General features: G+C 40.1%; 5 protein-coding genes and 1 pseudogene across 5 annotated transcripts; all 6 read left to right on the forward strand.

Annotated features, from left to right (window-relative positions):
- Positions 1-18,437: 18,437 nt before the first annotated feature.
- Positions 18,438-20,766, forward strand: LOC115668469 (dynamin-related protein 4C-like). The gene is made up of 2 exons (XM_056303961.1): positions 18,438-19,157; positions 19,264-20,766. The coding sequence occupies exons 1-2, from the start codon at positions 18,498-18,500 to the stop codon at positions 20,611-20,613; spliced, it is 2,010 nt and encodes a 669-aa protein (XP_056159936.1). The 5' UTR covers positions 18,438-18,497; the 3' UTR covers positions 20,614-20,766.
- Positions 20,767-26,470: 5,704 nt separating this feature from the next.
- LOC130135271 (U3 small nucleolar RNA-associated protein 21 homolog) lies at positions 26,471-30,074 on the forward strand. The gene is made up of 6 exons (XM_056303975.1): positions 26,471-26,629; positions 28,281-28,337; positions 28,691-28,881; positions 29,099-29,360; positions 29,526-29,742; positions 29,847-30,074. The coding sequence occupies exons 1-6, from the start codon at positions 26,471-26,473 to the stop codon at positions 30,020-30,022; spliced, it is 1,062 nt and encodes a 353-aa protein (XP_056159950.1). The 3' UTR covers positions 30,023-30,074.
- Positions 30,075-32,141: 2,067 nt separating this feature from the next.
- Positions 32,142-33,679, forward strand: LOC130135296 (dynamin-related protein 4C-like; annotated as a pseudogene).
- Positions 33,680-41,614: 7,935 nt separating this feature from the next.
- Positions 41,615-43,967, forward strand: LOC115663932 (dynamin-related protein 4C-like). The gene is made up of 2 exons (XM_056304093.1): positions 41,615-42,381; positions 42,478-43,967. The coding sequence occupies exons 1-2, from the start codon at positions 41,722-41,724 to the stop codon at positions 43,930-43,932; spliced, it is 2,115 nt and encodes a 704-aa protein (XP_056160068.1). The 5' UTR covers positions 41,615-41,721; the 3' UTR covers positions 43,933-43,967.
- Positions 43,968-52,802: 8,835 nt separating this feature from the next.
- Positions 52,803-54,036, forward strand: LOC130135272 (uncharacterized). The gene is made up of 2 exons (XM_056303976.1): positions 52,803-53,946; positions 54,032-54,036. Exons 1-2 carry the CDS (start codon positions 52,803-52,805, stop codon positions 54,034-54,036), a joined length of 1,149 nt encoding a protein of 382 aa, XP_056159951.1.
- Positions 54,037-63,540: 9,504 nt separating this feature from the next.
- On the forward strand, positions 63,541-65,861 carry LOC130135273 (protein TRIGALACTOSYLDIACYLGLYCEROL 3, chloroplastic-like). The gene is made up of 4 exons (XM_056303977.1): positions 63,541-63,666; positions 64,804-64,979; positions 65,074-65,158; positions 65,540-65,861. The coding sequence occupies exons 1-4, from the start codon at positions 63,541-63,543 to the stop codon at positions 65,555-65,557; spliced, it is 405 nt and encodes a 134-aa protein (XP_056159952.1). The 3' UTR covers positions 65,558-65,861.
- The last annotated feature ends 5,780 nt before the right edge of the window (positions 65,862-71,641 follow it).

The following is a 71,641-nucleotide window of genomic DNA, read 5'->3' on the forward strand; positions in this document are numbered from 1 at the left end:
CGGTATATTTTGGGATCTACCATATTGGAAGGCCCATCTTATTCATCATAATCTTGACGTCATGCACATAGAGAAGAACGTTTTCGATAATGTCATAAATACTGTGATGGATGTCACTGGAAAAACAAAAGACAACTTGAACGCAAGAAAAGATATGAGGGATATTTGCGATCGGCCAACACTAGATGTGGATGCAAGCAGCAGGGGACCAAAACCAAAAGCAGTTTATACATTGGACAAGGAGCAGAGACGGGTTGTTTGTCAATGGTTGAAATCGATGCGATTTCCTTATGGATATGCTTCGAATCTAGGGAGATGCGTTGATTTGAATGAATGCAAGTTGATAGGTCTGAAGAGTCATGATTGTCACGTATTTATGGAAAGACTAATTCCAATAGCCTTCAAGGAACTTTTACCAAACTTTGTTTGGGGCGCCATTACAGAGTTAAGTAATTTCCTGCACGATATTTGCTCAACAGCGTTGAAAGCATCACACATGGAGAAACTAGAGAGAGATATTCCAATTATTCTTTGCAACTTAGAAAGGATATTTCATCCATCGTTCTTTGATTCAATGGAGCATTTCTTAGTTCACTTGCCTTATGAGGCCAAAGTTGCAGGTCTCGTCCAATTTTCGATGGATGTATCCATTTGAGAGGTAAGTTTTTTGTTAAATAAATTTGAAATTACTTCATTATATATTATGTTCCGATAAATTTTTTTGTATTGCAACTAGGTTCTTATATCATTTGAAGAAAAAAGTGAAGAATAAGACATGTGTCGAAGCTTCAATTTGTAATGCATATATTGTGGAAGAAGTGACAACATTTGCATCATACTATTTTGAGCCGCGCGTGTAGTGCAAGAGGCGGAGAGCAGGAAGAAATGATGAGGGCCTCATTGATCCCAATTGCAAATCATTCTCTATTTTCAATTATTTGGGTCGACCAAGCGGCGCAAGTAAGTTTCGGCACTTAACAGGTGAAGAAAAGCAGGCAACCCATACATATATTTTACTGAACAGTCCATAAATTGAGCCATACTTCAAGTAAGTGTACATTTGTAAGTATATGTATTGTGTGTCAAACATTTGCTAATATATAAATGGTATTTGTTAATAGGATTTTCCAAAATTCAATGTTTGGACTACCACCAAATGAGTTTGACCGTTTGTGCGAGGAACAATTTGCAACATGGTTCACAACATATGTAAGTTGTATGTGGACGAAATGCAAGTTATTCGAATTTTTTATACATCATATATTAAAATATATATTATTGACATTGCGTATGTGACCTTAGGTTCACAGTAATATTGATGATGCGACAAAGCAAGGATTGCTATATCATCTGGCGTGGGGTCCAAAGTCCAGAGTACAAACTTGGCCAGCATATTTCATAAACGGGTATAATTTTCACACTCGAACATATGGAATGGGAAAAGCCACAATGAATAGTGGTGTGTGTGTTCAGTCATCCAATAGTGGCAGTTCGAAAGATGATTTTTATGGGTTGTTGGATGAAATCGTAGAGATAGAGTGCCATGGACCATTAATTTTGCGAGTTGTGTTATTTAAGTGCATATGGTTCGACCCCGTCAAAGAAATGAATGTGCATATGAAGTTTAATTTGGTTGAAATAAATCACAAGAAAAGATATGAAATATGAACCATTTGTCTTAGCACAACAAGCAATTCAAGTATATTATGCATCATATCCTAGTTTGAAACATGACAAAGCCGATCGGTGGGCTGTATGTAAAACCAAAGCACGGAAAAAAATCGAGGAACACTGGAAGGACACAGCATATCAACAAGAGAAAGTTCGTCACACGATTGAAACTGATGAATATACCATTCCAACTTTACGAGATCCATGTGGAGCGATGATTGATGTGGATCCAACTGAAATTCGCGAATCAAATTTTGAAGTTGGTACAGAACTTGATTATGAGACAGATAATGAAGATGATGCGCATGAAGTAGATGAAGACGAAGATGAAGACGAAGACGAAGCTGCAGATGAAAGTGAAGATGAAGATGAAGATGAAGAATATGATTTTTGAGACTTTTCACTATTTATGTGCAATTATTATTATTATTGCGACATGTGTTTTTTTTTCTCATAAATTTTGTTATTGTTGTTGTCGTAATTATTCTTATTGTTGTCGTCGTTGTTGTTATAATTAGAATTCGTGGCTAATTAGCCTCAAATTTAGCCACGGAATTAAAATAGTAGGGGAAAATATTAGAATTTTGCAACGAATTTACAATTCGTTGGAAAAATTTCCACGAATTTGCATTTCGTTGGAAACATTTCCAACGAATTTGCATTTCCTTGGAAAATTTTCCAACGAACTTGCATTTCGTTGGAACCATTTCCAACGAATTTGCATTTCCTTGGAAAAATTTCCAACGAATTGTAAATTCGTGGGAAAAATTTCGCACGAATTTACAATTCGTTGGAAATCTCCAAATAATTTTCCCACGAAAATAATATACAAGCAAATATTTTGCCATGAATATGAAATTCGTGGGGGAAATCGTAGGAAATTTCCAACAACTTTCAAATTCGTTGGAAATTTCCCACAAAATTGAAATTCGTGGGAAATTTCCCACGAATTTCAAATTTTTGGAAATTTCCCACTAATTTGAATTTCGCTGGAAATTTCCAACGAATTCAAATTCGTTGGAAATTTCCCTCGAATTTTACCGCGAAAATAGTTTAAAATCGTACGAATTTCCAACGAATTACAAATTCGTTGGAAATTTTCCACCAATTTTCCGACAAACGGGTACAATTTTTGGAAATTTCCCACTAATTTGAATTTCGTGGGAAATTTTGGTGGGAAATTTCCAACGAATTTAAATTTCATTGGAAATTTCCATTGAATTGTAAATTCGTTGGAATTTCCCACGAATTTACAATTCGTTCGAAAAATTTCCCACGAATTTCCAATTCGTTGGAAATTCCCAAATAATTTTCCCACGAAAATAGTATATAAGCAAATATTTTGCCACAAATTTGAAATTCGTCGGAAAAATTGTAGGAAATTTCCAACGACTTTGAAATTCGTTGGAAATTTCCCACGAAATTGAAAGTCGTGGGAAATTTCCCCCCAATTTTTCCACGAATTTCAAATTTTCGGAATTTTCCCACTAGTTTGAATTTCGTCGGAATCCCATGAATTTCAAATTCGTGGTAAAATTTTCCCACGAATTTTATATTCGTTGGAAATTTCCCACGAATTGTAAATTCGTGGCAAATTGCTCGCGAATTTTCCCACGAAAATAGTCTATAAGCAAATATTTTCCCACGAATTTGAAATTTGTGGGAAAAATCGTGGGAAAGTTCCTACGAATTTCAAATTCGTTGGAAATTTCCCACGAAATACAAGTTCGTGTGGAATTTCCCACGAATTTTCCCACGATTTTCAAATTTTCGAAAATTTCCAAAAATTCGTGAAAATTTCCAACGAATTTAAAAAATTCGTGGGAAATTTACATTCGTTGGAAATTTCCCACGAATTTTCCAACGAATTTAAAATTCGTTGGAAATTGTGCACTTAGTCTATTTTCGCCGAGACTCCGCTTTTGTTGCAACAACAATCTCGCCACGAATCTCCTCAGAGCCGTCCTGGTCGCCGTCCTCCTCGTCTTCGCCGCCTTCGTCGTCCACGCCGCCGTCGACGCCGGCGTCCTCGCCGTCCACCTCGCCGTCGACTTCCCCCAGCCCAGTAGGTAACTCTAAACTATATATTGTTTGAATAAAATGGTGACGCGGCCGTGATGGGGTGGCGGGGGTCGCGGCGGACTTGGCCGGGGGGGAGGGGGGGTCGCGGCGGAGTTGGCTAGTGGGGGGTGGCCACCGAGATGGCCGAGAGGCCGTGGGTCGCAGCATGGGGGGCCGGAGGGGGTGTCGCCGGCGAGCCGGCCGTGTGGGGGGGGTCGCGGGCGACCGGCCATGGGGGGGTCGACGGCGAGCCGGCCGCGGGGAGGGGGAGGGTCACCGCAAGCCGACCGTGAGGGGGTTCGCGCCACCGGTGGCCGTGGGGGGGGTCGCCGGCGAGCTAATCGTGAGGGGGGTTCGCCGCCCGGCCGTGGGGGGTCGCGGCCGCCCGGTGACCGTGAGGGGGGGTTCGCCGGCCACGGTCAACTGGCCGTGGGGGGGGTCGCCGGCCAGCTGTCCGTGGGGGGGGTGGTCGCCGACCAGCTCGCCGGAGGGGGAGCTCGTGGCCATGATTCCGACACGGTTGTCGTTTTTTTTAATGATTTTTGTGTTAACATATAAAATTTGATAAAACGATGCTTATAGAGGGAACAAATTAATGTGTTGCATTTGTGGCAAATTTACTTGTTGAACGTAATTTGTGATCTTTTTTTTAGGTCTGTACTAGAACTGTGCGAAATAGCATATTTGGGGCATAAATTTGCATAAATGTGGCATCAGAGTTGATACTTGTTGTAATTCGTTCTGCACATTTAATGTGCTTCATTTTATTTTTCGTGGAATCTGATGTGGTCCAAATTTTAATAGGTTGTTTCGACGAGGACCAAAGATTGCTATTTATCAGAGGCGATAGTCAGTTTGTTTCATTTTGTCGAGTTTATTTATTACTCTATTAAACAAAATGGTAAGCAAAATGACTAATGTCATTTTCAGTACCTAATATATGTTCATATTTTTAAATATATTTGTCTAACCTTCCTACTTGTCAGTTTAAACGTGGAGGTCTCCTGCGTAGTTCGGGTTCACAAAGAAGATCAGCCCCTTCCGCTGGCTCATCCTCGTCCCCGACCCTGTCCTCTTCCCCTGCCCTTTTATGTAACCCTCAACCACAACATGTTCATGGACAACACGAACACATTGGCCCATCCTCCGACCCTCAACAACATATTAGGGTAGAACCTCGGGACATGCGAACTGAATTTACTTCAGTTCCATCTCCGATTCGATCTCCTTCGGTTCCACTTTCTTCTTCAGTGCAACACTCGAATGATGAAGAAGATACCCGATTCATTATATGCCCATGTGGAGATTCGTAAGTACTTCATTTTTTTACGTATATATAAATTATCGATGTAAATAAAATTGTTCATGTTGCGAATTATCCGTATGCTTCATTGTCTCATTGTCCGTATTGTTATAACATGTTTTCAGATTCACGGATTCTACACATGTTGTGAGGGAACTGAATAAAATAGTCAATAACTGTTGGATGGGCCAGTTTATTACTTTTAGCAGCGCTCCCGCAGAAGTAAAGACTTTGTGGTGGAATGAGTTCAAGGTTAGTGTTGTCTTTCTTCACAAACTAGGTTCGGTGTAGCATACTGATGGTCAATAATGAATTTTGTCACGAATTGTCTGGTACATTGTAATGGATATGTGACATGTGACCCTAGTGGATAATTTTCAGTTGTTTTTCTATTGATTGTAGCGTAAGTTCACGTGGGATGAAATGGAAGAGGATGAGGTTAAAAGAATTTTCAAGAAGAAAATCGGTGATCACATGCGATATGTGATAAATAGAGCGAAGAGAAGAAAAGAAAAGCCGACCTTTTTTACAACTGACAATTGGACGGAAATTACAAGAACTTGGGAAACTGAGAAGTATAAGCTAAGGTGTGAACAGAACAAGAAGAATCGAGCTTCTAGTTCTAGTGACGGGTCTGCGTCTGCCACATATGCTGGGGGCTCTATCAGCATCGGGGAGCATAAAAGAAGAATGGTAAGTCTGTTTATACATGTCAGTGCATTTAATGTAATGATTAGTCATTTATGATTATATTTTGTAGGCAGATGAATTGGGGACGGAACCCACTTTTACAGCTACATTTGAACGCACATTCCAAAAAAAAGGATAAGACATGGACTGGCGCTCGAGCAAAAGCTATTAAGGTATGTAAGGTTATAGTTCGGACTTAAAGGAAACTAGAATGAAAATCATGAATGTTTTTAATATTTATGATAATATATATGAATTTATTTTATTTCCATCTATAATGTTAATATAGGAAAAATATTAAGAACTTTTAATGAGCACTGCTAGTGGTGATGGTGGTGATGGTGGTGATGGTGGTGGTGGTGGTGGTGATGGTCGTGCCGTGTCTGAGCCATCGGTTGACAGTATGGCATTATGGTTGGAGGTAGCGGATGGGATGAAAGGAGGAAAAATATTTGGGATGGGATCATTGTCAAGGATGTACAAATCGAAGGCTGCTGCAACTTCATCCTCCAATGCGGCTGTTTCAAGGAGGACACGACATGAGGAGCATATAACCCAATAATTGAGCCAACTGAAGCAGTTGCTTGTACAGAAGGACGAAGAAATGAAGTATTTACTTGGACAGAAGGACGAACAAATAAGGGTGATGCAACAACAAATGCAAATTGTCATGCGACATCTCGACATCGATCGCAATGAGATTCCTCATCTACCTCATATTAATCCAATTGATGATGGGCATAATGCTGAGCCACAAAATGATGCGCCGATTGGTGATGATGATGATGATGATGCTGATGATTTTATTGTTAGTCCTTTCTAGTTTATTCTCGAGTACCAAAGCTACCAATATTTTATGGTTGTCCCGCGTTCTTTCAATGTTTTGAATGTATCACCTGATGTTCATTAGTGCTTAGCTGCCTCTTCGTATTATGAGATTGAATATCGAATATCATCATATAAAACTTTGCAACTTATGCATTGTAGATATTAATATTGCTTTCTTACAAAAAAAAACTAATATTGATAATAATTAGATTTAAAATCGAAATTGTCGCTAAACAAAATTCGTCGCAAACTTAGCGACGAATTTTGTCACGAATAGCTTTCGTTGCAAATTACCAATGAAAATTGAATTTTTTTGATGGAAAAAAATCGAATTTCCAACGATTTTTGCAGCGAATAATTAGCGCCAAATTTTGCAACGAATTTTCCCACAAATGTTGTTTTCGTTGGAAATTACCAACGAAAATTGTAATTTTTTGATGAAAATTTCGCTGATTTCCCACGATTTTTTGCAACGAATAAGGATGAATTTATATATGATTTTTCCAACGAATTTAGTTTTCGTCGGAAATTACCAACGAGAATTGCTATTTTTTGTCGGAAAAATTTGCGATTTCCAACGAATTTTTTTTTTGTCAGAAATTAACAACAAAAATTGTAATTTATTGTGGAAAATATTGGGGATTTCCAACGAATTTTGTTTTTGTCGGAAATTACCAACGAAAATTGTTTGTCGGAAAAATTCGCGATTTCCAACGAATTTTTTTTTCGTTGGAAATTAACAACGAAAATTGTAATTTCTTGTCGGAAAATATTCGGGATGTCCAATGAATTTAGTTTTCGTCGGAAATTACCAACGAAAATTGTTTGTCGGAAAAATTCGCTTTTTCCAACGATTTTTTTTTTGGTGGAAATTAACAACGAAAATTGTTTGTGGGAAAACTTCCCAATTTCCAACGAATTTTTTTTTTCGTCGGAAATTAACAACGAAAATTGTAATTTCTTGTCGGAAATATTCGGGATTTCCAACGAATTTTTTTTCGTCGGAAATTACCAACGAAAATTGTTTGTCGGAAAAATTAGCTTTTTCCAACGAATTTTTTTTTCGTTGGAAATTAACAACGAAAATTGTAATTTCTTGTCGGAAAATATTCGGGATGTCCAACGAATTTTGTTTTCGTCGGAAATTACCAACGAAAATTGTTTGTCGGAAAAATTCGCTTTTTCCAACGAATTTTTTTTGGTGGAAATTAACAACGAAAATTGTTTGTGGGAAAAATTCCCAATTTCCAACGAATTTTTTTTTTGTCGGAAATTAACAACGAAAATTGTAATTTCTTGTCGGAAATATTCGGGATTTCCAACGAATTTTTTTTCATCGGAAATTACCAACGAAAATTGTTTGTCGGAAAAATTAGCTTTTTCCAACGAATTTTTTTTTCGTTGGAAATTAACAACGAAAATTGTTTGTGGGAAAATTCCCGATTTCCAACGAATTTTTTTTCGTCGGAAATTAACAACGAAAATTGTAATTTCTTGTCGGAAATATTCGGGATTTCCAACCAATTTTTTTTTTTCGTCTGAAATTACCAACAAAAATTGTTTGTCAGAAAAATTCGCGATTTCCAACCAATTTTTTTTTCATTGGAAATTAAAGACGAAAATTGTAATTTCTTGTCGGAAATATTCGGGATTTCCAACAAATTTTTTTTTCATCGGAAATTGCCAACGAAAATTGTTTGTCGGAAAAATTCGGGATTTCCAACGAATTTTTTTTTCGTTGGAAATTAACAACGAAAATTGTTTGTCGGAAAAATTCGCGATTTCCAACAAATTTTTTTTTCGTTGGAAATTATAAACGAAAATTGTAATTTCTTGTCGGAAATATTCGAGATTTCCAATGAATTTTTTTTTCGTCGGAAATTACCAACGAATGTTTTTTTCGTTGGAAATTAACAACAAAAATTGTTTGTCGGAAAAATTCGCGATTTCCAACGAATTTTTTTTCGTTGGAAATTAAAAACGAAAATTGTAATTTCTTGTCGGAAATATTCGGGATTTCCAACGAATTTTTTTTTCGTCGGAAATTACCAACGAAAATTGTTTGTCGGAAAAATTCGGGATTTCCAACGAATTTCTTTTTTCGTTGGAAATTAACAACGAAAATTGTTTGTCGGAAAAATTCGCGATTTCCAATGAATTTTTTTTTTCGTTGGAAATTAAAAACAAAAATTGTAATTTCTTGTCGGAAATATTCGGGATTTCCAACGAATTTTTTTTTCGTCGGAAATTACCAACGAAAATTGTTTGTCGGAAAAATTCGGGATTTCCAACTAATTTTTTTTTTCGTTGGAAATTATCAACGAAAATTGTTTGTCGGAAAAATTCGCGATTTCCAACGAATTTTTTTTTCGTTGGAAATTAAAAATGAAAATTGTTTGTCGGAAAAATTCGAGATTTCCAACGAACTTGTTTTTCGTCGGAAATTACCAACGAAAATTGTATTTTTTTTGTCCACGATTTTTGCAACGAATAATTTGCAACGAATTTTTCCAACGAATTTTAGCGACGAATATTGCCACGAATTAATTTTCGTCGGAAATTATCAACGAAATTTCAAATTTTTTTTCGTCGCTAATTTCGTTGGAAATTACCAACGAATTTTGCCACATTTTTTCCAACGAAGAATTACCAACGAATTTTCCAACGAACTTTTCAACGAATTTTCCCACGAATTTTTCCAACGAAATTTTTCCAACGAAAATTTAAATTTTTTGTCGGAAAAATTTGAGACAACGAATTACCAACGAATTTTTTTTCATCGCAAATTTCGTTGGAAATTCATTTTCCAACGAATTTTGCCGAATTTTTCGTTGGAAAATTCGTTGAAAAACTCTTGTTTTTTTGTAGTGGTACCGGTTTGGAATTATTGTGAAACAAAAATTAATTTGGAGTAAATGTGTCCTGGGGTATCAATTAGGGATTTTTTTTTATGGTAATAACCCTAAACAAAAGATTTGCTCAATTGCAAATGATTTGTTTATTTGTTGTTGGGAAAATTCCAAATAAGGACAAGAAGTGGACTTTGTGTTAAATAAGGGCCTGAAATAGTTATAACAGTTTCAAATAAGGGCCTAACCCTTCCAACTCGCCGGCCGGCCAAATTTTCCATTCGGTCAAGGGCCTTTTCGTCCAAAAAATAATTTTAACATAATTAGTTAAATTAGATTAAAAATTAAAAAAGAAAAAAGAAAAAAGAAAATACAAGCACCCTCCTGCCTATGGCTGCCGGCCCATCGCCGGTGGCGCGGCAGCGATGGCTAGTGGGAGAGGGCAGCGACCCTTGCCCAAACCGGGGTAAGGGCCCCGGTCTGGGGGAGGCCCTCGCTAAGGCGTCGGCGACCCCCCCGGCCATCGCCACCCCCCCATTGGTGATGGGGCGACAGCCACAGGCGGGAGACTGGTTGCTAGCCCTCCTGCTTATTTTTTTCATTTTCTTTTTTTAACTTTAGATTTTTTTTGTTTTTTGAATTTTTTTATGGAAAGAAAAAAACATAAAAGGAAAAAAAAGAAAAAAAAATTAAAAGACGAAAATGCCCTTGACCCCAATGAAGTCTAGCCTTTTTTTTAGACTAACATGACCACTTCATATCCTTATTTAAAACAAGATTCACTTCAAGCCATTATTTGAAAAAATGATATACTTCAGGCTTTTATTTGAAACAATGTTCAATTTAGTCCTTTATTTGAAAAAATAAAGATATTTCAGACCCTTATTTGGAATTTTTACTTCGTTGTTTGAAGGGATTTGGAACTATGACAGCATATTAGGACCCGCATCTTTTTCGTCTAATCGATGGCAATCATCGCATGGGCGGTTGTCTCTATTGTGGTCATTGCTTGAAACTAAGCCGCGCTGGCCCTTCTGCTCTCCTCTACTGGCTGTGCCCGGCTGGCCACAAAAATGGATCAGGCCCGTTTGGCAGCCAAACTTAACTTAGACCATCAAGAGAGATCTTGGGTGACGACTGCGATGACGGTGGCCGGAGAGGCATGACCACCGCGAAGCGGAGAAACGTCTAGAGATCTAGTTTTCACGGTCGACTTTTTCTTCTTTTTCCTCTGCTTTTTTTGTATCCTATTTGGCAGGCATAAAGTCATCTGTTCCCTGGTACTCGTAGAAGTGCGCCATCAAATGTCGGATAAAAGCACGTTCTATGCTATTGGGTCCCTTATTCAGCTAAGCCCTTCTAGATATCTCTTTTTGGCATGTCTTGGGCCTTTATATTCACAATCACTCCTGTCCCTCAAGCCTGTTAGTTTGGTCTCACTAATAACTTTGGGTCTTTGTGCCTAAGTTCATCATCATTAGAAAAAGAAGAAGAAGATTATGACTAGGTTGTCCTTGAGTTTTTTTTTTTGTGTTTGATGTCATCTATAAACTTTTTCTCTTTTTTGCTCAATCCAGTTCTTGCACTTTTAAAAATCCACTTAACGTAGTCTTTCCGTTAAAAAAATCTAACACCATTAGCTAACATGACCATAATTTCAGTTAACTTGATGTTAGATTTGCTATGCAGGTATTTACATGGCTTACATATGGCTTCTCTCTCTCTATGTGTGTGTGTGTTTTGGTCCAAAAGGAAACGAAAAAGAGATTTGATGTAGTAGAATGAATCCATATCATTATTTTGCCTCAGTAAACACCGATGTGACCGTCCATGTCATAAATGGTCTCTCTCTCTCTCTATAGGAAAGGAAAAGGAGTTTTACCGACTTGAAAAAATGATGTGACGATTCAAGTTATTGTTTTGCCCCATTAAACGCTGACTCGGCGGTCCACGTTTAAAAAAATGTATGACATGAGAATGCATAATAGGACTCCATTGAGCGGATTTTTAAAAAATTAGGGATCATCTATATCGGGGAAAATTGTCCAAAAAGTCCCAAACCAATTATACGATCGTTAATTCGGTCATAAAATTTTTAATTTGATCAATTTAATTATGAACATTTTGACGATTTTTCAATATAATTCATCTATCCAATTTAAGTAGGAAGTCGTTGATATGGCAGTCTAGTTAGCGTTAGTCGTCCTACGTGGCGCAGTCAGCGACTGACGTGCACGATTTGAAATGAAATGGTGTCGTTTTACAATTTTTTAAAAATAAATTTTCTGTTTTTTACTTTTCATTTCTTTCTTTGTTTTCTCTTTTTCCTATTCTTTCCTTCTATTGTTTCCTTCCACCGATCGATGGCCACAGCGATGGCTTGTAAACCCTCGCCCATATCTAGAGGGCCGCCCGTGATGCGCTCGTTGACTCTTTCCAAGAAGATGAACAGTGAAGAAAAGGAAAAAAAGAAAATCAGAAAAAAAAAAAAAAAACCCATTTTTTTTATAAAATTTCTCAAAACAGTGTCGTTTTGAGTGGAATCAAGCACGATAGATCGCTGGCTGTGTTACATATGACAGATGATGCTAACTGGACCACTACATCGGCAATTTTTGGGGGAAAATTACCAAAAAAGTCCTAAACCTTTTGCAGTTGTGCCAATTCAGTCCTAAACCTTTTTTTTGACCAATTCAGTCCTAAACCTTTTGCAAACCAGCCAATTCAGTCCTTTTGGCCGGCCGGCATTGACGTGGCGCCGGTCGGCGTCCATGTGGTAATATTTTTATTATTATTTTCGAATTTTTTTTGCCCTTTTCCTTCTCCCCCTGGCCTGTCCGGCTAGGGGGGAGGCTCGCCGGCGAGGGCCCAGCTCCGGCGAGGCGAGCTGGGCCCTCGCCGCCGCTGGGCGAGCTCCGCCTCGCCAGATCTGGGCGAGGGCGGAGCTCGCCCAGCCATGGCGAGCTCCGCCTTGCCGCCGCTGGGCGAGCCTCGCCCAGCCTCAGCGAGGCGGAGCTCGCCCTGCCATGGCGAGGCTCGCCCAGCGGTGGCGAGGGTGGAGCTCGCCCAGCCATGGCGAGCTGGGCCCTCGCCACCGCTAGGCGAGCTCCGCCCTCGCCCAAATGTGGCAAGGTGGAGCTCACCCGGCGGTGAGGCGGAGCTCGCCTTGGCTAGGCGAGCTCCGCCCTCGCCCAGTACAGCGGCGGAGCTCGCCCGGCCATGGCGAGCTCCACCTCACCGGAGCTGGGCCCTCGCCGGCGAGCCTCCCCCCTGGCCGGACAGCCAGGGGGGAGAAGGAAAAGGAAAAAAAAAATTCGAAAATAATAAAATATTGCCATGTGGACGTCGACCGGCACCACGTCAGCCGGCTGGTGGCCATGTCAGTGTCGGCAGGCCAAAATGACTGAATTGGCTGGTTTGCAAAAGGTTTAGGACTGAATTGGCAAAAAAAAAAGGTTTAGGACTGAATTGACACAACTACAAAAGGTTTAGGACTTTTTTGGTAATTTTTCCCAATTTTTGGCCTAATTTGGCTAGATGAATTACGTTGAAAAATTATCAAAAAGTTTAAAACTACATTGGCCAAATTAAAAGTTGAGGAATTGAATTTACGAGCGCATAATAGGTTTAGGACTTTTTGGATAATTTTGCCACCAATATCATTACCCAAAAAAAAATTCCAAACTATATAATTGTTAAAAATAATCTGGGGTGTGACACAATGAGATGTGTAATAGGACTTGATAATTGACAAGCTATTACAAAAATATGAATTGACCGATGGAAAATGAATGCTATTACAATGTGTTATTACCTCGAGTTTTGTCAAATTTCCCCAACAGTCATGAACCATGATATCTAAAAGCAAGTGGACTACCAAAATAAGAATCAATAGCGGACACTTGGACATAAGTTCATCAAACTCTTGAGGGCGAATTTTTTTTGCTACAACCGGAACAAACCGTGAAATGACAATATTATATAAGTTACGACTTGTTAAAAGCTATTATGAAAGATTTCAATGACTTATGATAAAATGATTGCAATTACCATGTGTTACGACTTGAAAAACCATAAGAGATTTCAAATTTATCCAACTCTCATGAACCATGATTAGTTCAAATCAATTAGATGGAAAAAAGTAGGAACTGCCGAACTAAAGCTTAGACATGGTCGACCGATCTATGAGATAAAATGCATTACTTTACGACAAAGCTAAATCACGACATGACAAAATTAGATGCATTAGGACTTATTACGTATTGTTCATTGAAGAACTAATGCCGAAATTTTTATTGGCTTACGACAATCGTAAGGTGTTACAGTACCAAATACAATGAGACCATTTCGAGTGTTCGCAACCGTCATAGGCCACGATAATGCAGATGCAGGTGATCGGCCAAAATAGGAATAGGCAATCGATATTCGATAATGGTGCAAAACTTCTAGATGCACAACTACCGGCTACATCTAATTCTTGGAAAAGCAATCACAACATATTTCATCGATTACCGTTGCAATGACTATAATTACAACGAGTTACGGCCTAAAAAACAACGAGAATATTATCGAATTCCCCCAGCTCTCGTGAACCATGACGAGCTCAAATCAATATGGTGGAAAAACAGTAGAAAACCGTCGATCAATACTTAGATGTCAATCATTTGATCTCAAATAGACAAAAGTAAATCGTGGCACTTACAAAATAAAATAATACGACGTGTTCATAAAAAAGGTATTACGAAAATTTTTCACTGCCACATAACAAAATAAATCCAATAATGACGTGTTACGTCCTCAGATACCGTACAAATATCTTCTCCAGTTATCACGAACCATGATAATTCCAAAGCAAGAGGATCACGTTAAGGCATTGCGACCTTGATCCCCAATGACTAATTTTTGGATTTGGGCAATATTCTTGAACCCCAGCAAACCATAGAACCAACCCAAATCCTTATTGGTTTTTTTTAATCTATTTTACGTTTTCTTTATTTCTTGAAAACTCTATAATATAAATTTTCAGCCTAATACCCTAAAAAATCTCAAATTTTAGCTTTTATCCCAATTTAACCTTTTTGTTTCATAAAAAACCTTAATCTTTAAGTCTAGTCCCAGTTATACCGTAAACTTTTTTTGTCTCATAAAAAACCCTCAACTTTAGGTCATGTCTCAATCTACCCTAAAATTTTTTTTATCCTATGAAAACCCAAATTTAGGTCTTGTCCCAATTTTACCCTAAAATTTTTACAATCTCATAAAAAATCACAAATTTTTATTTGAATCACAAATCTGCCCCTATTAACCCTCTGTCTAAAATTTCTCGTTTACAACCAAGAGATGGAAAACTCTAAAGCACGAGCTGTTCGAGTGTCTCGAGCGCAAGCTCTCCAATCGCGGGAGATGGAACATTCCAAAGCAAGAGAGATCGACGAGTGCAAAATTATTGAAGGCGATTTTGACGGAGGGTTAATGGAGAACATATTTGGGACTCAAGTAGAAGTTAGTGATCTTTTATGAGACAAAAAAAAGTGAAATCGAAACTAGACCTAAAGCTTGGATTTTTTACAAGACATAAAAAAATTTAGGATAGAATTGAGATTTGACCTAAAATAGGGGTTTTTCATGGGATAAAAAAAGTTTAGGACAAAATTAGGACATGACTTAAAGTTGGAAATTTTTTATAAGACAAAAGGTAGAATTTTGGTTTTAAATAACTAATTACTTAAAACCGAAGGTCCAAGGAAAGAATAAAAAAAGGTGAAAAGAATAAAAAGCGTCCAAAGCGAATAAAAAAAGGAAGGAAAGGTACATTACTGAATAACAAAGCGTACAAGAAAAGAAAAGTCCCATCGTACGGTCTCACACATGCCAAGGAAAAAATTGTGCGGCCTCCTAGGCCCAGCCTATTGGCAGAGCAAAGAACCGGTCAGGATGGCCGAATATAATTTTAGTATCAGTTTATTTTACGAAAAATAATTATTTAAAAATATCTTTTTTAAAAATAATTATTTATATCGTTTGAAATAATTAATTAATAAAAAATATTTTATTATCGATAATGATTTACATCTAAATATTCTCGCTGACAGTGAAATTTTTTTTTCAATCGTTCATTTTCGTAAACGATCATGTTTAGAAAAATATTTTTGAAATCATTCATTTTTCCAGAAAGAAACACATTATATATGACTTATTTTATTTCTTTTCTAAGAGGCAACCAATTTTACTTGACAAAAAATAAATCAAATCGATTATCTTCGAGGCCCTTCAAATGGAAGGAGAATATTGTGGAAATTGAACCATCTTTCATAGCACGATTCCTCGTTTGCATTGCCTTTTCCATCTTCTTTTTTCTTTCATTCGTTATTTCTTTTTTACTTGTAATTGACTTGAAACTCATTACACGAGTACTTAATTATATCATTATCTCATAAAAAAAAAGTACCGAAAGATAATGCTGAAAAACTTCGACAACAATAGCAGCGATAAAGCTAATGAAACAATGAGAATAAAATCGAAACTCGCCATATAATCACTGGTCATTAACTTTTTTTCTTCTTTTGCATTTAAAAGAGTGGATGAAATCATTTTTTCGACAATAACCGATTGTCGAGAGATCTATGCTAATATCGTATTATATTAGATAATGCGAATCACAAGACTGAAACAAAATACATCCTGATGAATTTTGCAAAATAGAAATTAGCATAAATTTGCATTAATAAGAGTTAGAATTAGAATAGAAAGAGAGGTCTTGTCGGAAATAGCTAGACAATAAGGATGCATATGATAACATTTCTGTCCCGGGAATAATTTTTTTTTAAGAAATTGTTATTTATGTTCAGAAATTATTTTTCTATTTCTATTCTCTTGACGAGTTTCTGAGTAGAAGAGCATGTTTGATAATTGTACAAAATTTCTATTATCGAAATAGAAAAAAAGAACATAAATACGTTTGGTACGACTCTAAAAATTTATATTCCTAATTTTTTCATTTAATTATAAAAATATCAGTGGAGACTTAACAATTTATGTTTGGATAAAATTGGACTAGAAATAGAATCAGAATATATTATAATATAGAGTTTCAGGACCTTAGTATAATTATAAGGAAAATTACTTCTTATAGATAAAGCAAATACTAGATGGAGGTCGAGGAAATTGCAATTTAGGGTTTTAAGGTTTTGGGTTTTACGGTTTTGGGTTTTGGGCTTTGGGATTTCGATTTTAGGATTTAGAGTTTAAGAGTTTTGGGTTTGGGGTTGGGGGTTTTAGGTTTGGGGTTTAGGATTTGGGTTTTATGGTTTCGGGTTTATGAAATTGTTTATCAAAAATGACATTGTTTCTCTTTTTGTTCGTAGGAACAAAAAAGTAGATTTTAATTTACTTCTTATTTCTGTTTCAAATATATTACCTAGCCACTGATGTTTTGAGAAATAGAAAAATTAATTGACATACACAAATAAACTTCTATTCTTTTTCTGTTCCAGGAAACAAAAGAACAAATAAATAGAGAAATATAAATGTTATCAAACATGCCCTAATTGCACACTTTTTCTATTGGCACACGACTCCATCACTCAATTGAATTGCCTCGGTCACCGATGATTATGATTTCTTCATCACGTCACATCGTGCCAATAAGAAAAAGATTAATTGCATTGAAAAGAAATCATATCACCATACTCAATTAGATTCACCATGGATAACGAAATTTAAGGCAATGGCTCACATGCTAATGAAGATATTATTTGTACTACACCACATCAAATAATCAATGTGAGATTTTTCTAAAACTACTTACGCGTACGCCGAACAATGACGTTATCCTTATCAAAAATAGGAAGATGTGTCTACATAGATCATAATTTTTTTACGTTTTACTTAAATCCAAATTTTGTGATAGATGAACTTTAACTTTTTCTTTCTCCATGACACCCTAAACTTTTATATATAAATTCGATACGTTGATTCACGTGTAAGTTTTCCATATTTTTCAAACTTTAAATAATATTTTTAATTTTGACAGGTTTACTTTTGTTGCAAAAGCACAAAGAATAACTTTTTGCTGGGTCCATGACTTTGGGACAACAAAATTTTGTCCATTGGTGCATCGGTCCCGCATTAAATTTTATAAAAAACTTTTTGTCATCCAAGAAAAAATCTTGGCAGAAGTAACATCTCATAGAAGGTTTCTATCCCATAAAATGGGCCTACTTCCCTAAAAAATTTTAACTTTAGGTTGAGTCTCAATTCCATTCTGAACTTTTTTTGTTTCAGAAAAAACTCCAAACTTTATGTCTAGTCCCAAATCTGGCCCGAAATTTTTTTTGTCTCAGAAAAAACCTCAAACTTTAAGTTCAGTCCTAAATCTACCCCGAATTTTGTTTTGTATTAAAAAAATCACCAAAATTCAATTTATTTTCAAAAATATAACCTGTCCAAACTTGACGTGGCACTTTCACGTCGATAACAAATCCACGTCAACAAAGTAATGAGGTTTTTTTTAGACAAAAAAAAGTTTGGAGAAAATTTGGATTGAACCTAAAAATTAGGTTTTTTTTAAATTAAAATTTTTTTGGGTGGATTTGTTATCATCCCTAACTTTCATATTCTAGAATGGTTTTATTTTAGAGAATTTCAACAATTTTTAATTGGTTTGATTTGTTATCGAGGTGGAAATGCGACGTCGGTCTGTACCTATCGCCCTATTACTTTGCTGATGTGCGTTTATTATGACGTGGAAGGGCCACGTCAAGTTGTGACTGGATTATGGGGTTTATTTTTTTAAATAAATTAAAATTCTCTGATTTTTTTTTACATAAAACAAAATTCGGGGCATATTTAGGACTGAACGTAAAGTTTGGGGTTTTTTCTGAGACAAAAAAAAAGTTTATGGCAGATTTGAAACTGGACCTAAAGTTTGAAATTTTTTTTTAGATAAAAAAAATTTGGGGTAGATTTGGAACTTGACATAAAGTTTGGGGTTTTTTAGGTAATTCACCCCTATAAAATGGGACCAAGACTCTCATCATTTCCTTCACCTATCAAACTCAACCATAGAACAAGAAAATTTCGAGAGGCTGCAAACAATGGATGTGGATTTTGACCTGACTATTGCCCGCCGTGAAGCCCAACCCAAACCCCTTTCCATCCTCAAGGCGCCGCCGATCGCCGCCTCCTACAACGACAGGATCCGCCCTCTGCTTGATGCGGTCGACAAGCTCCGAAACCTCCAGGTCATGCAGGAGGGCATCCAACTCCCCACCATTGTCGTTGTCGGCGACCAGTCCTCCGGCAAGTCGAGCGTCCTCGAGTCTCTCGCTGGCATCAGCCTGCCGCGGGGGCAGGGCATCTGCACGCGCGTCCCCCTTATCATGCGCCTCCGAGACCGGCGTCAAGACGAAATCCCCAAGCTCCACCTCGAGTTCAACGGCAAGATCATGGATGTCGATGATGAGGACGACATCTCCGACGCCATAGTCACCGCGACAGTTGAGATCGCCGGCTCCGGCAAGGGCATATCGAATGCCCCACTGACTCTGGTCGTCAAGAAAGATGGCGTCCCGGACTTGACCATGGTCGACTTGCCTGGAATCACGAGAGTGCCCGTGCACGGCCAGCCCGAGAACATCTACGAGCAGATCTCGGCGATGATAATGGAGTACATAAGGCCTGAGGAGACCATCATCCTCAATGTCGTGTCCGCGACCGTCGACTTTTCCACTTGCGAGTCCATAAGGATGTCACAAGTAAGTATACTCTAGCCACACTCGTCTCCCATATCAATTAAAAACTCGAATGATTCATACAACTCTAGCAAATGAGTCGATACAATAATCTGTTTTTATGTTTTAGATGGTGGACAAGACTGGCAAGAGGACTCTGGCCGTTGTCACAAAGGCTGATAAAGCTCCGGAGGGCTTGTTGGAGAAGGTGGCGGCTGATGATGTCAATATAGGGCTCGGTTATGTGTGTGTGAGGAACAGGATTGGAGACGAGTCCTACGAAGAAGCGAGGCTCGAAGAGGCGAAGCTGTTTGACACGCATCCTCTGCTGTGCAAAATTGACAAGTCCATCGTTGGTGTGCCTGTCTTGGCACAAAAGCTGATGCAGATTCAAGCCAACATTATGGCCAAGTGTTTGCCAGATATCGTCAAAAAGATCAGTGGCAAGCTGAACGCCAAGGTCGCCGAGCTTAATAGGATGCCCAAGAATCTGTACTCAGTCGCAGAGGCCGTGACGGCCTTCATGCAGATCATGGGGTCGGCGAAGGAGTCGCTGGGGAAAGTCCTGCTGAAAGGCGAGTTCGACGAGTACCTGGACGAGAAGAAGATGCACTGCACGGCCAGGCTGGTGGAGATGCTAAACGAATACTACGCTGAGCTCCAAAACTGCCCCGAGAACGACCCACGGACTAACTTCTTGTCGGAGGAACTGAAGGTCTTGGAAGAGGCCAAAAGGATCCGGCTCCCAAACTTCATTGCTCACACCGCCTTTCTCACCCTTTTGCAGCGGAAGGTGAAGGCGGTATCGAGCAAGCCACTGAGTTTCGGGGTTCGTGCTTGGGACTACATTGAGGAGGTTGTAATTCGGGAGTTGATGCGACACTCAGAGAATTATCCTCAACTGCAGTATCGGACAAAAAGAGCAGCGTCCAATCTGATCAACAAGATGAGGGAGATGACGAGGAATAGGATGATGGAGATTGTTGAAATGGAGAAGCTCACTGACTACACTTGCAACCCTGAGTACCAGTTGGAGTGGAGCAAACTGATGACCCAGCAGTACCACTTTATGCAGGTGATCAACGACTATAAGTCCACCAACATGGTCCTCGAAGGGATCGGGCAGGTGGACGTGCGCCATCTGAGGAATGACAACCAGCTGGTTCAGGAGGCGTTCGATCTGAAGATGAGGATGACCGCATACTGGAAGATCGTGCTGAGGAGGTTCGTGGACTCGATGGCACTGCACCTGCCGTTCTGCGTGCACAACTTGGTGAACAGGGATATGGTGAAGGAGATTGTGGGCGAGCTGATCGGGCCCAATGGCGGCGGCAGCATCGAGAGGATGCTGGAGGAAGCGCCGTCAGCGGCAGCCAAGCGCGAGAACCTGAGCATGAGCATCAAGCTGTTGAGGGAGTCTGCGGAGGTGGTGGCCAAGATCATGGACCGGATTGCTACTGATGGTGACTACAGGGTTTAGTTAGTCTGTTCTTCTACTGGCCCTTAATTAAGCTTGTCCCGTGATGATGTGTTTCTCTTATGAGTGTGTTAATGTTGCTGTTCTAGTAATCAGCTTTTAATTGATGCTTGGACATCGCTTGATCAAAATTTGTGAGTTCAAATTTGTTGTGTCACGACTAAAATAAACTCCGGTACAACAAAATTAGATGTACGTCACGATTAGCTCATCAAAAAGTTTTGAGGAAATATTTCATCGAATTATGAAAGCATTTTTCGTAACCTCATTTTTTTGAGCAATATAAACGGATGAAAGGTTGGAAAATCTTTTGTAAACTACCGTTGGCACCTGAATTTTTATCCATTTTTTAAAAATTTACTTAAAAATCACAAAATTAGGAGTAGAAACCTTGGCCATGCTTAGGAACCTATTCTTAAACAAAAAAATAATTTTTTTTAGATTTTTCTTGAATTTTTCCTTAATTTCTTTTGGCTAAAATGAGAAAAAAAATAAGAGAAACACCAAATAAAGTCTAAAAATGTCCCAAAAATAGCCATTAGTCTTATTTAAATTCCAATTTCAGCTCTGAAGTTTCAATTTTATAAAATTTCAATTGGGGATATGTTTTTCCCAAAATTGGTTAATTTCGTATCCTAATTGTGCCAAAAACCCAATTAAGTCACTTTAGTCATTTTTGGGCTATGGTGTCTTCACAAAAATTGATTATGGGACCTTGAATTTCATATTGGTCAGTCTAATTTCACAATTTGACAAAGGAATTGAAAAACCCCCAAAATTAATTGAAAATTAGGGATTTTAAGACCCAAATTGGGGATTTCTTTCAATTTGAAATTTTTGATAAAAGCCCATACCTTTCCTAGGAGTAATTGATCATGGGAAATTCAATTTTGGCCTTGGAACAGCGTAATTGGATTATTTGGACCTTTAATTGAATAAAACCCCAATTAAACCGAATGCAAAATTAGAATTTTTGGGTCTAACGAGGATGAAAATTCAAATTGATTTCATATTTTGAGGCAAAATGTGTCAAGGATTCGAAATTTTGGGTTAGAATTGAAAATTTTGGACAAAACGAGGTCCAATTTGTAAAAAAGACCAACTCGGGTTTCTTTGGGCCGGTCGGATCCGAACCGACCCGGCCGGATTGGCCTTCTTCCTCACCCGGCTAGGAGCACACGGTAAATGAAGAGGAAAAAAAATCAGTTCAGCCCTGCCCCTTCACCGACCTAAAACTATCCATTCTGGCATGTGAAAAATGAAATGGACAGATGGAGAATGTCTATCCTTATCCATTCTAACCAATCGGCGAGTCGGTTAGAAATGAGAATTGCCTTGGGGAGGAGAAGAAAAGAGGCGGGAAAACCAGTTATCACACACAGAACATGCTCGACCGAATGCCAGAGAGAGAGAGAGAGAGAGAATAGAGAAAACTAGAGAGAGAAAGCAAGAGGGATAGGGTTAGAGGTCCCCAACCGAGTGTCCGGCGCCGCCTTAACCGGAGGAGTGCCGGCAAATCGGTCATTGGCCGTGACCTCCCCTTCCCCGTGCAAGCAAACCAGCTTACTGGGAAGTCCTGAAAACGAGACCCGATCAACCAATCGGCGACTTTCCCATCGAAGTGGAGAGTACCAACTCGAAGAAGAAGTGTCAATGGACCATCCCATAGCCACTGTCCAATTCGAAAACTGAGTTTTGCTCCCCAACTACGAAGGTAAATATGCTTCACAGTCATACATTAATTGTTTGATAAAATGCCAAAATTGACTTCCCGAGCTTATTCGTGTATGGTTTTTGGATTTGCTCATTTCAATGATGCTTATTGGTTTCCCCTTTATGTTCCTAATCCATTTTTGGTTCGATTTATGCATTTTGGATCGACGGTTTGGCATTTGCATTGAGTTGGACCATAAAAACTCCATCGCCGGAGCAATCAACCCTTACCGGAGTGTATTTCCATGGCCATTAGCCATACCAAGTCAGTCTATCTTGTCCATTTAAGCGTAAATGCATGTTATGATTCGCTAGAAATTGTTAGGATGTTTTGTTTGTTAATCTGAATGCTAGATATGTTAGATTAGCTTAGTTTTTAAGGAATGATTTCCATGTTAAGTAGTGAAGTTTGAGCTTGTGAATCAATAGCTTAGGAAGATTCAATGGCAATATAACAGGCATGGATGAGTAGAGGATCATTTGGAGAATGTTTAGGACCGATTAGGGTAGTTGGCACATGGTCGGAAAGTCATCGAAGCGGCGGCTAAAGTGGCGGTGAGGATAAGATAGTATAGGTTCCAATGCCCACCACTTGTTTAAGGAAATGCCACAAAGAAGAAGAGGGGAAACGGCGCCTTTTTGGCACTGTTCCCGCCGGAGAGCTGATCGATGCCGGCTAAACCGGCCCGACGTGATCGGACTAGCCTGAACCGGCTCGGTCCGGTTTGACCTGGAATAAAACATAATAATAAAATAATAGAAAATTCCTAAAAAAATTAGAAAATTTAGAAAATTCTAAAAAAATTAGAAAATTCGGAAAATTTGTAAAAAAAATTAGAAAATCCAGAAAATTCATAAAATTAGGGAAATTTCAGAAAAATTCTGAAATTCATAAAAATCATAAAAATTTCAGAAAATCCATAAAAATTCAAAAAAATTCGAAAATTCTCAAAAAATCTAGAAAAATCATAAAAATTTGAAAGAAATTTGAAAATTTCGAAAAAATGAATAAAAATTTTCAGAAAATAAAAAGAAACTGATTTTGGGAGGATAAAAAATTTCAACAAGCTTTTTTCAAAATAAAAAATTTAAAAATAAAAAATTTCAAAAATTCACATAATAGCTTAGAATACCTGTGGCCACCCACTTTGAATGAAATTTAATTATTTTTAGGTACCCAAGTGATATTTTTGAAGACTCTTGAGTTTAGGGATTAAAGGGGTTTCACCCCCAAAACAGGTCTTCACCCCTAAAAAACCTTAAAATTCTAAAAAACTACACAATCCTTTGAATGAACAAGCCTTTAGGGCTCCACTAGGGTTTGGATGTTTTGATTGATTTTCATTTTTAGAGACCATTTTAGGATTGCTTTGTTTGATTGAAATTGATCATACATTTTCTTATTAATTGGTTGATTTCTCCCTATTAGAACGGTTATAATTAATGGATAGGCCTTACGAACTCGTGTGACACATTTAGACACTCCGAATCGTTTTAGGTACCGAAAGGGCATTAGGGATCTCGATATCGAGATCATTAGCGTAACAAAGTCCCCTTACCCATGTAATCTTTAGTTCATAGAAATCGTGGTAGTTCTCCCATACCTCGATTAGGTTTCTAGTCGATCAATAAAGACTAGTGGCGATTCCAAAGCAAAATTTAGGCTAAATAGAAAATTAAATAACAAATACTCGCTGTCTTGTGAGGTATGGTCAAGGAGACCCTCGTTCGTTTATTAAATCACATTATCATTAGAAATGAACGAAAATAACTCCTAGCGTGATCGGGTGGGCCAAAGCGCGGCGCGACAACTGCTGATTTTTCACGAGACAAAACGAAAGTAAATGGACTTCAAAGGTGCGTTTGGTAACTATTTTGTTCTCGGAAATAATTTTTGCTTATAAATGATTTTTTTTATTCTGTTCAATGAAATAATTTCTAACCATTTGAAGACATTTGGTAATGACCCAAAATTTTCATTCCTGAAATAGAAAAAGAACAAATGTGTGTTTGGCAAAAGAACAAAATTTATTTTTATTAATAATATTTTAATAAAATTTTTTAAATTTTTTAATATTTCTTTCTTTTTTCTTTTCTTTTTTTCTTCTTCTCTTTCTTGGCCATGGCCCGCTACCGGCGAGGCCATCGCAGCCCTCACCGGCCACAGGCGAGGGCAAGGGTCGCCCTCGCAGCCTAGGCGAGGGACGCCCCCACTAGATTCGGATCCGGCAAGGGCTGGACCCTGCGGCCCTCGCCCAGGCCACGAGGGTCTAGGCCTCATCCTGGCCAGTCGCCGGCCAGGAAAGAAGAAGAACAGGAAAGAAGAAAAAAAAATCTCTTCTATTTGTAATTCTTGTTCCCATAATCAAGAATCAACTTTTTTTTTCATTATTGATTCTGTTCCAAAATTGATTCTGAGAACAAATTTGTATTTGGGAACAAAAAATTTACCAAACGAATTTCTGTTCTTTTTTTGTTCCTAGGAATAAAAGAATAAAATTAATCATTATTTGGCAAGTTACTAAACACACCCCAAGTCATCTTCAAACAAAAGACTTGCTCTATTACAAATGATTCATTTATTGGTTGTTTGAAGTGATTTTGGAACTGTGACAGTGTTGCGTGACACTTGTCTTTTCTGCATTGGTCGGTCTAATCGATTCCGACTATCATAGCGGTGGTCAACTCTATCATGGTCCTCGCCTCGTACTAAGCCATGCCGGCCCCTCTCCTCTCCACCACGGGTTGTGCTTGGCTCGGTACCGAAATGAGTAAGGCTAGCCCAGAAGCCAAATTTACCTCTGACAATCTAGAGAGATATCAATCGACCACCACGGCTGCCGCGAAGTGGGAAAAAATCATCCATTCCCTAGTATTCATATAAGTAGTTCGAGATTTTATTGGACTCATATAGACGTCTCTCTCTCTCTCTCTCTCTCTCTCTCTCTCTCTCTCTCTCTCTCTCTCTCTCTCTCTCTCTCTCTCTCTCTCTCTCTCTCTCTCTCTCTCTCTCTCTCTCTCTCTCGTTATTTTGGCTCAAAAGAAAAGGAAAAAAGAGATTTGTCGATTTGGGAAAATGATGTGACAATTCAGATCGTTATGTTGCGCCTATATGCGCCGATGCGACAATCGACGCTAGATAAATGCACATGACATGGCGAAACATTTAATAAAAGGACTGCATCGAGCGGGTTTCTGGGGACCATATTGAAATTGAAGAAAAGTTCAAGGATCGCCCTTGCCATTACCTCAACAAAGAGTATAAACTATGTACCATAATGTGAGAACTATCTATAGCTATCTATATAAAAATGTTGTAGCAAAAATGATTATGCAGAAAACGAGGCCGATACATCCCTGCACAGAATGGTCGTGTAGACAATTATCGTCACAATTTTCTCCGTCGTATTGTAGATGGATAGAAAACATCGAAACTCTTGAAAACATTCATGCATCTTATCTTGTCCTAGTATGTCGCAATTTGGTGCATTTTGCCATAACTTAAAGGATAAAATCTCATGTTGGCTATGCAAGTGACAAGGACATGATAAGTCGTACCATAGTTCATTTTGCAACAGCGCTTTTCATTGAGTTATACCAATCTCTCCCTCTACCATACGCTTTGATTCGAAACATCCGGTGTTGTTGAAGTTAGGGGAGTTTTGAAATATTCATTTGTCATTGGGATAGTAACACAAATGGTCATTGAACTTTGGTTCGGTGTGTGATATGGTCCATGAACTGTGGCCCAATGTGCAATATCGTCCCTAGATTTTTAATTTGTTCAATATGATCCCTCATTTATTGATAAATGTTCAATAGAATCAATAGACTATATGAAAATATTTAAAAATTCAGGGATCACGTTGAAACAATTAAAAATTTAAGGATGACATTGCAAGTTAAGTCAAAGTTCAGGGATCATTTATGTCATTTTTCTTTTGTCATTCATTGTCGCAACATGCCGTACTTGATGTACACTTGCTTTACACAGGAACCTTCGTGGGTCTAATACCATTAGTCTATCTTCGTGGTGTCATCATTCCTTTTGCAGGAATAGGCCATACCAGAAAACAAAGTCGATTTACATCAAATGCTCTCCAATTACATATCATCATTCATCACCGCCGGAATCGACCCCTGGGAAATGGTCCGAGCTGCATCACGCCGAGAAACAGCCGCCTTTGACATTGTGGATGCCACTCAGGCCTTCACCGCTAAAGTCGTTGATGGTGAAGTCGTTGGAGTGGTTTGTGATTCCACTAATACTCTCATGGTAGGTGATGGTTATGCTGGGGACATTAAGGTCTGTAATTACGTCCAAACATATTTTACTTCAATTACTAAATCTTTAAATGTTTGTTTCTTGTTTGCGTTTCACACGAAACAAGTCCAGCCTGTTATATGTGACATCTTTGATTTACCAACTTGATCCTGACATATATGCAAGTGCTTCTTGTTGCAAATCTTAGTTTTCCCTTTTCAAAACGGACTTTACTGCTCATTGGATTTTGTTTAGGGTTTGTTGGTTTACACTTAAACAAGAGAGAGATGCAACACTGTCATTTCCTCTGAAACTCTAAAATGATTTTCTACGTTAGAATCTTGATCAGAACAAAAAGCCTTACTACTTGTCCATGGAGCTGTTAATTCTTTGGCAAATTGTCTAGTTTAAGTTTCCTTGTTATAGCTTATGTAAAACGTGCAAGCTATGTTTTAATTTGATGCATATGATTTAGCTTCTCTACCTTTCTCCTGATCCTTTAGTAAGTGAAGATCTACCTGCGTGCATGTAGGAAGTGAATATCTTCTGACATGCATGCACACATGACTGGACAGCAAGGTTAAATTTGCTATAGTCTCTGAATATAATTGTCTGTTAATAAAATATAACGATGGTGGTTATGTTGAGTTTTTATGTCGCTGGTCTAGCAACTCCAGCTAATATATGCTTTCTTTTCACATGCCTTCCATGCTAATTAAAACGAATCATAACTAGGTTTCATGCTCGAGTCTTCATTGATGCCTATTATATATTCGTGGAGTGTGCTTGTTTCATGCAAACTCCAGTGGAAAAAAGTTTAAATTAGGAAACTTCTTCATTAAATTGAAAATAATTTCAAGACATGTATTGAAGTTGGTATATACAACTTATTTTTTGGATAGCATTTCAAGATGGTAGTTGGCCACCCTATTTGGAGATTGGTGGCAGCAACTGGAGATGGTGGTCGTGGTCGTGATCATGTGGCTAATTACCGTGGGTATAATGGAGCAGAAACTCATGCTAGCTAGGGAAAATGATTTCTTGATGCAGCGACAACCCTAACAAGAAAAATAGTTGCCGAAAGTGAATGAGCAAACAGAAAGAACTTAAAAACCGTTGGAAAAACTTTCTTCTGGAATTCAAGGCTAAGGGACAGAAGGAATAACATTTTAAATGATGGATTGTATTCAACTACAATATGAAAAACCCATTATACATGAGAGTCCTGCCTGGAAAAGTGGAGCCGATAGTACTAGGATTTCAAAACTCACGTAAAAATACAAGAGGACTGTAAAAGTAAACTTGCTGAATCTGATAAATTGTAACTTGTTTTTATCCTGTGCCCTTGCATCACTTCTAAAAACATGTTTCAATTGGAATTGAAGTATGTTGTTTAGTCGATTGAGAAAACCTTTTCATTGATCAACCTTTGTCAATGGTAAAAAACGGGGGAAATCTTATTTTCAGGTTTCTTGATGCTCTTACCCTCTTTTTTGTCCATAGTTAGAAAGGTGTTATAGTTATAGTTATACTTTAAAAAAATGCTTCAAATATTCCTTTAATACTCAAAAAGGATGCTTATGGCCCACCCCAATAGTGGATAAGGCTTAGTTGTTGTTGACGTGCTAGAGATCTTTCTGAGATTAGCTTCGATAAGATGTAAGTCTGATTCCTGGAGTTATTTGTGGTGCAGGTCTGGGATATCATGGGACGTGAATTGAAATCTAGTTGGGGAATTGGTTCTTCTTTGGTAAAAATTTCTTACCATCGTCTGAATGGTGATTAATTGTCTGAGCACTGCCCCATCCCCTCCCCTCCCCGCTCTTCTTTCACTGTGGGTGCAATGTCTTTTTCGTGTATGCTCACATACTCGCACTATATACATGCATGTGTTTTTATGTATACACTAGCATAAGTTTAAACTATATTTATAGTGAAAAGAAAGAACTTCTGTTATTCTTGTAACTGTAATTGTCTACTTTATCTTGATAAATCTTGCAGGTCTTTTGGCTACGGTCGCAGATGATTTTGTTATTCATCTTTTTGATGTTGTCGACCTAAGAATGGTCCGAAAGTTTGAAGGTCATACAGATTGAATTACAGATTTGTGCTTTAGCGTGGATGGGAAATGGCTCGTCTTCCAGTATGGATGGCAGTCTAAGGATTTGGGATATTATTTTAGCTAGACAAGTAGATGCAGTATATGTCGATGTCTCCATCACGGTGTTATCTCTGTCACCAAATATGGATATTTTAGCCATAACACATGTTGATCAAAATGGGGTCTATCTCTGGTAAGTTGTTAGTGCATCTCTAATTTTTCAATTAGTCATATAATCGCATTCATTGTTTGGAGTCACATTGGTTCAAGTATCTATTTGGGATTGGTCAAGACACATAAGGAATAATGAAGCCTTAAGAACATGGTTTCTAGAGATTAATTATATTAAGGTGATTTTGTATTCTTTTGTATGTAGACAAACTGATGAGAGACGAACTTTGATTGACCAGGGTTAACCAATCAATGTTTTCTGGTAGTTCTGACATCAATTTGTATGCAAGTGGCAAAGAAGTTGTGACTGTTAAACTGCCATCGGTATCATCAGTGGAAGGTTCTCAAGTTGAAGAATCTAATGAGCCTACCATTAGGCATTCAGAGTCTAAAGATGTCCCTTCCTTCCATCCTTTGCTTGAGCAAATTCCGGATCTAGTTACCCTCTCGCTATTGCCGAAGAGCCAGTGGCAGAGCTTGATTAATCTAGACATTATAAAGGTCTCCTCTCTCATGTCCTTTTTTTTTTATCAGTCATAACCTTCTCTGTGAAAGATTTGTTTCATTTACCTCTCCACTGCTTTTTTTTGTCTCTGTAAGATTGTCCTATAATCATATTGGGGACCTGTTGGTGACTATCTTCACTCATCTTTTCTTATTTTATAGGTTCGCAATAAGTCCATTGAGCCACCCAAGAAACCTGAGAAAGCTCCTTTCTTTTTGCCCTCTATTCCATCTCTTTCTGGAGAAATATTATTTAAGCCAATTGAGACGTCTGATAAGGGAGACATGAAAGCTGATGAAGACAAATCTAAGATAACACCTGAAGTGCCGTCATCGCAGTTTCTGCTACTGCTTCATTCTTGTTCAGAGGCCAAAAACTGTAAGTGACAGTTCTCGTGGAAATCTCAGCATTTACACCCGTGCTGAAAGTATCATCTGAGATAATCATGCTAATTCTACATTTCTGGATTTGACATTTTGCAGTTTCGCCTTTTACCGCCTACATCAAAGGGTTATCTCCCTCAACTTTGGATTTGGAACTTTGGATGCTTCAGATAATAGACGGCTATGACGATAGCGCTGATGATGATGATCTACAAGATGTTGACAAGAGACGAGTTGCTTTCAATCGAATTACTTATGGATTACTTTATACATGAAATATCATGCCGGAGTAATTTTGAATTTGTACAAGCTCTAGTCAGGTTGTTTTTGAAGTTATTGATCTTTTCAACATGTCATGTTTGAAGTATAGATCTCCGTTACAGGAATGTGGTGAATGAATCACTGATTTTGATGGCAATATTAGGAAGGACTGCCAATACCTTTTGGCTTATTCCGGTGCCTATTATTAATGAGAAGATACAGATTTGACTATCAGTCGATAATATACTATTGATTTTAGAAAAAAAACATAATTGCTTCCCTAAAGTTGGTAATGTGACTTTTGACGTCTCTTATTATGTTCGTCCAGATACATGGGGAGACAATAAGGCGCCAGTCAGTGTTGCAGAATAAAGCAAAGGTCCTTTTGGAGAATAAGTTATTTCAAGGTGCTAGATGCATGCTTGCTTTTCTCAGCAACTCACAGTTTTAGGTACTAAACATATAACCTGTTTATTCCCTCTTCTTGTTTTGATATTAGGCCATTTTTTATACAGGAAACTTGATAATTTATTCTTTACACATACTTATGACTTCTAAACTTGAGTTATATTTATGCACGTTATAGCAAGGGGAAGATGAGATAGATGGAAAAAGTAGCTGGATCTACACTGATGCGTGAGTCCAGAAATTTAATATGTTGGATGGGTTCCTATTGGACCTATACATTCGCTCATTCTGTAACTGAGCAATCATTCTGTGACACTTCTTTCAGAAATTTTTAAAAGGAAGCCTTTTCTTACGCCTTCGTTATTGTGTTTGTGTTATGCTATTTGATCATATGCATATGTCGAACGGTCAGGAGTTATGCGATTTGGCCTAAGACGCATGGGTTTTAAACCGGACTGGACTATCCAGTTCAACCGGTTTGAACTAGGAACTGGCTGGTGATCTGGTTCAATTATTCACCTTATTAGCATTCGTGATAACGTGCGAATCACACTGAATTTCACACTGTGGACCAGACTGGTTAGAAAATCAAGTGGGTACTGATCTGGCCTTCTAACAGCGATGGTTAGGTTGTTTTACCATCTGGGATGGAATTGCGTTGTTCCTCACTTGCTTGGCCCATTTGATAGTGTAGCAAAATAAACAGCAATGCTGCAGCCAGGCGACTCAACCATTGGAGCTCCAGGATCAAATTCACGCGAGCCTGCGAATATATATAGTATCGTTTTTGCTTGCATTATTTGTGCGTTATTACATCTCTATTCGCCAATAGTCAATACCGCCATTGGAGGGGCTTGTCGTTGCCGCTGCCTGGTTTTGAATAAATCTAGCTAGGCTTGATTTTGGGGTCGTCGGTGTCTGTCACGTCCTCGAGCTGCTTGCCACTAGCCACCATCTAAGCCCAAGCCATCATCATCGTCTAATTTACTAATAGAAAATGCCGATGTGTCTTATTTTATTACTTTTCTTGAGACATGTAGCGATAATGTGGCGTCGAACAAGCGTTGCGTCAGAAAAAGTTAAAAAAATATAAATTAAATTAGAAAGAAGCTATAAAAAAAAAGGATCCAAAACTAGTAGTTGTATCGGTGGCCAAGCCCTCACCGGTGGCCGCCGCCACAGCCACCGAGAAGGGCCGACGGGGGTTGCCTGGGCCTTCCCGAAGCCCGGTGGCCCTCACCAGCCCCAGGCGAGGGCTTCAGATTTGGGGTGTTGGTCGCGCCCTCCCCTAGATTGGGGGCCTTGCCTAGGGCCGGTGAAGGTCACCGAGCTTCGGGAAGGCCCAGGCAATCTCCGCCGGCCCTTCCCGGCGGCTATGGCGACGGCCACCGGCAAGGACTTGGCCATCGTCACAATTGCTGGTTGTGGGTCCTTTTTTTTATAGCTTTTTTCTAATTTAACTTATATTTTTTTAACTTTTTCTAATGTGGCGCTTGTTGGATGCCATATCATCTGTCTCAAGAAAATTAATAAAATATGATACATCAGTGCCTCGTTAGCATTTTCGGTTAATAAATTAGACGGTGTTAATTTTAGGACTCGATTGAATCAATTCGACAAGTTTTAGGGTTCAATTATACTTTTTACAAGTTTTAGGACTCAATTGTATTTTTGTGAAAATTTTTAATACTTTTAATGTATATATCCCTTGCTTTTATGTTTCAGATGGTGGACAAGACCGGCAAAAGGACTCTGGCTGTTGTCCCAAAGGCCGATAAAGCTCCGGAGGTCTTGCAAGAGAAGGTGACCGCCGATGACGTCAATATAGGGCTTGGTTATGTGTGTGAGAGGAACAGGATTGGTGACGAGTCTTACGAAGAAGCGAGGCTCGAAGAGGCGAAGCTGTTTGAGATGCACCCTCAGCTGTGCAAAATTGACGAGTCCATCGTTGGTGTGCCTGTCTTGGCACAAAAGCTGATGCAGATTCAAGCCACCATTATGGCAGATATCATTAAGAGGATCAATGACAAGCTGAACGCGGGAGTCGCCAAGCTCAATAGGATGCCCAAGAATCTGTCCTCAGTCGCAGAGGCCGTGACGGCCTTCATGCAGATGATGGGGTCGGCGAAGGAGTCGCTGAGGAAAGTCCTGCTGAAAGGCGAGTTCGACGAGTATCCAGACGAGAAGAACATGCACTGCACGGCCAGGCTGGCGGAGATGCTGAACCAATACTACGATGAGCTCCAAAACTGCCCCGAGAACGACCCACGGACTAACTTCTTGTTGGAGGAACTGGAGGTCTTGAAAGAGGCCAAAAGTATCGGACTCCCAAATTTCCTTGCTCACACCGCCTTTCTCACCCTTTTGCAGCGGAAGGTGAAGGCGGCATCGAGCATACCACCGAGTTTCGGGGTTCGTGCTTGGGACTACATTGAGGGGGTTGTAATTCGGGAGTTGATGCGACACTTGGAGAATTATCCTCAGCTGCAGTATTGGACGAGAAGCTCACTGACTACACTTGCAACCCTGAGTACCGGTTGGAGTGGAACAAGCTGATGACCCAGCAGAACCAGTTCATACCGGTGATCAACACCAAGTATCTGTCCACCAACATGGTCCTCGAGGGGATCGGGCAGGTCGACGTGCGCCATCTGAGGAATCACCAGCAGCTGGTTCAGGAGACGTTCGATCTGAAGATGAGGATGACCGCGTACTGGAAGATCATGCTGAGGAGGTTCGTGGACTCGATGGCACTGCACCTGCCGTTCAGCGTGCACAACTCGGTGAACAAGGATATGGAGAAGGAGATTGTGGGCGAGCTGAACGGGCCCAATGGCAGCGGCGGCATCGAGAGGATGCTGGAGGAAGAGCCGTCAGCGGCGGCCAAGTGCGAGAAGCTTAGCAGGAGCGTCAAGCTGTTGAGGGAGTCCGCGGAGGTGGTGGCCAAGATCATGGACCGGATTGCTACTGATGGTGACTACAGGGATTAGTTAGCCTGTTCTTCTACTGGCCCTTAATTAAGCTTTTCCCATGTTGATGTGTTTCTCTTATGAGCGTGTTAATGTTGCTGTTCTAGTAATCAGCTTTTAATTGATGCTCGGACATCACTTGATCAAAATTTGTGAGGTCGAATTTGTTGTGTTACGACTAAAATAAACTCTAGTGCAACAAAATTAGATGTATGTTACGATTAGCTGATCGGAAAGTCGTGAGGAAATATTTCATTGACTTATTAAAGCATTTTTCGTAACCTCGTTTTTCTTAGCGATATAAAGGATTAAAGGTCGGAAAATCTTTTGTAAACTGCTGATTTTTCACGAGACAAAACGCACGTAAATGGACTTCGAGTCATCATCAAACAAAAGACTAGCACTATTGCAAATGATTTGTTTATTGGATGTTTGAAGTGATCACGACACCTGCCTTTTCCGCGTTGGTCGATCTAATCGACCGCGACTATCATGGTGGTGGTCGACTCTATCATGGTCCTCGCCTCATACTAAGCCACGCTGGCCCCTCTCCTCTCCTCCGCGGATCGTGCTTGGCCCGGTACCGAAATGCGTAAGGCCGGCCCGAAAGCCAAATTTACTTGGACAATATAGAGAGATCTTGATCGACCACCACATGGCGGCGGCGGGAGAGGCATGGCCGCCGCGAAGTGGAAAAAAAAATCATCCATTCCCTAGTATTCGTACAAGTAGTTCAAGATTTTATTGGACTCATAGAGATGTCTCTCTCTCTCTCTCTCTCTCTCTCTCTCTTGTTATTTTGGCTCAACAGAAAATGAAAAAAGAGATTTGCCGATTTGGGAAAATGACTTGACAATTCAAATCGTTATGTTGCGCTGATATACGCCGGTGCGCAGTCGGCACTAGAGAAATGCATATGACATGGCAAAACACTTGATAAAAGGACTGCATCGAGCGGGTTTTTGGGGACCATATTGAAATTGAAGAAAAGTTCAAGGATTGCCCTCAACATTAACTAAACAAAAAGTATAAGCTACGTACCATAATGCGAGAACTATCTATAGGTATCTATATAAAAATGTTGTAACAAAATCGATTGGGCAGAAAACGAGGCTGATACATCCCTGGACAGAATTGGTTTCTTCACAATTGTCTACATCGTATTGTAGATGGATAGAAAATATCGGAACACTCGAAAACATTCATGCATCCTATCCTGTCATAGTACGTCACAATTGGGTGCATTTTGCCATAACTTAAAGGATAAAATCTCATGTTGGCTATGCAATTAACAAGGACATGATAAGCCGTACCGTAGTTCATTTTGCGATAGCGCTTTTCATTTAGTTACGCCGATCTCTCCCTCTAACGTACGCTTTGATTTGAAATGTCTGGGGTCATCAAAGTTAGGGGAGTTTCAAAATATTCATTTGTCATTGGGATAGTAACACAAATGATCACTGAACTTTGGTTCAATGTGCAATATGAATTTTGAACTATGGCACAATGTGCAATGTCATCTCTAGATTTTTAATTTGTTCGATATAGTCACTCATCTATTGGTAAATGTTCAATAGAGTCTATAGACTACATGAAAATGTTTAAAAATTCAGGAACCGCATTTAATAATTTAAAAGTTTAGGGATGACATTACATACTAAGCCAAAGTTCGTGAATTATTTGTGTTATTTTTCTTTTGTCATTCATTGTCGCGACACACCGCACTTGACGTACACTCACTCTCCACGGAAGGACCCCTTCGTGGGTCTATTACCGTCAGTCATCTTTGTGGTGTCATCGTTCCTTTTGCAGGAATAGTCCATACCAGAAAATAAAGTCGATTTACATCAAACGCTCTCCAATTACATATCATCATTCGTCACCACCGGAATCGAGCCCTAAGAAACAGTCCGAGCCGCATCACGCTGTGAACAGCCGTCGCCTTTGTCGTTGTGGAAGCCACTCAGGCTGCCTCCACCGCTAAAAGGCCCTAAAGTCGATGTTCCCACTCTGGTATTTTGAGTTGGAACAGGTTTATTATCTGTGTTGAAAGAGATTTCATGGTTGCACTATCTTCTCGTCGGGCTTATGCAATTATTCAGTTGAATGCGATAGGATTAGCAATATATAGATAATTGGGATAAGTGTATTGAAAGTACTAAAACTCGTCACGAAAGTGCAATTGTGTGCTAAAACTTACAAAAAAAAGCAATTTTGTCCTAAAACTTGTCACGAAAGTGCAATCGATTCCCAAAACTTTCAAAAAATACAATCAAGTCCTAAAATTTATTAAATTGGTCCAATCAAGTCTTTCGTTGATTGCAATTTTTGAAAGTTTTCGATTGCACTCTCGTGACAAGTTTAAGAACTTGACTGCACTTTTTGAAAGTTTTAGCACTTAATTACATTTTCATGACAAGTTTTAGGATTTTCAGTATACTTATCTCTAAATATTTTTTGTCAGTGAAGAACTTCTATCTCAGATTCTATGCATGTTCTTGAATGGTCCTATGTAGACAACATGAAGACATTGTTGGCTAATGCGGGCTAAGAGTTTATATCTCTGTGTGAAGCAGATTAGTAATAGTAGATTATGATGTTTAGCTTATCCAAAAAAAAAAGGAAAAGAAAAAAGAATATGATGTTTGAACTACTCATTAAAAGATTGGGATGGGGTGGTGAGATAATGGGATCTAAGTACACATGCCTGAATTGCTAATTAAAGATATTGCCAGAAAACATGTTGTGTTTTTCTTTTATGACATGCAAGAACATTTTGTCCATTTAAGGGTTTGCTTGTTTCGCGGAAAAAAGAATGATTAGGAAAATATTTTCCGAAAAATGATTGATTACATCTCTTAAAAAAATTACTTGATAAAAAATATTTTCACCATCGACAACAATTTATACCTGTACGGTTTCATGAAAGATAAAAGTATATTTCATTTATTCATTTTTATAAGTGATACAATCAATCGTTTTTTTGGAAAATATTTTTCATGTCATAAATTTTCCGCGAAGAAAGAAGGATTCCATGACAATGTTCATATCTGGCCTTTTTCTTGTCCTTTTCCTTTGTCATGCACCTGTAATTAATTTGGAAAGTTTTTTACCATTTGTTTCCGGTATAAAAGAGTCATGAAAGTAACATATAAGCTGAAAAACGATGCAACACTAGATGGAAATTGCAAAAGCACCCATTGTTTGCTTTGTTCATACCCAGCAATTAATGCTCGGTATCAACAATTGATGGAAAAGTTGAAATTATCCATCATGAAATTATCCATCATCTCTCGACACCCACTAAAAAAAAGAGTATACTGAAAATTCTAAAACTTATTAAAAAAGTATAGTCGAGTCTTAAGAATTTTCAGATTGTGCAATCTAGTCCTAAAATTTATTAATTTGGTGTGGTTAAGTTTCTCAATTAACTCGGTCCGATTTGGTTAATGAAGAATGCCAACCTAGCTTTTTTATTATAATTTTCTCTCTCCCACGTAGCTGTTAACGTTAATTCAATTTGTAAAAATAATGCCAAAACGACGTCGTTTCCCCTCAAATCTTAATTTTTTTCCCCTCAAACCATAATCAAGTGAGATTCAAAGTGAAAAACAAATGCTAAAAAAGCACAGCTTCACCTGCGAGGGTCAGCAACTTCCATAGCATCACTTGGGAAGAAGAAAAGGTCGGTTGAATGCATCTTCGCCTAGTTTTCCTTCAGTCACATCCACATTTTGGTAATTCATCAATCCCATGCTCGTCAATCTCACTCTCAAATCCCTGTTCTAAATTAGGATTCACGGGCTTCCCCTACACAAATCGAATAACTTCACCTTAGTCCGATCAATATCGAATTCATCGGCTCCTTTTGCGACCAAGCTCGTGGTCCCCAATTTACTCAATCATAAAAAATTTTGATAAGGTTTTCGCCTTCTCATCTCTTCGTTATAAATTACTTGTGTGATTAAAAGGCGGGTAAGAAATGCTACTCTAAGCTCCTGAAAAGAGAAAGGAAATGCATCCATGAGTTTGGCTAAGTGAAGATCGGAAGTGCCTCTAGTGCAACAAAAAAAAAAAAGGAGAGTAAAAATTTGTGGATTAATGGAAACTTGTGAGCTCACAAAACGAAAGATCGAAGTATGCTGATTACCGCCAAGAGATCTCACATGATATCACCAACCATCAAGTCTCCATCATGAATTCATGAAAACCAGAAAACTATTGATCAACACCACACGCACGAAGGTCAAAGATCTTCCAGTTCGGTGAGAATTCCCGACTCATGGCGCCACCACTGCGCAATATGGGGCATGCTTGCAGCTTTAGAGGGACGAAGCAATTGCCTTTTTTCTTTCTCCCTTGAATTTCTGTCTTTTTTATTTTTATTTTTTCGTTTATCCTCCTTTTCTTTTTTAAACTTTTATATCATTTATCTTTGTAAAATTCAAATTTTTTTTTTCTGATAGGCGCCACATCTGGCTTACGTGCCTTACAAAACTAAAAAAGAAGAAGCAATATGAGCCTTTTCCATCAATCAAATTAGACGGATTGCCAATAGATATGCGGTCCTGCTGGTAAAGGGTTTGGGAGGTGGGGACGCTAGTATCACAAGTGTGGGATTCGACTCCCGCGCTTTGCTAGAGACAGAACAAAAATCAGAGAGGGAGAAGAGTCAGAGATAGGACAGACAAAAAAAAAAAGGATGGATTTTTTTTCTTGCCGTAAATTGGACGGATTTAATTGATGACTAAATTGCACAAATTTAACAAAATTTAAAACTCGATTATATTATTTAAAAATTTTAGAACTTTTTGCGCTTTAACGGTAAGTTTTAGTACTTTGATTGTAGTTTTCCTTGAAAAAGAAAGAATTCCAAGGTGGGGTACACGTCAGTCGGCACCCCTAGTTGGAACACAAAAGATCGGCCTAAACCCTCAGCCCCCCGACCGACTCGCAACGTTCCAAATTCAAACCTTCCAGCCAACGCCTTCTTCTCTGTGCAATTTCTCTCGTCCATGGGAAATGATGGGGATATTCGAACAATACAGAGCAGTCGGGTACATCACCACCGGCGTCCCCTTCTCGATCGAGCGCCTCGGCACCGAGACCTTCGTTGGCGTCGACAAGGCCTTCCAAGTGTACAATGTAAGACGCCCGTCGTATGACATTTCGTAGTTCATGTTTTGGATTGGGGTGTCGCCCGGTTGATTTAATACGACATGTGTATTAAAGGGTTAATACCACGAAAAACTCTAAACTGGTACACATATGACAAATTTACCCCCAAACTAATTTTTTCAGCACAAAAAACTCCAAACTGGTATAACTGAGACAAATTTACTTAGAACTAATTTTTTAATCACAAAAAACTCCAAACTAGTATACTTGTGACAAATTTACCTTCCGTTAAATTAGATTAATACTACAAAAAATCATAAATTGATAAATATGTGACAAACAGAGAAGTAAAACCCTGAACCGATACACCCGTCAACTGCCACGTATTATCCAACTCAGCAATTTGAGGATAAATTTTAACGGAAACTAACGAATGATAAATTTATTACGGATATATCAGTTTGAAGTTTTTTATGATATTAATTTATAAAATAATACGACATGTTCATTGAAAAGGTGTAACGAAAAGTTTGCATTGCCGTACGAAAAAAATAAATCCAATTATGACGTGTTACGTCCTCAGATACCGTGTAAATATCTTCTCCACTTATCACAAACCATGATAATTCCAAAGCAAGATGACCATGTTAACGCACTGCGACCTTGATCCCTAATGACTAATTTCTGGACTTGGGCAATATTCTTGAACCCCAGCAACCATAGAACCAACCCAAATCCTTACTGTTTTTTTTTTTAATCTATTTTACGTTTTCTTTATTTCTTAAATACTCTATTCTGTAAAATTTTCGGTTTTAAATAATTTTATCTATTTATTTGAAACCGAAAGTCCAAGGAAAGAATAAAAAGAGGTTAGAAGAATAAAAAGCGTCCAAAGCGAATAGCGAATAATAAAAAAAAAGGGGAAAAGAAGAATAAGCGTCCAAAGCGAACAAGAAAAGAAGGAAAGGCGTGTTACTGAATAACAAAGCGTACAAGAAAAGAAAAGTCCCATCGTACGGCCTCCGCATGTTAAGGAAAAAATTACAATAAGAAATTTTTATTTTCGTTCATTCATTTTTATAAACGATATAAACGATCATATTTAAGTCATTAATTTTTCATGAAATAAATACATCATATGTGATTTATTTTATTTTTTTATAAGAGGAAACCAATTTTACCTGAAAAAAATAAATCAAATCGATTATCATCGGGGCCCTTTAAATAGATGGTGAATATTGTGGAAATTGAACCGTCTTTCATAGCATGATTCCTCGTCTGCATCGCCTTTTCGATTTTCTTTTTTCTTTCATTCGTTATTTCTTTTTCTACTTTTAATTGACTTGAAAACGCATTACATGAGTACTTACATATATCATTATCTCAAAAAAACAAAAGTACCGAAAGATAACGTCGAAAAAGTTCGATAACAATAGCAATGATAAAGCTAACAAAACAATTAGAATAAAATTGAAACTCGTCATATAATCACTGGTTATTAACTTTTTTTTTTCTTCTTTTGCATCAGAAAGAGTGGATGAAAACATTTTTTCAACAATAACCGATTGGCGAGAGATCTATGCTAATATCGTATTATATTAGATAATGCGGATCACAAAGACTAAAACAAAATACATCCTAACGAATTTTGTAGTATAGAAATTTGCATAAATTTGCGTTAATAAGAGTTAGAATTAGAATAGAAGGAGAGGTCTTGTCGGAAATGGCTGGACAACAAGGATGCATATGGTAATATTTCTGTTCTCGGGAACAATTTATGTTCAAAAATAGTTTTTCCTATTTCTATTCTCTAGACGAGTTTCTGAATAGAAGAGCGTATTCAATAACTGCACAAAATTTTTATTCCCGAAATAGAAGAAAGAACAGAAATGCGTTTGGTATGACCCTAAAAATTTCTTTTCCCAATTTTTCATTTAATTATAAAAATGTTAGTAGATACTTAACAATTCATATTTGGATAAGATTGGACTAGAAATAGAATCAAAATATATTATGATATAGAATTTGATGACCTTAATACAATCATAAAGAAAATTACTCCTTATAAATAAAGTAAATATCGGGTGGTGGTCGAGGAAATTGCAATTTAGGGTTTTAAGGTTTTGGGTTTTGGGCTGTGAGGTTTTGGGGTTTGGATTTTAGAGTTTAAGGTTTGGGGTTTTAGGTTTGAGGGTTTTGGGTATGGGGTTTGGGGTTTATGGTATCGGGTTTTGGGTTTTAGATTTTAGGGTTTATGAAATTGTTTCTCTAAAATAACATTATTTCTCTTTTTGTTCCCAGGAACAAAAAAGTAGGTTTTATTTTACTTCTTATTTCTGTTCTAAATATATTCCTTGGCCACCTGATATTTCGAGGAATAGAAAAATTAATTGACATACACAAACAGATTTTTATTATTTTCCTGTTTCAGGAAACAAAAGAACAAATAAACAGAGAAATAGAAATGCTATCAAACAAGACCTAATTGCACACTTTTTCTGTTGACACACGACTCCATTACTCAATTGAATTGCCTTGGTCACCGGTGATTATGATTTCTGCATCACGTCACATTGTGCCAATAAGAAAGAGATTAATTTCATTGCAAAGAAATCATATTACCATACTCAATTAGATTCACCTTCGATAACAAAATTTAAGGCAATAGCTCACGTGCTAATGAAGAAATTAGTTGTACTACACCACATCAAATAATCAATGTGAGATTTCTCCAAAACGACTCGCGTGTACGCCGAACAACGACGTTATCCCTATAAAAAATAGGAAGATGTGTCTGCACTGACCATAATTTTTTTACGTTTTACTTAAATTCAAATCTTGTAATAGACGCACTCTAACTTTTTCTTTCTCCGTGACACCCGAAACTTTCATAATATATAAATTTCGATGCGTTGATTCACGTGTAAGTTCTTCATATTTTTCAAAGTTTAAATAATATTTTTAATTTTGACAGGTTTACTTTTACAAATGTACAAAGAATAACTTTTTGCTTGGTGCATGACTTTGAGACAACCATTGGTGCATGGGTTCCGCATTAAGTTTTATAAATTAATTTTTGTCATCCAAGAAAAAATCTTGACAGGAGTAACATCTGATAGAAGGTCTCTACCCTATAAAATGTGACCACGGCTTCTCATCATTTCCTTCACCGATCAAACTCAACCATAGAACAGGAAAATTTCGAGAGGCTGCAAACAATGGATGTGGATTTTGACCTGACTATTGTCAGCAGTGAACCCCAACCCGAACCCCTTTCCATCCTCAAGGCTCCGCCGATCGCCGCCTCCTACAACGACCGGATCCGCCCCCTGCTCGATGCTGTCGACAAGCTCCAAAACCTCAAGGTCATGAAGGAGGGCATCCAGCTCCCCACCATCGTCATCGTCGGTGACCAGTCCTCCGGCAAGTCAAGCGTCCTCGAGTCCCTCGCCGGCATCAGCCTGCCACGGGGGCAGGATATCTGCACACGTGTCCCCCTTATCATGCGGCTCCAAGACCGGCGTCAAGACGAAAGCCCCAAGCTCCACCTTGAGTTTAATGGCAAGATCGTGAACGTCTCCAACGAGGACGACGTGTCCGACGCCATAGTCACCGCGACAAACGTGATCGCCAGCTCTGGCAAGGGCATATCGAATACCCCACTGACTCTGGTCGTTAAGAAAGATGGCGCCCCAGACTTGACCATGGTCGACTTGCCTGGTATCACGAGAGTGCCGGTGCACGGCCAGCCCGAGAACATCTACGAGCAGATCTCGGAGATGATCATGGAGTACATAAGGCCTGAGGAGACCATCATCCTCAATGTCGTGTCCGCAACCGTCGACTTCTCCACTTGCGAGTCCATAAGGATGTCTCAAGTAAGTATACTCTAGCCACACTTGTCTCCCATATCAATTAAAAACTTGAATGATTCATACAACTTTAGCATGAGTCAATACAACTTTATGTTTCAGATGGTGGACAAGACTGGCAAGAGGACTCTGGCCGTTGTCACGAAGGCTGATAAAGCTCCGGAGGGCTTGCTCGAGAAGGTGACGGCCGATGATGTCAATATAGGGCTTGGTTATGTGTGTGTGAGGAACAGGATTGGTGACGAGTCCTACGAAGAAGCGAGGCTCGAAGAGGCGAAGCTGTTCGAGATGCACCCTCAGCTGTGCAAAATTGACAAGTCCAACGTTGGTGTGCCTGTCTTGGCACAAAAGCTGATGCAGATTCAAGCCACCATCATGGCCAAGTATTTGCCCGAGATCATCATGAAGATCAATGACAAGCTAGACGCAAATGACGCCGAGCTTAAGAGGATGCCCAAGAATATGTCCTCGGTCGAGGATGCCATGATGGTCTTCATGGAGATGATGGGGTCGGCGAAGGAGTCGCTGAGGAAAGTCTTGCTGAGAGGCGAGTTAGACGAGTACCCGGACGAGAAGGACATGCACTGCACTGCCAGGCTGGTAGAGATGCTGAACCAATACTACGATGAGCTCCAAAACTGCCCCGAGAACGACCCGACGACTAACTTCTTGTTGGAGGAAATTGAGGTCTTGGAAGAGGTCAAAGGGATCGGCCTCCCAGACGTCCTCCCTCACACAGCCTTTCTCACCCTTTTGCAGCGGAAGGTGAAGGGGATATCGAGCAAGCTGCCGAGTTTTGGGGTATGTGTTTGGGACTACATTGAGGGAGTTGCGATTCGGGCGTTGATGCGACACTCAGAGAATTATCCTCAGCTGCAGTGGTCGACGAATAGAGCAGTGTTCAATCTGATCAACAAGATGAAGGAGAAGACGATTGATAGGATGACGGAGATTGTTGAAATGGAGAAGCTCACTGACTACACTTGCAACCCTGAGTACCTGTTGGAGCGGAAAAAGTTGATGACCCAGCAGGATACGTTCGTTAACAATTATAAAAGGCGGTACAACGTTTACCTCCAGGAGATCGGAGACGTCAACGTGACCCATCTGTGGCCTCGTGACGAGAAGCTGATTCAGCAGGCGTTCGATCTGAAGATGAGGATGACCCCGTACTGGAAGATTGTGCTGAGGAGGTTTGTCGACTCGGTGGCACTGCATCTGCGGTTCAGCGTGCAGAACTTGGTGAACAAGGAGATGGATAAGGAGATTTGGGGCAAGCTGAGTGGGGCCGGCATCAAGAGGATGATGGAGGAAACGCCGAAGATGGCGGAGAAGCGCTTGAAGCTGAGCAGGAGCATCAAGCTGTTGAGGGAGTCTGCGGAGGTGGTGACCAAGTTCATGGACCGGATTGCTACTGACGGTGACTACCTATGTTGCACCGACACGTTCAAATGGCCAACGTGTCGGTATCCGACACCGACACGCGTGTCGGACACGCCGACACGTGTGGACACGCCTCCGACACGCGGTCCACACAATATCTGCTTTCCGACATGAAATCAACTCTCCGGACACGCCTCCGACACGCGAGTCCGGCGTGTCCGGCGTGTCCAAGAGTAAATTTGTAAAAAAATAAAAACAGAGAACAATAAATGGCGTCGACCTCCAAATTAGGGCTAAAACACGATTACCTCTTTACTTCTCTGTTCAACCGACGAACTCCCGTCCTCCGCGCCGCTCGCCGCTCGCCGCTCGCCGCTCGCGCTCACCGCTCGCCGCTCCCTCTCCCGCTCCCGCTCCCGCTCCCGCTAGCCGATCGTGCTCGCCGCTCCCTCTCCCGCTCCCGCTAGCCGATCGTGCTCGTCGCTCCCTCTCCCGCTCCCGCTCGCGCTCGGCGCTCGGCGCTCGGCGCTCGGCGCTCGGCGCTCGCCGCTCGCTGCAGGTACACCTCTCTGTTTCGAAAGAAATTGTGGTGGCTGGGAACTGGGAAGAAGGGAGAAGTCGGGGAAGGGGGCGTGTGTGGGTGGGTTGGGGGAAAAGGAAAAAGTGGTGGGGTAGGTCAGATGGGTGGGCTGCGTCTTTCTTATGGTGAAATGCGGATGGTTTTTTGTTTTTTCGACTTATTGTTAAATGTTGAATTTAATGGGACAAATATTTTTAGATAGTGTTATGTATTGAAATATGAGAACATGAATTTTGATGAGACGTTTGCATATCGCATATACTCTGTTTCCTTAATTGAATTTGTAAATGTGATTCTTTCGATGGATGAGTTTACGAAACCTAAACTAGTCAAGTTCATCTTTTTATTGGAACTTAATGGTTTTATGGGTTATAATAAATCAATTGTTTTTGGTCATTATGGTATATTTAATTATTAAAAATATATATTTAATATACGTGTCTCAACGTGTCGGAAAATGGTATTTTTTGAGAATTGACGTGTCGCGTGTCATGTTGTGTCGTGTCGCGTGTCGGTTTCGGTGTAACATTGGTGACTGCAGTGATTAGTTAGTGTTCTTCTACGGGCCCTTAATTAAGCTTTTCCTATGATGATGTGTTTCTTTTATGAGTGTGTTAATGTTGCTGTTCTAGTGATCAGATTTTAAATGATGCTTGGACATCGCTTGATCAAAATTTGTGAGGTCGAATTTGTTGTGTTAGACTAAAATAAATTCTGATACGACAGAATTAGATGTATGTTATGATTAGCTCAATTAAAACGTCGCGAGGAAATATTTCATTGACTTATTAAAGCATTTTTCGTAACTTCATTTTTCTTAGCGATATAAAGGATTAAAGGTTGGAAAATCTTTCGTAAACTGCTGATTTTTCATGAGACAAACGCACGTAAATGGACTTCAAGTCATCATCAAACAAAAGAGTTGCTCTATTGCAAATGGTTTGTTTATTGGCTGTTTGAAGTGATTTGGGAATTGTGACAGCGTTGCACGACACTTGTCTTTTCCGTGTTGGTCGATCTAATCGATCGCCACTATCATAGTAGGGGTCGACTCTATCATGGTCCTTGCCTCATACTAAGTCACGCAGGTCAGAGTAATTATTTGAGATGGGTCCTAATGATGGGTCATGGGCTGGGTTAGCCCAATATGGGCAGCCCACATCCATAAACCCATAATCCATCGGTAACTTATACATGTTGTTCGGTCCAAACCTCCCCTTTTGGTATGTCTTGAGTCTTTATTATATACACAATCACCTCTGTACCTCAAGCTTTGATAATTTAGTCTCGCCGGTAATTTCGGGTCTTTGTGTCTAAGTTCATCACTTATATATATATATATAGAGGTGGTCCTGAACCTTTCTTCAATGTTTAGCTTGGTCCTTGAATTTTTTTTTCTCAATTTAGCTCTTGAACTTTCAAAAATCCACTCAACGTAGTCTTTTCGGTAAAAGTTAACACCATTGAACATGACGATAGATTTTCGTTAACTCGATATTAGATTTGCCATGCTGGTGTTCACATGAGTTTTATATATATCTCTCTATTTTGGCTCAAAAGAAAAGGAAAAAAGAGATTTTCCGATTCGGGAAAACGACACGACTATTCAAATCATTATGTTGCGCCGATATATGTTGATGCGGCAATCCACGCTAGAGAAATGCACGTGCCATGGCAATACACTTAACAAAAGGATTACATTGAGATGAGTTTTTGGGACGATATTGAAATTGAAGAAAAGTTCAAGGATTACCCATATCATTACCTAAACAAAAAGTATAAACTATGTGCCATAATGTGAGAACTATCTATAGATATCTATATAAAAATGTTGTAACAAAAATGATTGTGCAGAAAATGAGACCGATACATGCCTGCACAGAATGGTCGTGCAGACTGTTATCATCATAATTGTCTTCGTCATATTGTAGATGGATAGAAAACATCGAAACTCTCGAAAACATTCATGAATCCTATCTTGTCCTAGTATGTCGTAATTGGGTACATTTTGCCATAACTTAAAAGATAAAATCTCATGTTGGCTATGCAATTAACAAGGACATGATAAGTCATACCAAAGTTCACTTTGCAATAGCGCTTTTCATTTAGTTATACCGATTTCTCCCTCTAACATACACTTTGATTTGAAACATCCGATTCGTCAAAGTTAGGGGAGTTTCGAAATATTCATTTGTCATTGGGATAGTAACACAAATGGTTATTGAACTTTGGTTCAATATGTAATGTAATTCTTAAACTGTGGCCCAATGTGCAATGTCAATATGATTCCTCATCTATTGGTAAAATGTTCAATAGAGTCCCTAGACTAATATGTTTAAAAATTAAGGGATCATATCGAAGAAATTAAAAGTTTAGGACGACATTGCACATTAAGCCAAAATTGATAGATAATTTGTGTCATTTTTCTTTTGTCATTCATTGTTGCAACATGCCGTACTTGACGCACACTTACTTTACACGGAAGGACCCTTCGTGGGTCTACTACCATCAATCTATTTTCGTGGTGTCATCGTTCCTTTTGTAGGAATAGGCCATACCAGAAAATAAAGTCGATTTACATCAAATGCGCTCCAATTGCATATCATCATTCATTGCCGCCGGAATCGAGCCCTAGGAAACGGTCCGAGCTGCATCACGCCGAGAATAGCCTCTGCCTTTGTCGTTGTGGATGCTGCTCAGGCCGCCTTTACCGCTAAAAGGCCTTAAAGTCGATGTTCCCGCTCTGGGATTTTGAGTTGGAACAGGTTTTAAATGTTTGTTTTGCAAGAGATTTTACGGTTGCACTATCTTTCTCGCCAGGCTTATGCAATTATTTAGTTGAATGCGACAGGACTAGCAATAAATAGATAATTTTTGTGGATGAAGAACTTTTATCTTAAATTCTAGGGATAAGGACAGCACAAGTGTGATGCCCCCGGCATGTCATCTCTAACGCAGTTAATGTATTCTTTCACTTGTTATGCATGTAGAAGCGTGTATGGTCAAAGAACAACCCAAAAATTCAAGGAACACACGCAGGAGATATGAACTAGGCAATCTCATTTTCATTTCTTATTTAGGTACTTAGGCGTCATAGGTTGGGGTACATTAAAGAAACAAAAAGGGTCCTGCCGCCCTTGGCTATACCAAAACTCCGTCAGTTCTATCCTCCCAACCAATAAGCACATTTGTACGATGCCACCTATTCATCATCCACGGTATGTCCAAAAATCACTGCCTGGTCTCCAAAATGCTACTACTCTGAAAGATGGTAGTTAACAACAAATGAGTATAAACTCAGCAAGAAAAATGTCTACCGGTCTATACTATATAAATCCACCATTGCACATGCGAGGAAAACTCCAAATGAAATCATTTTTAAAATCAACTTGTCTTAGAATCTTCTTCAAAACTAAAGTAAGTCAGTATAAAAAGGGAGATATCTTGGGGTCTGTAAACCAGTAACGCAAGTGAAACGTAATAATACTAATAATCACTTTTGATTTAAAACTTAGCTGGCACTATCTTTCGGGGAACCCCATTGCCCCCCAGGCATCTCGCACCCACACGGCATCACGAGGACATATGGGGAACCGTGTTACACCCCCAGGCATCCGAGGGAACCCACTTACCCCCTCAGGCATCTCGCACCCCTCCTGGATCACGAGGTCATTTGGACCTAGTTACCCTCCAGACATCCGGAGGAACCCAGTTACCGCTCCAGACATCCAAACTCCTGGGGCATCGTCGTCATGGGGACCGACGGAACAGTCGCACTCATGGTGCAGCAATTCAATAATTCAATTTAAATAACATTCACTTTGCTAATGCAAAGGAAACAACTCAAGTTCAGAACTAACCAACCTCCATCCACTTATAAATCATAGAAATGGTATAAAACTGGTTAGTCAGCAATACAAATCTTAAGAGGCAAGTTACGAAAAGGAATTTCATCCAGAATCCCAAAATTGCCCTATAAAGGCCGTTTGCACGCCTTCGGAAGTCGCTATCATTACCTAAGTAAATCAGCTTCAAAAATTACGAAATTTTAACACAACGTAGATGAGACCCAGAGAAACATTTCTCGTGAAGAACTCAAAGTCTAAATCTTTTTTAAATACCTCGTTTATTAGCTCAAAGTCAGACCAAAACTGGCCCGCTGGAACAGAATGATCGAACTACAAGAAATACTCATTTCGCCAACCAAACCTTTTCAAAACACTTCGAAATTTTTATATGTTGTAGCCATGGATTTCTTTAACAACTTTGTGAAGGAAGTATGTCCAATTTCGAACTGGAAATTTTTATAAAAATTCAAGAAGACATAAAGGTCACTGATTTTACCGTACTTGACAGATTTAACACGATAAGAAATAGGGTCTTCGTGCAACCCATTTGAACTCAGAAAAAATCTGAATTTAAAGTATGTTATACTCCAATATGTTTTCAACAACTTTCATGATAAAATTTCCCCAAATTCGACCCACAAAAAGCTCTACAAAAATGGAAAACGGTAAAGGTCCAGCAGTACCGATTCTGGAAATCGAAGCAAAAGTTCAAGAAGCAACCCAAAACTTGAACAATACGAATTTTTGTTCAAGAAACCCCCAAACCAGAAGCTAACCTCCAGATGCAAGGGCCACGCTGAGCAATAACGGAATTACACAGCATAGATTTGGAAACATTCACTTGCCTATTGATATTCGAATTTCCGCGAATCCTTGTCGATCGACCGGCGTTCTTGCGGGCGGGTGACGCGCGTACGTGCGGTACGAACGGTGGTCAAGCGAGTGAGCGTGAGTGGTGAGTGGCCATAAGTGTCAGACTAGTCCAAACCGAAGGGGAAAGAATAAAGAAGAGCGGCTGGTTCTCTGTGGCGTTGGGTGAGTGGGGGTGGCCGAATGAAGAGTGGAGAAGACAGCGGCTCGGGGGCATGTGGCACGGGCAAGAGAAAACGGTGAGCAGGAAGGTGGCAAGGAAAAGGAAGCAGCGTGGCAAGAGGGAAGAAGAAGGAAGAAAGTGGCAAGGTGGCGTTGGTTGGCTGATGTGGAGAAAAATGATGGCTGAAGGCGTGGTAAGCTGTCCACCGCACTAAGACTTTCTTCAAGATTACGTTAGTTGACCACTTCTTGAGAATTCTAGAGGAGAAAAGGAATTGTGGGAATGTGACATCCTCAAATTCGACCATATTCGGAATGTAATGAAATGATGATTTTAATCGATGCACTATTAGTAATTCTCGCTCTGAATTGATCACTCATGAGAGACTAACCGATTGGGAAAGGCTGTTAAGGAATTAAATACGCACGACCTGAAAACTCGATCAGGGATTGACAATTCGACCATAAGGATTGACGAGGGACAATTTTGAGCCATTATAGACCGATCAAGGGATGGTTATAGAATGATTCGCCAATAGCATACAATCGGATCGCGGGTGATTCCGTTTGACCGTTGTATGTATTGCGAACGATCCTAAACCCATTGACTGATGATCGCGTACTTTGGAACTGACGATTGATCCCTCGCAATTACATGACAATCGAGATCATCCATGATTCGAGAAAACTTAAACGTGGTTTGATACCGAATCAACCACGGGTCGCATCAGCGTAACTCCTAAAAGCCGCCCGTTAGTTTGAGATATACTAAAGTCGCAATTGATTGATTTTTACCACGAATTAGAATCCGAATTTGGATGTCGAATCTTCGAGGATTTCAAAACTAAATTATTGGACACCGCCTCATTGATTTGCTCGTTTATCGGTTTGCTCGACATTCTCGGAAAAGGATTTAACGGGCCGAGAATTTGAGCCCACGAGGGAGTGGGCCAGACGAAGGCACATTGGGCCTCAAGCCCAATGTGATTCGGCCACATGGGCCCAAGGCAAACCCAAGTGGCCCAATTTAGCCCATTGAATCCAATTTCAGGCCCAATTGCAATTCAAGCCCAAGTTTGAGCCCATTAGCATTTTCAAGCCCATTCATAATCCGTTTGAGCCCAAATTCGGTTATACGAGCCCGTACGAAATTCTAGCTCGTATACGTGTATAAGTATTTTTATACCTTGTGAAATTACCAAAATACCCTTCTTGCATTTATGACAAAGAAACCAAAGAAATGATGAAGAAGACTTTGGGGGTTTGGCATTTATGTGGGGGGAATGATGATGAAGACTTATAGGGCATGCATTAAAGAAGAGAAATATCTCTCTTGTTCCCTCTCTTCTCCCTCCCGCGTCCATTCCTCTCTCTCTCTCCTTTTTCCTCTTCCACGGCAACTTCCCCTTTTCTCTTTTTTTTTGTTGTTCCTTCGGCTGAGCAAACAGAACAGCCCCCTTGCTGTTGTGTTGCTGCTGTGTTGCTGCCGTGGAGCAACCAACAGCCACGCCGTGACTCCCCGCCGCCGTGCGCAACCCGTCCGTGCCGTTTTCCGTCGCCAAATCGCCTCACCGAAGCCAAACCGGTTCTGTGGCTGCTGTCCAGCCGAGACCCAGTCGTCGTCGTCTTTCCGTGTCGATTCCGGACCGTGCAAAGCGTAGCCCTCGCCGCCGCCGACGCACCGGTGTCTCCGGAATTTTAAACGGGTGAGTTATCGCCCTAATCCCTTGCTTAGTAGGTTAAACTTCATTAGAGCGGATTAGTTTAAGTTAATTGTGCTTAGTACTAATTGATTAGGGATTAGTGATAATCTATTGGATTAATTATATTATTATTTTATTAATTTTCGGAAATTAAATAATAATATTTTATTAATTTTCGGAATTAAAAATATTATTATTTTATTAATATTTTTGTGGAAATTCCGAAATTAAATTGTGTTTATTTTAGGCTTAAATTGTGATGCCTAAGTTAGAATTTGCCTTATATATTGGTTTGTATGCCAAATTGAATTGTTTGGTTAATTTTGAGTATAGCATGTCGGGTATTTAATTAATAAACCCTGAGGTGTCGGGTTTATTTGTTAAGTTTTATGTGAGAATTATGTTGTGTATACTTGAATATAGAAGCATGCCAAGTTTGGAAATTTATTGATATGTGCATAATCACGTGTGAATATTTTAGTACATTTTTTTTTATGTGGAGAAGTTGGATATTTCAACGTATTAGCACGGATTATGTTTGCATTGGCTATTGAAAATTATAATGATGGAACCTGAGTGTTGCTATGTGTGCATGATCACCTAAAGGTTCCTTTCGTGCCCGGTTATATCGGAAAACCGTATACCGGATGACCGCCAACCTAGGGTTTGGCCGTGGCCCTAACGGGTGTCCCCAATTTGGTAATTGGAAGCCGTCGCTGGTAGCAGGGGAGACGTAGTCATTCGCGAATCGGATTCGGAATGAACCCATTTATGGGATATGCCGTCATTGTGGTTGGGTGAGACGATGCCGTGCCCGATGGGGCGGGACGATGCCCGGATATACCGGAAGACTGCCAACCTGAGGCGAATATCACGGGTTGTGCCGTAGCCCCTGGTGTGGCTGTAGTAATTGGAATACGCGTGAAAGATTATGGTGGCATTGCGCTTGATTATGAGATGAAATTGCTAGGCACGGTATGGGACGGGCCGAAGCGGTTTCACTTTATAATCGGGACACGTGTGAATGCATTGTACTTGAGAAAATTGATGCGTATTCTGATTGTATTATATGCTTATTGCATTATTATGGCATACGGTGAATCATAATGTACAGGGCGTGTGCATGTGCCCAGGGCAAGGTAAGGTTGCTTGTGATTGTGTTGTGAAGTACCTGTATGTTCTATATTGAGTTGTCTGCCATCGATGTATTGCATGTGTTAGGTACATCCGAGATGAGTTGACCTCCTAGTCGAGGCTTAGGTCGTGAACTCGCTGAGATTTATCTCATTCGTTGTTGTTAACCACTTTTCAGGTCATCCGATATGAGTACACGTACCGTTCCTTGGGAACTGGCTTTTTGAGGGAGAACACTTTTTGAGGTTATCCTCGTAGATAGAGGAGCTAGGTTAACCCGTACCTGTTCTGGTTGTAATCGGGAAGGTCCGCGTGGTGTTCTTGTAATATATTAACCCGATGTATTGCTGATGATGTTGTTTGAATTGAGGTGTGTTTTCCTGACTATCCCTGTTGTTATGATTGGGAGTTTTTAATTCGCTTTCGCATGCGTTTAATCATTAGTAATTCGATTGGGTCGGCGATGCATCCTGGGACGTCGCATTTATAACGACCTTGGTGGGATGTTAGTGCGCTCGAGGGTCGGGGCGTGACATCCCTGTTTAAGTGGTATCAGAGCATGGTTAGCTCGATCCAAGTTTGGTCGATACCTGGAGTGATAAGGTGCGATGAGTTTTGGGATAGTTAGCTAGGAAAACGTCTTGTGCCTGTGCTTGATTACTTGATTTTATTGTTAGAAGCGGGTTGTTCATGACTTCTAATTCCTTGTTGGAATTGGAAAGTAGGTTTCTGTGAGAATCCTGCGAGATGAGCAATCCTGAGCAAAGGATTCCTAGGAGAAGGGCAGCTTTAAATCAAATTGGTACTGGAGGAAGGGCTCAAGAGGATCCCAGGTTAGATAGGATTATGCAAGCCCTAGAGACTTTGGTAGGGCAGCGAGCTCAGGACCAAGCTGCAGCTCCTGCTGTTCCTGCCGCCGCACCTGTTGATGTCCCGTTAGCTGGGATCGGGATTGGGGATCGACCAATGCATAAGCTGGTCGAACAATTTCTGAAGCTAAAGCCGCCGAAGTTCTCTGGCGTAGGTGATCCAGAAGCAGCAACTCTCTGGGTTAGAGAATTGGAAAAAGGTTTCGCCTTACTTCGGTGTTCTGAAGAAGAAAAGGTGACGTTAGCGGTTTACCAGCTGCAGGGTAACGCTAGCACTTGGTGGGAAGCCACTCAAAGAAGAGTCTTTCCTGAAGGTACGGTTCCAGGGTGGAATGCCTTCGTGGAAGCGTTTAACGGGAAATACTTCTCAGACTGCGCAAGAGAGCGGAAGATGGCTGAGTTCCAACAACTTCATCAGAATCATCTGTCAGTTGATCAGTACGAGGCGAGGTTCGCCGAGCTGTCAAAGTATGCCCCGAGATTAGTCGAAGAACCGATCGATAAAGCAAGGAGATTCCGAGATGGTCTGAAACCGGAAATCAAGGATCAACTAGTACCCTTGAACCTGAAGAATTATGATGAACTGTATGAACGGGCTCAGCTGATTGAGAGGAACATGGCAGAACGTACAGCCGCATCTGGATCGCGGTTTGTACCTAATCGGGATAATCGTCGATTCGGGAAGGGACCGATGATTGGAGGAAGGTATCCTATTCCACCCAACAAGAAGAGTGGCGTTGGGAAACCGGCATACAACTCCAATGCCGCGTGTCGATTTTGTGGGAAAAGGCATGGGAACGGCCCTTGCCCAAACAAGACAAAGGAAGTGACGTGCTTTAACTGCGGCCAACAAGGCCATTATTCGAGGAACTGTCCCCGTCAGAGGATGCCATCTCAACAAACCCAAGTGGGGCAACAAGCTAGCAATGCTTCGCAAAATCACCTAAATCGGCCACAGGCGCAAGGAAGAGTATATGCTATGGCCAGAAAGGAGGCGGAAGATTCGCCTGGTGTGGTCACAGGTACGGTCTCTCTTCAAGATTATGCTGCATATGCACTATTTGACCCGGGAGCTTCGCATTCATTCATCTCTGAACAATTTGTCAGATTAGTGGGGCTTAAACCGAAACCTTTGGATGTAGTTCTTCATGTTACCACTCCACTAAAAGAGGAAATGTTAGTTACAGTAGGATGTCTAGACTGTAAAATAGTTATTTGTGGTAGAGAGGAATTGATAGATTTACCGGTCATAGCGATGTATGACTTTGATGTCATAATCGGAATGAATTGGCTCACTAAGCAACGAGCTATAATGGATTGTTACCGTAAGGTAATTCAGTTAAATCCATTGAATCGTACCAGTTACGAGTTTGTGGGAAGCAGAGGAGGAACCTCGATCCCTTTGATTTCGTCGATTGAGGTAACTAGGCTATTGGATGATGGATGCCAAGGTTATCTAGCGACCGTAGTTAATTCATTGGTTGAGGAACCAAGAATGGAGGACATAGCTGTTGTGCGTGATTTTCCAGATGTCTTTCCGAATGAATTACCGGGATTACCACCTGAAAGAGAGATAGAATTTATAATCGAGTTGGCTCCTGGGACAGAGCCAATTTCTAGAGCGCCTTACAGAATGGCATTATCAGAACTGAAGGAATTGAAGGTACAGATGCAAGAGTTGCTAGATAAAGGATTCATTCGCCCTAGTGCATCACCTTGGGGAGCACCTGTATTATTCGTGAGGAAGAAAGATGGTTCGTTACGTTTGTGTATCGACTATCGACAGTTGAATCAGGTGACCATCAAGAACAAATATCCGTTGCCAAGGATAGATGACCTATTCGATCAACTGCAAGGGGCGTCGGTATTTTCCAAGATAGACTTGAGGACAGGCTATCATCAATTGAGAATTAAGAAGGAGGATATACCGAAGACAGCATTTCGGACTCGGTACGGTCATTACGAGTTTACGGTGATGCCGTTTGGATTGACTAATGCCCCAGCTGCTTTTATGGACTTAATGAACAGGGTGTTCAAAGCATATTTGGATCAATTTGTCATAGTATTCATTGACGACATACTGGTGTATTCGAAGAGCCCTGAGGAGCACGAGCAACACTTAAGGATGATTTTACTAACCTTAAGAGAACACGCACTTTACGCCAAGTTTAGTAAGTGTGAGTTCTGGCTCAGTCGAGTAGCTTTTCTTGGTCATGTGATCTCTGGTGAAGGAATCTCTGTGGATCCAACAAAGATTGAGGCAGTTATGAACTGGCCGAGACCGACAACGGTAACGGAGATTAGGAGTTTTCTAGGTTTGGCCGGCTACTACAGACGATTCGTAGAAAGGTTCTCTGCGATCGCTACTCCTATGACACATCTACTGAAGAAGGAAGCAAAGTTCGAATGGACGGATAAGTGTGAGAGGAGTTTTCAAGAACTCAAGCACAAGTTAACTACCGCTCCAGTGCTGACGATACCATTCGGTCCTGGAGGGTATGAGATTTATAGTGATGCGTCACTTAAAGGATTAGGATGCGTTTTAATGCAACATGGAAAAGTAATTGCATACGCGTCCCGACAGTTAAGGCCACATGAGTTAAACTACCCGACTCATGACTTGGAGCTAGCGGCGATCATTTTTGCCCTAAAGATTTGGAGACATTATTTATACGGTGAAAAGTTTCAGATTTACACGGATCATCAGAGTTTGAAGTACTTATTTTCTCAAAAGGAATTGAATATGAGACAGCGCCGATGGATGGAACTTCTCAAGGATTATGACTGCGACATCCTGTATCATCCAGGAAAGGCTAACAAAGTAGCGGATGCGCTTAGTCGAAAGTCTGCCATCGCGCACCTGATGATTAAGGAATGGACTCTACTTGAGAGAGTACGAGATTCAGAGTTCAAGTTTGAAGTTGGTCACCTTTCAAGTCTGTTGGCTACCTTAAGAATCGAGCCAGAGGTTCAGGCTAAGATTAAAGCGCTGCAGTTAATGGATCCTGAAATTCAGAAGATTCTGCAAGGGGATGCAGATAAAAGAAAACCTGATTTTCAGGTGACTGAGGATGGAACTTTAAGGTTTCGCGGACGACTGTGTGTACCCGACAATATGGAACTCAAAGATGAGATCCTATCAGAAGCACATCGCAGCAAGTACAGCATTCATCCAGGTAGTACCAAGATGTATCAAAATCTACGTCAACACTATTGGTGGAGTGGCATGAAAGTGGATGTAGCCAAGCACGTAGCCAGGTGCTTGACGTGCCAACAAGTGAAAGCGCAGCATTGCAAACCAGGTGGACTGCTACGACCACTTGAGATCCCAGAATGGAAATGGGAACACATCACAATGGATTTCGTGATGGGTTTACCAAGGAGTCAGAGAGGTAATGACTCTATTTGGGTCGTAGTGGATAGACTGACTAAGTCTGCTCATTTCATTGCTGTACGAAAGGACTTTACCATGGACAGATATGCGGAATTGTATGTACGCCATATTGTTCGCCTTCATGGAGTACCGGTGACGATTACTTCGGATCGAGATCCCAAGTTCACCGCTACATTTTGGAAAAGTCTTCAAGTTGCCATGGGAACGAAGGCTGCAGTATAGTATGACTTATCATCCATGAGACGGATGGTCAATCCGAGAGAACGATTCAAACTCTCGAGGATATGCTGCGAGCTTGTGTTTTGGATTTCAAGGGCAGTTGGGAGGAACAACTGCATCTCGTTGAGTTCGCTTACAACAATAGCTATCAACAGAGTATTAGAATGGCACCATTTGAAGCGTTGTATGGTAGAGCCTGCAGAACTCCGATATGTTGGGATGAGGTTGGAGAAAGGAGAATAACGGGTCCAGAGTTGGTACAGCAATCAGTTGAGGCAGTTAAGGTCATCAGAGAAAGGCTTAAGACAACTCAGAGTCGTCAGAAAAGCTACGCAGACAAACGACGAAAACCTTTGGAATTCCAAGTAGGTGATCACGTCTTCCTCAAAGTGTCACCTATGCGAGGAACTTCACGATTCGGCAAGAAAGGAAAGCTAAGCCCAAGATATGTTGGACCGTTTGAGATTTTGGAGAGGATTGGAATCTTAGCTTATCGTCTAGCTTTACCGCCGAAACTGTCTCAAGTACATGACGTCTTTCACGTATCGATGTTGAGAAAGTATGAACCTGATCCGACCCACGTGCTGAATTACGAAGACATAGACGTGGACGATAAAGTGTCGTATGTGGAAAGACCGGTACGGATTGAGGATAGAAAGGAACACGTGCTACGGAACAAGACGATTTCATTGGTCAAGGTGATTTGGCAACACCACGGAACGGAAGGAGCAACTTGGGAAAGCGAAGAAGTAATGAGGCATCAACACCCCCATCTTTTTGAATAGTATGGTTATTTGTAAATTTCGAGGACGAAATTTCTTTAAGAGGGGAAGAGTTGTGACATCCTCAAATTCGACCATATTCGGAATGTAATGAAATGATGATTTTAATCGATGCACTATTAGTAATTCTCGCTCTGAATTGATCACTCATGAGAGACTAACCGATTGGGAAAGGCTGTTAAGGAATTAAATACGCACGACCTGAAAACTCGATCAGGGATTGACAATTCGACCATAAGGATTGACGAGGGACAATTTTGAGCCATTATAGACCGATCAAGGGATGGTTATAGAATGATTCGCCAATAGCATACAATCGGATCGCGGGTGATTCCGTTTGACCGTTGTATGTATTGCGAACGATCCTAAACCCATTGACTGATGATCGCGTACTTTGGAACTGACGATTGATCCCTCGCAATTACATGACAATCGAGATCATCCATGATTCGAGAAAACTTAAACGTGGTTTGATACCGAATCAACCACGGGTCGAATTCGCGTAACTCCTAAAAGCCGCCCGTTAGTTTGAGATATACTAAAGTCGCAATTGATTGATTTTTACCACGAATTAGAATCCGAATTTGGATGTCGAATCTTCGAGGATTTCAAAACTAAATTATTGGACACCGCCTCATTGATTTGCTCGTTTATCGGTTTGCTCGACATTCTCGGAAAAGGATTTAACGGGCCGAGAATTTGAGCCCACGAGGGAGTGGGCCAGACGAAGGCACATTGGGCCTCAAGCCCAATGTGATTCGGCCACATGGGCCCAAGGCAAACCCAAGTGGCCCAATTTAGCCCATTGAATCCAATTTCAGGCCCAATTGCAATTCAAGCCCAAGTTTGAGCCCATTAGCATTTTCAAGCCCATTCATAATCCGTTTGAGCCCAAATTCGGTTATACGAGCCCGTACGAAATTCTAGCTCGTATACGTGTATAAGTATTTTTATACCTTGTGAAATTACCAAAATACCCTTCTTGCATTTATGACAAAGAAACCAAAGAAATGATGAAGAAGACTTTGGGGGTTTGGCATTTATGTGGGGGGAATGATGATGAAGACTTATAGGGCATGCATTAAAGAAGAGAAATATCTCTCTTGTTCCCTCTCTTCTCCCTCCCGCGTCCATTCCTCTCTCTCTCTCCTTTTTCCTCTTCCACGGCAACTTCCCCTTTTCTCTTTTTTTTTTGTTGTTCCTTCGGCTGAGCAAACAGAACAGCCCCCTTGCTGTTGTGTTGCTTGCCGTGTTGCTGCCGTGGAGCAACCAACAGCCACGCCGTGACTCCCCGCCGCCGTGCGCAACCCGTCCGTGCCGTTTTCCGTCGCCAAATCGCCTCACCGAAGCCAAACCGGTTACGTAGGCGCTTGTCCAGCCGAGACCCGGTCGTCGTCGTCTTTCCGTGTCGATTCCGGACCGTGCAAAGCGTAGCCCTCGCCGCCGCCGACGCACCGGTGTCTCCGGAATTTTAAACGGGTGAGTTATCGCCCTAATCCCTTGCTTAGTAGGTTAAACTTCATTAGAGCGGATTAGTTTAAGTTAATTGTGCTTAGTACTAATTGATTAGGGATTAGTGATAATCTATTGGATTAATTATATTATTATTTTATTAATTTTCGGAAATTAAATAATAATATTTTATTAATTTTCGGAATTAAAAATATTATTATTTTATTAATATTTTTGTGGAAATTCCGAAATTAAATTGTGTTTATTTTAGGCTTAAATTGTGATGCCTAAGTTAGAATTTGCCTTATATATTGGTTTGTATGCCAAATTGAATTGTTTGGTTAATTTTGAGTATAGCATGTCGGGTATTTAATTAATAAACCCTGAGGTGTCGGGTTTATTTGTTAAGTTTTATGTGAGAATTATGTTGTGTATACTTGAATATAGAAGCATGCCAAGTTTGGAAATTTATTGATATGTGCATAATCACGTGTGAATATTTTAGTACATTTTTTTTATGTGGAGAAGTTGGATATTTCAACGTATTAGCACGGATTATGTTTGCATTGGCTATTGAAAATTATAATGATGGAACCTGAGTGTTGCTATGTGTGCATGATCACCTAAAGGTTCCTTTCGTGCCCGGTTATATCGGAAAACCGTATACCGGATGACCGCCAACCTAGGGTTTGGCCGTGGCCCTAACGGGTGTCCCCAATTTGGTAATTGGAAGCCGTCGCTGGTAGCAGGGGAGACGTAGTCATTCGCGAATCGGATTCGGAATGAACCCATTTATGGGATATGCCGTCATTGTGGTTGGGTGAGACGATGCCGTGCCCGATGGGGCGGGACGATGCCCGGATATACCGGAAGACTGCCAACCTGAGGCGAATATCACGGGTTGTGCCGTAGCCCCTGGTGTGGCTGTAGTAATTGGAATACGCGTGAAAGATTATGGTGGCATTGCGCTTGATTATGAGATGAAATTGCTAGGCACGGTATGGGACGGGCCGAAGCGGTTTCACTTTATAATCGGGACACGTGTGAATGCATTGTACTTGAGAAAATTGATGCGTATTCTGATTGTATTATATGCTTATTGCATTATTATGGCATACGGTGAATCATAATGTACAGGGCGTGTGCATGTGCCCAGGGCAAGGTAAGGTTGCTTGTGATTGTGTTGTGAAGTACCTGTATGTTCTATATTGAGTTGTCTGCCATCGATGTATTGCATGTGTTAGGTACATCCGAGATGAGTTGACCTCCTAGTCGAGGCTTAGGTCGTGAACTCGCCGAGATTTATCTCATTCGTTGTTGTTAACCACTTTTCGGGTCATCCGATATGAGTACACGTACCGTTCCTTGGGAACCGGCTTTTGAGGGAGAACACTTTTTGAGGTTATCCTCGTAGATAGAGGAGCTAGGTTAACCCGCACTTGGTTGTAATCGGGAAGGTCCGCGTGGTGTTCTTGTAATATATTAACCCGATGTATTGCTGATGATGTTGTTTGAATTGAGGTGTGTTTTCCTGACTATCCCTGTTGTTATGATTGGGAGTTTTTAATTCGCTTTCGCATGCGTTTAATCATTAGTAATTCGATTGGGTCGGCGATGCATCCTGGGACGTCGCATTTATAACGACCTTGGTGGGATGTTAGTGCGCTCGAGGGTCGGGGCGTGACAGGGAAAATGGCGCGGTGGTTAGCGGGGCGGTGGCGTGGTGGCGCGGTGGTGGAAATGGTGATGGCGATGGTGACGGCATGGTGAATTCCGAACTTTCCGAAATTGACACTTCCCAACTTCTACCGATAAACGGGTCTTGTCAGCACCATCTATTCGCTCATCTTTGCCCGCTAACGAACCAACGAAATTTTAGGATGTTACAACAAGTGCCATAACTTCGTACGACGCTCACTTGAATGTCATAATTTTTTTATTCGATTACTTTAGTGCCAAATCGGTGAAAAATCGTTTACTTGAGTGCCTATTCCGGCAAATTGTCTCACGTGGCATTTTAAATTAAATTTTTACCGCGACATGGCATTTTTAAAAGAAATTTAAGTCCAATTTGGAAAATCTTAGATTGACATGGAGAGAAAGGGCAAAAACGACATCATTTTGGCCCTTTCTTCCCCAAATTCATCTTAAAACGAAACCCTAATTTCTGGAACGGGGAATGCTTTGGCAATAAGCTTGAGCAATATAGAGGTTCGATCTTGAGATAAACCGCAGAGAGTTCAAGCTTACGAGATAGCAAAGTGGGTACTAGTCGAATCAGCTTCGGTGAGATTGAGATGATGATGAGTGAGACGGCGCGATGCAAGGAATTGCGCTTGATCTAGAGAAATCGCAAAGACATTGTTGGGTTAAGGACATGAATAGCCATGCTCTTCGCTGGAATCCTGCAAATCGCAGAAAAATAAGGTGATGGAGATGACACACTGGCTGCATTAGTGGAAAATCACCGGCATCCAGCCAATACCCCTTTTTTTTTTAAAAAAATTTTCCCTCAATTTTGCCGACTCATCTTGTTTCCAGTTCAGCCCCCTTTCTGATTTTTTTCGACAGCTCCCTCTCTCAATTCACGTTTTCCCCCCCTTTCTAAGCTCTTTGCCTGAACATCTCCTCCATAATATTTGCCAAGTTCACGGTTTTAGCTTGCAAAAAACCCCTCCACCGAATCTACTCATTCTTTTTTTAAACTTTTGATTCTCGTGTGTATTCTCTTCGTCAATTGTAAACTGATGTTGAATGACTAAGATCAGTTGCTCAACCATGGGGAAGGACAGAGAGAAACAGAGGATTAATCTCTTCCCCTTTTTCTTTTTTCTTTTTTCGGGTTTTTTTTTACATTTCTTTTATCCAAAGGGCCAAAACTACGTTGTTTCATCTAGTTTTTGCTGATTAGATAATTTCCAGCGAGCCATGTCAACCTATTTATAATAAATTAATGCCGCGTTGGATTTCTGGTGACACAAATCGCCGATGACACTCAAGTGAATGATTTTTAAAAAATTTAGTATTTTTTTTTTTTGGTAACCCGGGAACCCCCCGCACGGCCGACAGCCGAGGAGGTAAACCCGGGGTGACGCTAGCGCAGGACCCACCACCACGACGTCACACTTAAGAATCCCTAACGCCAGCGTAAAAAATTTAGTATTCAAGTGAACGATTTTTAAAAAAATTGACACTCAAATGATTAAAAAAAAGTTATAGCACTCAAGTGAGCGTCATACGAAAGTTATAGTACTTGTGCTGTTCTTATCCCCAGATTCTATGCATGTTCTTGAATGGTACGATGTAGACAACATGAAGAGATATCGATGGCTAATGCTGGCTGAGAGTTAATATATCTGTGTGAAGCAGATTTGTAATAGTAGAATATGATGTTTGGCTTATAAAAAAAAAGGAAAAGAAAAAAGAATATGATGTTTGAACTACTCATTAAAAGATTGGTATGGGGTGGTGAGATAATTGGACCTTAGTGCACGTGCCTGAACTGCTAATTAAAGATATTGCCAGAAAACATGTTGTGTTTTATTTTTATGATACGCAAGAACATTTTGTCCAGGGTCCGTTTATTTCGCGAGAAAATAATAATTTGAAAAATATTTTCCGAAAGATGATTGATTACATCTCTTAAAAAAATTACTCAATTAAAAATATTTTCACCATCGACAACGATTTATACCCAAACAATTTCATGAAAGATAAAAGTATGTTTCATTAATTCATTTTTACAAGCGATACAAGCAATCGTTTTTTCGAAAAAATATTTTCCAAATCATGAATTTTCCGTGAAGAAAAGAAATTCCATGACAATGTTCAAATCTGGCCTCTTTCTTGTCCTTTCCTTTGTCATGCGCCTGTAATTAATTGGCGGGTAAGAAATGCAACTCTAAGCTCTTGAAAAGAAAAAAAATACTATTTCAGGAAATGCATCTATGAGTGTGGCTAGGTGAAGATCGGAAGTGCCTCCAGTACAAAAAAAAAAATAAAGAGCAAAAATTTATGCATTAATGGAAACTTGCGAGCTCAAAAAACGAAAGATCGGAGTATGCTGGTTACCGCCAAGAAAGTCCAACATGATATCACCAACCATCGAGTATTCATCATGAAATCCATGAAAACCTGAAAATTCGTGATCAACACCACCTGCATGAAGGTCAAGAGCGTCCGGTTCGGTGAGATTTCCCAATTCATAGCGTCACCACCGCGCGATATGGGGCATGCTTGCAACTTCGTCGGCGAAGCAATTGCCTTTTTTTTTTCTCCCTCGATTTTTTTTTTGTTTATCCTCCTTTTCGTTTTTAAATTTTTTTATAATTTATCTTTGTCAAATTCAAATTTTTTTTCTGGTGGGCGCCACATCTCGATTACTTGCCTTACAAAATTAAAAAAGAAGAAAGCAATATCAACATTTTCCGTCAATCAAATTGGAGGGATTTTTTTCCTTGCCCTAAATTGGACGGATTTAACCGAAAACTAAATTGAACAATTTGAACAATTTTAAACTCAATTACATTATTTAAAAATTTTAGAACTTCTTGTACTTTAATGGTAAGTTTTAGAATTTTCATTGTAGTTTTTCCGAAAAATGAAAGAATTCCAAGGTGGGGGACACGTCAGTCGGCACCCCTAGTCAGAACACAAGATCGGCCTAAACCCTAAACCCTCGCCCCCGCCACCGACTTGCAACATTCCAAATTCAAATCTTCTAGCCAACGCCTTCTTCTCCGTGCAATCTCTCCCATCCGTGGTAAGCGATGGGGATATTCGAACCGTACAGAGCAGTCAGGTATATAACCGCCGGCGTCCCCTTCTCCGTCCAGCGCCTCGGCACCGAGACCGTCATCGCCATCGGAGTCGGCAAGGCCGTCCGAGTGTCCAATGTAAGACGCCGCCCTTGGTACGATGTTTCGCAGTTCATGTTTTGGATTGGGGTGTCGCCCGTTGATTTGATTCGTCGTCCCCCTTTTCCCGTCTTCTTTCTGTTTTGATGCTTGCACTGCGCGAAGCTGAGCTTAGTCCTTGTGGGTGAGTATCTCTTCCTTTAATTATCGTCGGGTGACTCAGTGTGATAATGGGTCTTTCGGACCAAGTGCGCGCACGCGCTTGGGTTGACCTCTCTGCCTCTCAGTTTGAATTCATATCTTTTGTGTTGCGAAAGCTCTGTCTTGTTGCCCTTGGGTCTAGTACTTTGGGAAATGGCGTATGCATGGCAATTCCTGAGCTACTTCAATGTCTCTTTACACTTCTGATTGGGGGGTTTTCGAGTTGTTTTTATGTTGGTATTCACAATCTCTTTCGTTTTGAAGGAAAAGCTAATTAGCAGTGCCCGTTTGGGAAGTATAACTGCTCTTGTGTTGAATTTTTTGTAATGACAATTTCATCGGCTATAATGTGCTTGATCATGCTATGTGATCGCGTTTCTTCCACTTTAAATAAATGGGGAATTCCTTTATTTCTCGTTGCTTTTCATTTTCTGGCAGTTTCTTTAGTCAAGTAACGATTAGATGAACATTTTTTTTTATGTAGGTCCCCATTTATGGTTGTGATTGATTGAGAGAGAAATGATTTAGTCACTGCCACTTGTTTTTTGTCCTCAGCTTCTGAAAAGAACTCCTTTCAGAAGTTTCAGTTTGTGACTTTTCATGCATCATGTCTTTATAGTGTTCTTTCTTTTGTAAGCTCTTTTGAAAAGTGGCTATTTTTTGTTGCACTTGCTTGTGCTATATTGTCTTAGGAAAACCTTGGGTCCCCTGAGGAAACAAAATCTAAGAATCTTAATCCAACGTGTATTCGCCACACTTTTGAGGTTTGAAAGAGGAAGAAATTACAATATGGCAAGCAAAAACTAATAGTCTACAGCACAAGCAACAATTTCCTCAAATGTCCGATTCTTCCATTCTCATTTCTCTCTCTATCATCAGTGTAACTGCTTTAAACATGTAAAACATACATATTCTGCAAGGGACGATATTGGGTCTAAACCTTCACCTTCTCCCTGATTTTTCTGTATCTTAAAGGTACTCTTGTACGATGAACCAACAGCTCGGCTTGATCCTATTGCATCCACTGTGGTTGAAGATCTTATCCGATCTGTGCATTTGAAAGGTGAAGATGCACTTGGAAAGCCTGGGAAGATAACGTCATGTGTGATTGTCTCTCATCAGCACAGCACCATCCAAAGAGCTGTCGACAGGTTCTACTTTACTGTTCCCATCGCTCCAGTGTTTTCTTTGTCATTTTTCGTTTTGCTCAAGAGTATATGAATAAGAGTAAATTAACATGTTCAGGGTGATATTTCTTTCTGAGGGAAAGATAGTCTGGGAAGGAATGACTCATGAGTTTATGTCGTCGGCAAATCCGATTGTCCGGGAGGTAATTATCATAGCTCCCCTTTCCAACCTTTTCGTTTCACTCATTTACTTTTTTCAATATCGTATATGGATCTCACTCCATTTAAACTTCTTTACAACATGGGTGCTTTCGTGATATACCTAGTAATCTGAAAGTTTAATGTGAAAATGCGAGATTAGTATTTCTTTCAATTGGTACTTTACATATAAACTGTTCCACAGAGGAGTGACTTTTAGAGGGTTTGTTTACACAACCAGGCAACACTCGAATGACATAGGCAAGACATTTGAGTTGTCCCTGGTTTGGTTATTGTAGTCTCAGTTTCCTTTTCCTTATGAATGATTATTTCATTTAAATCTTCCTAAAGATGGTTTTTGCCCTTTCTTTCTTCGATGTGAACAGTTTGCTTCAGGAAGCTAGGACGGTCCAATTGAATACTAGTGCTTGATGTATACGAAAAGTAGTCATGGTGTCAAGATTTTCTAAAGAGGCGGGTCAAGTGGATCGCAGACTGGCTGTGGTTGGGCCACCTGACGTGCTTGCATGTGCAACACGGTTAACTTACATTGTAGGGGTTAACAGAAGTTGCATTGCATTGTGCACATGACCAAGATGGGCTGATAAAAGTTATACCTTCACCACAGGGCATCAGGTTGGTTGTTTGTATGATAATTCGATTTCTAATAGCAGAATCGAGATCATCGTATTGAATATTTATTTCGAATGTTTTGGTTATTAAGATTTGACTCCAGAAGTAGCATTTTTGGACTGAACCAAGTATACTGTATTGAATTTTTTCTGTACCATGTCAAATGAGAAGCAACTCTCAAGAGAACTGGTTCAACAAAAAGCAAAAAGCAACTCTCAAGAGAAGTGATGGTTACTTTCTCTCGAAGTCCCCATCTCGTGAAATACATGCTTGAAGGTGCGTGAGTGCAATCTAATGCTGCTTTTGTCCAATGAAAATATTTTGGTTAACTCATTTTCCAAAAGCGATATAAAAGATCGAGGTAGGAAAGTCTTTCCTAAATTATTGATTTTCCTTGAAATTAATGCACCCTAAATGAGCTTCAAATCATTATTAAAACTCTCAAATTGATACTTTTATCATACATTTATCTGAAGTATGTTTTGTTAGACAAAAATACCTAATCTGGTGGTCCATAACAAATTTTATATCAAATTAATTTTTGTCTAGAAAAAACTCAAATTGGTATCCATGATCTAAATCTCCCCTTCGATAAAATGCATACTTGTCAACAAACATGGATTTTTTGTCGGATTTGTCATTTTTTATGTCAGATCCGTCTTATAATCATCTGTTATGCGTGTTGACACCTATGCATTTTAATGGTATATTGGATGAAATGCCAATGGAGGGTAGATTTGGATTAGAGGTACCAATTTGGCTTTTTTTGCGAAACGAAAATTAATTTGGAAAAAGTGTTATGGGAGTACTGGTTTGGAATTATTGTGAAACAAAAATTAATTTGGAGTAAATGTGTCATGGGGTATCAATTAGGGATTTTTTTTATGGTAATAACCCTAAACAAAAGATTTGCTCAATTGCAAATGATTTGTTTATTTGTTGTTGGGAAAATTCCAAATAAGGGCAAGAAGTGGACATTGTATTAAATAAGGGTCTGAAATAGTTATAACAGTTTCAAATAAGGGCCTAACCCTGCCAACTCGCCGGCCGGCCAAATTTTCCAATCGGTCAAGGGCCTTTTCGTCCAAAAAATAATTTTAACATAAATTTTAGTTAAATTAGATTACAAATTAAAAAAAAAAAAAGAAAAAACAAGCGGGAGGGCTGGGCTAGCAGCCCTCCCGCCTATGGCTACCGACCCATCGTCGGTGGGGCGGCAGCGATGGCTAGTGGGAGGGGCGGCGACCCTTGCCCAAACCGAGGTAAGGGCCCCGGTCTGGGGGAGGCCCTCGCTAAGGCAACGGTGACCCCCCCGACCATCGCCACCGCCCCATTGGTGATGGGGCGATAGCCACAGGCGGGAGGTTGGTTGCTAGCCCTCCCACTTATTTTTTTCATTTTCTTTTTTTGACTTTAGATTTTTTTTCTTTTTTGAATTTTGTTTATGGAAAGAAAAAAACAGAAAAGGAAAAAAAAATAAAAATAAAAAAAATTAAAAGACGAAAATGCCCTTGACCCCAATGAAGTCTGGCCTTTTTTTTAGACTAACATGACCACTTCATACCCTTATTTAAAACAAGATTCACTTCAAGCCATTATTTGAAAAAATGAGATACTTCAGGCTTTTATTTGAAACAATGTTCAATTTAGTCCCTTATTTGAAAAAATAAAGATATTTCAGACCCTTGTTTGGAATTTTTACTTCGTTGTTTGAAGGGATTTGGAACTATGACAGCATATTAGGACCCGCATCTTTTTCGTCTAATTGATGGCAATCATCGCAAGGGCGGTTGTCTCTATTGTGGTCATTGCTTGAAACTAAGCCGCGCTGGCCCTTCTGCTCTCCTCTACTGGCTGTGCCCGGCTGGCCACAAAAATGGATCGGGCCGGTTTGGCAGCCAAACTTAACTTAGACCATCAAGAGAGATCTCGGGTGACGACTGCGATGATGGTGGCCGGAGAGGCATGACCACCGCGAAGTGGAGAAACGTCTGGAGATCTAGTTTTCACGGTCGACTTTTTCTTCTTTTTCCTCTGCTTTTTTTGTATCCTATTTGGCAGGCATAAAGTCATCTGTTCCCTGGTACTCGTAGAAGTGCGCCATCAAATGTCGGATAAAAGCACGTTCTATGCTATTGGGTCCCTTATTCAGCTAAGCCCTTCTAGATATCTCTTTTTGGCATGTCTTGGGCCTTTATATTCACAATCACTCCTGTCCCTCAAGCCTGTTAGTTTGGTCTCACTATTAACTTTGGGTCTTTGTGCCTAAGTTCATCATCATTAGAAAAAGAAGAAGAAGATTATGACTAGGTTGTCCTTGAGTTTTTTTTTTCGTGTTTGATGTCATCTATAAACTTTTTCTCTTTTTTGCTCAATCCAGTTCTTGCACTTTTAAAAATCCACTTAACGTAGTCTTTCCGTTAAAAAAATCTAACACCATTAGCTAACATGACCATAATTTCAGTTAACTTGATGTTAGATTTGCTATGCAGGTATTTACATGGCTTACATATGGCTTCTCTCTCTCTCTCTCTGTGTGTGTGTGTTTTGGTCCAAAAGGAAACGAAAAAGAGATTTGATGTAGTAGAATGAATCCATATCATTATTTTGCCTCAGTAAACGCCAATGTGACAGTCCATGTCATAAATGGTCTCTCTCTCTCTCTCTCTCTCTATAGGAAAGGAAAAAGAGTTTTACCGACTTGAAAAAATGATGTGACGATTCAAGTTATTGTTTTGCCCCATTAAACGCTGACTCGGTGGTCCACGTTTAAAAAAATGTATGACATGAGAATGCATAATAGGACTCCATTGAGCGGATTTTTAAAAAATTAGGGATCATCTATATCGGGGAAAATTGTCCAAAAAGTTCCAAACTAATTGTACGATCGTTAATTCGGTCATAAAATTTTTAATTTGATCAATTTAGTTATGAACATTTTGACGATTTTTCAATATAATTCATCTATCCAATTTAAGTAGGAAGTCGTTGATATGGCAGTCTAGTTAGCGTTAGTCGTCCTAAGTGGCGCAGTCAGCGACTGACGTGCACGATTTGAAATGAAATGGTGTCGTTTTACAATTTTTTAAAAATAAATTTTCTGTTTTTTACTTTTCATTTCTTTCTTTGTTTTCTCTTTTTCCTATTCTTTCCTTCTATTGTTTCCTTCCACCGATCGACGGCCACAGCGATGGCTTGTAAACCCTCGCCCATATCTAGAGGGCCGCCCGTGATGCGCTCGTTGGCTCTTTCCAAGAAGATGAACAGTGAAGAAAAGGAAAAAAAGAAAATCAGAAAAAAAAAACCAATTTTTTTTTATAAAATTTCTCAAAACAGTGTCGTTTTGAGTGGAATCAAGCACGATAGATTGCTGGCTGTGTTACATATGATAGATGATGCTAACTGGACCACTACATCGGCAATTTTTGGGGGAAAATTACCAAAAAAGTCCTAAACCTTTTGCAGTTGTGCCAATTCAGTCCTAAACCTTTTTTTTGACCAATTCAGTCCTAAACCTTTTGCAAACCAGCCAATTCAGTCCTTTTGGCCGGCTGGCGCTGACGTGGCGCCAGTCGGTGTCCATGTGGTGATATTTTAATATTTTTTTATTATTTTCGAATTTTTTTCCCTTTTCCTTCTCCCCCTGGCCTGTCCGGCCAGGGGGAGGCTTGCCGGCGAGCTCTGCCTCGCTAGATCTTAGCGAGGCGGAGCTCGCCCAGGCATGGCGAGCTCCGCCTTGCCGCCGCTGGGCGAGCCTCGCCCGGCCATGGCGAGGCTCGCCCGCCATGGCGAGGCTCGCCCGGCGGCGAGGTGGAGCTCGCCCGGCTCCGGCGAGGCGAAGCTCGCCCGGCGGCGAGGCGGAGCTCGCCCGGCCATGGCGAGCTCCGCCCGCCGGAGCCGGGCGAGCTCGCCCAACGGCGGCGAGGGCCCGCTCGCCTCGCCGGAGCCGGGCCCTCGCCGACGAGCCTCCCCCCTGGTCGGACAGCCAGGGGGGAGAAGGAAAAAGAAAAAAAAATAATAAAATAATAAAATATTGCCATGTGGACGCCGGCTGGCACCACGTCAGCCGGCCGGCGGCCATGTCAGCGTCGGCCGGCCAAAAGGACTGAATTGGCTGGTTTGCAAAAGGTTTAGGACTGAATTGGCAAAAAAAAAGGTTTAGGACTGAATTAGCACAACTGCAAAAGGTTTAGGACTTTTTTGGTAATTTTTCCCAATTTTTGGCCTAATTTGGCTGGATGAATTACGTTGAAAAATTATCAAAAGGTTTAAAACTACATTGGCCAAATTAAAAGTTGAGGAATTGAATTTACGAGCGCATAATAGGTTTAGGACTTTTTGGATAATTTTGCCATCAATATCATTACCCAAAAAAAAATTCCAAACTATATAATTGTTAAAAATAATCTGGGGTGTGACACAATGAGATGTGTAATAGGACTTGATAATTGACAAGCTATTACAAAAATATGAATTGACCGATGGAAAATGAATGCTATTACAATGTGTTATTACCTCGAGTTTTGTCAAATTTCCCCAACAGTCATGAACCATGATATCTAAAAGCAAGTGGACTACCAAAATAAGAATCAATAGCGGACACTTGGACATAGGTTCATCAAACTCTTGAGGGCGAATTTATTTTGCTACAACCGGAACAAACTGTGAAATGACAATATTATATAAGTTACGACTTGTTAAAAGCTATTATGAAAGATTTCAATGACTTATGATAAAATGATTGCAATTACCATGTGTTACGACTTGAAAAACCATAAGAGATTTCAAATTTATCCAACTCTCATGAACCATGATTAGTTCAAATCAATTAGATGGAAAAAAGTAGGAACTGCCGAACTAAAGCTTAGACATGGTCGACCGATCTATGAGATAAAATGCATTACTTTACGACAAAGCTAAATCATGACATGACAAAATTAGATGCATTAGGACTTATTACGTATTGTTCATTGAAGAACTAATACCGAAATTTTTATTGGCTTACGACAATCGTAAGGTGTTACAGTACCAAATACAATGAGAGCATTTCGAGTGTTCGCAACCGTCGTAGGCCACGATAATGCAGATGCAGGTGATCGGCCAAAATAGGAATAGGCAATCGATATTCGATAATGGTGCAAAACTTCTAGATGCACAACTACCGGCTACATCTAATTCTTGGAAAAGCAATCACAACATATTTCATCGATTACCGTTGCAATGACTATAATTACAACGAGTTACAGCCTAAAAAACAACGAGAATATTATCGAATTCCCCCAGCTCTCGTGAACCATGACGAGCTCAAATCAATATGGTGGAAAAACAGTAGAAAACCGTCGATCAATACTTAGATGTCAATTATTTGATCTCAAATAGACAAAAGTAAATCGTGGCACTTACAAAATAAAATAATACGACGTGTTCATAAAAAAGGTATTACGAAAAATTTTCACTGCCACATAACAAAATAAATCCAATAATGACGTGTTACGTCCTCAGATACCGTACAAATATCTTCTCCAGTTATCACGAGCCATGATAATTCCAAAGCAAGAGGATCACGTTAAGGCATTGCGACCTTGATCCCCAATGACTAATTTTTGGATTTGGGCAATATTCTTGAACCCCAGCAAACCATAGAACCAACCCAAATCCTTATTGGTTTTTTTGTTAATCTATTTTACGTTTTCTTTATTTCTTGAAAACTCTATAATATAAAATTTTCGGCCTAATATACTAAAAAATCTCAAATTTTAGCTTTTATCCCAATTTAACCTTTTTGTTTCATAAAAAACCTTAATCTTTAAGTCTAGTCCCAGTTATACCGTAAACTTTTTTTGTCTCATAAAAAA

Source organism: Syzygium oleosum, unplaced genomic scaffold (assembly GCF_021117445.2).
Source record: "Syzygium oleosum isolate NSW1041296 unplaced genomic scaffold, Sole_v2.1 Sole_v2.30, whole genome shotgun sequence".
In the NCBI taxonomy this organism is placed as follows: Eukaryota; Viridiplantae; Streptophyta; class Magnoliopsida; order Myrtales; family Myrtaceae; genus Syzygium; species Syzygium oleosum.

Coding starts and splice junctions, on each gene's coding strand:
- LOC115668469 (XM_056303961.1), top strand. CDS start 18,498: ATGGATGTGGATTTTGACCTGACTATTGCCCGCCGTGAAGCCCAACCC. Junction 19,158..19,263: donor AGTCCATAAGGATGTCACAA/GTAAGTATACTC, acceptor TTTATGTTTTAG/ATGGTGGACAAGACTGGCAA.
- LOC130135271 (XM_056303975.1), top strand. CDS start 26,471: ATGGTCCGAGCTGCATCACGCCGAGAAACAGCCGCCTTTGACATTGTG. Junction 29,361..29,525: donor TTAATCTAGACATTATAAAG/GTCTCCTCTCTC, acceptor CTTATTTTATAG/GTTCGCAATAAGTCCATTGA. Junction 29,743..29,846: donor TTGTTCAGAGGCCAAAAACT/GTAAGTGACAGT, acceptor GACATTTTGCAG/TTTCGCCTTTTACCGCCTAC.
- LOC115663932 (XM_056304093.1), top strand. CDS start 41,722: ATGGATGTGGATTTTGACCTGACTATTGTCAGCAGTGAACCCCAACCC. Junction 42,382..42,477: donor AGTCCATAAGGATGTCTCAA/GTAAGTATACTC, acceptor TTTATGTTTCAG/ATGGTGGACAAGACTGGCAA.
- LOC130135272 (XM_056303976.1), top strand. CDS start 52,803: ATGAGCAATCCTGAGCAAAGGATTCCTAGGAGAAGGGCAGCTTTAAAT.
- LOC130135273 (XM_056303977.1), top strand. CDS start 63,541: ATGGGGATATTCGAACCGTACAGAGCAGTCAGGTATATAACCGCCGGC. Junction 63,667..64,803: donor AGGCCGTCCGAGTGTCCAAT/GTAAGACGCCGC, acceptor TGTATCTTAAAG/GTACTCTTGTACGATGAACC. Junction 64,980..65,073: donor ATCCAAAGAGCTGTCGACAG/GTTCTACTTTAC, acceptor TAACATGTTCAG/GGTGATATTTCTTTCTGAGG.